The following is a 72,089-nucleotide window of genomic DNA, read 5'->3' on the forward strand; positions in this document are numbered from 1 at the left end:
CGGTAAGTGGGCATACGCAATACCAGAGCCAAGGTTCACCTAATTGGAATGCAGCCATCATTAATGTTATTAATTCCACCTGTGCTTTTCGTGCTTTGACAAGTCAAAACATCTACTGCGAAAAGGGTCCATTTTCTAAAATAAGCACCATCAACTGTTTATCTTGCCCAACTCCTAATATTCACATACTAGTAGTGGACAGAAAAGCACAATAATTTGCATTTTCTTGAAAATCAGTGAACATTTGCGCTACATCGGGATGGAAACTTGGCTACTGTCAGACTACATTTATAGATTAAAGGTGGGATTCACGACCAATGCTGAGTGCTGATGTTTACAGATGTGAGAAGAAAACTTTAGGATGTCACAGGCCTTTTTTTCTATGTTGTGCAGCAGTATGGAGTCTACTGTGTAAAACCTGGTTAGCCCACTTTGTGTTATGTTTTATAGTGGAGGTACAGAATAGCATCAGCAGTGTGTTGACACAAAGTTGGTTGGAAAACTACACTGCTACATTTGTTTACCAAATTCTTAAAGTGAAAGCAGTACAGTACATAATTAATTGGAAATCCTAACCTTGTTTCTCATAATAAGAGTTTGAATCTAACACATTATTCAAACCTGGTTATTATATTTTGACTGCATGCACCAACCTAAAATCAGGTCACTTATGAACAACATTAAGAATGAAATATCATGTGCATGTAAACACACTCTTAAATCATGGCAATAAATATAATCATCCCACAGACAGAAAAAAATTGGCTTGGGTTAGGGGTTGGAAAACATCACCACAAAATGCTATATTCTCTGTAACGTAAAACCAAACCCCTTTACTTCCTCCCTTTTTGCTTTCTTCCACAAAGACTTGCCCATTCATGGCTGTGGGATTTTTTTTCTTGCATTTATGTGTTTATTTCTAATTCTCGTTAAGTGCCAGGCGACAGTATAATATGATCTATTAGCCTGAGTCATTTCCCTCAGCAGTGTGAAATACAGGTCAGGAGATATGCAGGTCACACTGAAGGAAATGGTGCTGACCTAATTGAGTGAGGTACTGCACACAGCAGTTCAGATTACACATAATGATTAGAAATGGGAGCACGGTGCTTGTGTGTGCTTGTGTGTGTGTGTGTGTGTGTGTGTGTGTGTGTGTGTGCATGCACATATCTAAGCATTTGTGAGTGGGACAGAGAATCACAGATAAATATAAAACTAGACTAGTGGTTTTGCAGTTGTATTGTTTATCTCCATGTAAGATGAAGCTTGATTGGCCACAAACAAGATATATCTGAATAGAAAGTGTTGTGGCATGGATGTAAGTTCATATAGTCCTACTAAATGTGTTTCTAAATTTATGTGACACAACAAACTGTGTGGTCTTTAGCTCTACATTTGCAACGTGTGACGACACATCATGTGTACTAACAAACCACACACAATGGTTAGCTACTGTAGCGAAGAAGCTAACAATCTTAAGTTTGGCTAGTATCGATTCTGAATTGCACCCATGACATTTTTACGTGTTACATCACAATTTTGACACTAAAGCCAGACTATGTAACTTTTAAAACATTCTGCCTCTTACAAATAAAAAGATGAACACACTGTTGCTCACTTCAGTAAAGGGGTTTTTATGGTGATTAATATTAGCTAATGTTAGCAAATATTGCTGATATTACTGTGTAACATTGACATTTCTGAGTCAGTCTGCTGACATTATATGACTTTTCCCTGCTTGTGCTCCCTTTATCCTACATTTTAGCATTTACCATTATCCCAGAACTGCCACTAGTGGCCACAGTCTCGGTTTAAAAATGTTTTAAATACATGTATAAGTAGCAACACAATTAGCCATTTACTGCCCAAGAGCAGAGCACCTCCAACATGGCTAACAAAGTAGAGTGTAGCATCTTGTTAACATGCAACCAAGCCCCCAGGAACAGTGCCAGGCTTTGAAGCCAATTTGACATAGTGGCCTAAACATGTAGTTACGTCATATGATGCTATTAGGCCCAAAAAGACTTTTTCCCATAGACTTACATTGTGAAAGGGAGGTCTGTTTTTGTTTTTTTTAGCATCACAACCCCCGCAAAATGATTTGTTTCCCTATCAGAATTTGATCCATTCGGTCCAATCACATTTCGAAAGTCTAGAGGAGCCAAGTGATTAAATTGTTTTATCCCCATTCAAATTAGGCGGAGGGCTAAACTGTAAGTTAGCGGTTTTGGCTGGTGGAAGTGTCTGGTGAGCATGCTCCATGGGCACACTGGGCCCATAGAGGGTGTGGAGTGTTTTTAGGAAGTGTTTTTTTTTGGCTTCATATGCCACTGAGCAACTTTCATAGGAATGAACAGGACCCCACCTCCAACGTTGCATGCATGCAACAAGGTAAACTGAGAGGTAAGCAATATATACCAGTAAAAATACAGTAAAACCAAAACAAAGAATAGCAGCAGATACACAGGACAAAAAAGAACTACTGCAGACCTACAGAACTACTACAGCTGGTGTCATGTCATTTAATTTACTGACTTGTCAACACGGATTTCCTTTCTTTCACTCAGTCATTTCCTTTCTTCCTGTCTTCATTCACAGCTGTTTGACAGTGTTTTACAGCATTTTCCTGTTCCTTGGTATAAACCTGAAATGTGTAATGTTTTTATATAATTAGTGTTTCCATAATTTGGTGACATACTAAACATGACAAATTCACTATGGCTCTGGAGGCTTTTTTTTTAAACATACATCAAAATTGATGATTTTTGTCAGGTTTCCCTCTGGAAATAATGTATTTGTGTTTATGTTACCTCACAAACACCATTGTATGTCATCTATATTGGAGCATCGTCTAGAATTTATACAGTCAGATATTTCTGATTGGAGATAATGAATAAGGAACACTCTCTTCTATTTCAACATTTACTACTGAAGCAATAAGATACTTGATTTGGATAGAAAATGCTCAAAACCGTTATTTCCACCATGGCCCTTGGTTAATAAAATTAATCACAAGATCACATGGCATGCATGTTGGTAAATTTTTCTTAACACTTCTCAGTTTTGTTTGTGTGTCATCTTCTCACTTCCCTTTTAAACTGTTTTGCTAGGACAGTTTTTGATTGGCAGAGGGGAAGCAGATCCATAAACTATGAAGGAAAGTAAAATAAGTTTGGAGTGGAGCTACACAATAGCCAGCTGTAAAAGACTGGTAGTAGCAGGCAGCTCCCAGGTTTGAAATATGAAACTATTTATGAATTTTGTGAATTGCTAAAAAAAGATCATACCTTTCATGCTCGGTTAACATTTACAGGATACAGAAAGTTTTAAGAGACACGTGCACATGCCGCCAGAAGGATGCGGCTTTATCCTGCTCAGAATCAGACACACAGAATGAACCACAGCACTGAGTGGAGGCTCCAGAATTTGTCACAGAGACTTTGAGATGCTTCCTTTCCAGCATGCTTCTGAATACTTTGTCGTCCTTATGAACTATTGTTCAGGCCTTCTAATTCAAAACAAGAGTGAAGCTGCTTTCGTGCTGAGATGAGTGATAGCTTGTTGGACATGTTTAGGAAAGCTGGCACCGCGGGGGCAGAGGCATACTTGTGTTTATCTAAGCTCTGAATGGATGTGGCTTTCCTTTCCTCTAAGTCTGTGCCTGCTTTGTTGTCTTTGCTTCAGGGCTGGAAGTTCAAAGAACACCTTTCCTTTTTGTAAATGTTGGTCCATGTTTCATTCAGGAAAGATTAACATGGACTTCACTAAATATTCACTATGCACTTGGGAAAGTGTTTTGGAATGGGCCAGTCAATTAGTCATGTTTTAGTTATTTGTATGTGATGAATATAATAACTGGGTAAGGATTAGCTTGTTGGCACAAGTCTACAAATACATGTCTTGACTGTTTCAGAACCTAAATTATAAGACAGAAGTGATCAGTCATTACTTTAAAGGGCTCTTAATTTTTCAACTAACTTGCTTGAGGAATATATTTAGCAAACTGTGAACACACAACTCAAAACAAATTTCAATAAACTTTCATATAAATGATCAACTGGATACACAGTACATTCATCTCACTCTAGTAGTACTGTATGTTTGTTGGTTTTCTGAGTTAAGATCTGTGGGCATTTATAAAAGAGTCTGCATTTCCTTATTTTCCATTGTGTTAGCTGATGTTTGTTGACATTTGAGTTCCTCTGTATTTCATTTTTCCACACTTTTGTTAACACTAAAACAGCCAAACCAGATTAAGCTCTCAGCTGTTATGAACTGTAAAATTAAATCTTCTCAGCCTCAACACAGTGGGTTTTTTTTTAAATCAAGCAAGGAAACAGTTGTCATTATTATTGACTCTCAGGGTAAACACCTCTGTTAGATTAAAGCTTTTGTGTTTGTTGGTCTGTTCATTCACAGATAACTCTTTAGCAATCGTCATAGCTCACTGAAATAGAAATCCCACCAGTATAAGCTATTTCTCATATATCTATGGGAAACTTTTACACGGTTGCTGCATTAATTAAATATTCTATACTGTATACTGTTAAAGCAGTTTTGGTTACAACCCTCGTCCAGACATAGATAGAATAGTAGTGGCACACCTACTGTACTTACTGTCTTTTTAAATAATAGCGGCATACAAGTTGAGTTTCAATCATGTAAACGTATAATAGATATGGAGGTCAAGAGGAGCAAAACCACAACAACATTGGATGAAATGCGTTAAAAGAAAGCATTTAATAAAACACAAATAAACAATAAAAAAACAATAATAAAAAAATTAAAACATTTATGTTGTGTTAATGTGTTTTTTGATTTGGTAATGTGTTTTATGAGATGTTATGTTTTCTATTTTTCTTCTGTAAAGTTGTGTTGTCAGTTTTGTTAATCTGAAATGTGTTTTGTGAAATGTTTTTGCTTTGCTAATGTCTTGTATGAATTGTTGTATTTTCTATTTTGTTATGATGTGTTTTGTCCAATCTTTTTGTGTGTTGCCCCTTTGGGCCACCATACATATAAGGTGAGGGCAACACACACACAGGCGTGGTATGATGGGCCTCAAAGCACCTGCAACAACTTGACTACTTGTAAGTGAGCGTACATGGGTGTTGTTTCGTGTTTGGATGACTGTTTCTTTTAGACTGAACAAGGATCATTTTTCTTTAAACTTTTGAACCCATCTCCCAACAGGACGTTGGACCAACCAGTCAGCTTTTTACATTAGCAGGGTTGCATGACACATTTATGAGATATTGAAGGTGTGCCTGTCAGCTTTTGTACAAGTCTCTGCGATGGACGGGTTACTCATAACCCTTTTCTCTATGTAGATCTGCAGTGACGATTATGTGTATCTTTGCAAAACTATAATTCTAGGTTTAGCCCACACAAAGGCGGCATCTTTACCTGTGGCAATTGATGCCTGTAGAACACACCAAACGTGCTGTACAGACAAAAGAAGTTTTCATGGTATGGTCCAGTCCAGTTTGTCGTACGAGGGTCAATAAATGTCAAATGCTTCGACATAGCTGGTGTGTTTTACACTCAACAGTATCTAAAAACAGCTAGAAATTCAACCCCATATTTGGGGGGAAATCTCATCTTGACTTCATCATTTAAAACTTCACACCCCCACCACTCTCCTCTCTGACTGTTAACAATCTTAAAAGTCATTGTACAGTGTGATGTCATCACTTTTGGAGCCCAAAGGGGTGACAGACAGCCAAACGGTGAGCCTGAGACAGGCTGTTTCCCATTAGTTCTGCTTGGCCCACAGTTCCATACAACAGCAGAGTGAATCATAGCCCTGAAAGATGACAGTCGCCCTGTGCTGCAGACTAATAAATCTTGTAATGAAATGCTTCATCAGTTACTGCGTGTCTGTCAAACACATCCAAGTGTGAGGCAAAGATGAAAAAGCTGTTGATTCACAAAAACAAGAGCCAGGCTGTTGGAGTTTTCAGTTAGCTCTGATAAGAGTTTTTACATTTATCCTTTGTGGGATAACTTTTTATGCATTTGTCCTGCATTATGACTACTGCCAGTTCTTGTTTTTTAAAGGGTCCATTATTTTTTTGTTTTTTTGAGGTTTTTATATATCAGATCATTCCCAGTAGTGTTCCATTCGTATTCAAATCGAAAATTCAAATTTTGGTCTAAGTACGTATGTTTTCATGTCAAAATTCCACTTTCCCTTGCCCTTCTACAAACATTTCCCCACGTGACCTGACATAGGTTTCTTCATGATGACGTTGCTAGCCTGGCTAGCCAGTAGCCACAGAGACGGTCTGAGCACTCACTGTGGCTGCTGCTCTGCTGAACGTGCTAACAGACACACAGACTCACACAGATGGAGCACTCACAGTTACTTCTTAAAGTTTAAAAAATAAACTCTGAGCTCTCCTTCCACCAGTAAATGGTTCCGGATCAGAGCAGAATCCGGTGTGACTCACTGGTGTTATTTGTCCCGAAGCTCTGGCTCTCAGCTCTCTCCTCCAGAGCTCCCACTGCTTTTTGCTAACGGCTAAGTGGGCATTTTCATCTGAACAATCTAACATTAGTATGGCAAATGGCATCATCAGCTATAGTTTGAATACTAAAAAATGTCTTGTTTTCAAATACCATTCTGATATTCACTTTCTGGCTAAATTTACCTAAACTGTTACTATAAATATGTGTTTTATATTTATGTCAGCTTCATATTTAAGTGCTATCTTGTGTATTACCATGCAGTAACAGAGTACGCTGTAAACATGCTGTTTTTGCTTTCTTTGCTCTTAAATATTCCCCAGTGTTGCCCCGGGGACTTGCAAAACAAGATCTCAAAATTTATGACTGGACTAACACAGAGAGCATATTTTTAAACTCACTGGACAATGAGCCACTCCGGCTAACTTGTTAAGCGTACTGTATGTAGTTGCACAGGCCAATTGATTGCTCTTTTTGAGACAGTAGTAGTACTGTGCACTTAAAGAAGGGATCAAGGATGAAGTGGTCACTCTTCCGGCGTTGACAAGAACTGACTGTCCACTACTGGATATTCTCTGTGGATCCGAGTCGCTTACAGGACATCCAGTTCGGAGCCTTACTCTAATTCCTGCCTCCTGTGATTTCCACTTGCTGAAGTCTTTCATTATGTTCTTTTTTGCCCCGAGCCCAGTGTAGCTATGCATTTCTGTAACCACACAGGATATGTTGGTTGTAGACTGTGTGTTTACTATGCATTGTATTTCTATGGACAGGACTGATGGCATGCATGGGACATAAGTGGCACGGAGACACGCCAAGATTTTAGCTTTAACAATAGGTTTTGTTTGGCTGTTTTATGGATGACATCAGATGTTTTTTTAAAGGGAGTGTCTGCTAAGCCTGCAGTTTTGTGCTCAGACAGGCAACCAGCATCAATTTGTCCCACACCTCCAAGTCTACAGTATCCTGCTGTTCTTCCTACACACAAATCTAGAAATACTTTCCTGTCTCCTTCTTAACTCTCCCTTTTCTACTTAGACCTCCCTCTCTTTTCAACAATCCCACCCTATTAAACAATTTGAATTTTATTTGCTTTACTTAAAGATTTTGTTACTTTTGGACTACTTCCCTCCAAACCAAGTCATGTAGTTTCTGTTACTGAGCTGACCTGTGTCTTTCGGTCAACTTCATGTGTTTTCTTTGTGGGTGAGACGTTTTTATAAGACCTCTGGGGTTCCTTTTGTCTCACGCACACTGTGAGCTTCCTCTCTCTTTTCGTTTTGAAAATAATTTGGAGGTAGCAAGTAAACTAAACCTAACATTTAAACCTCCCCCTCTCTCATTACAGCACCTCTACCACCACAAGAGCAGCTGACACCCATCCAGGCTCCTAACGGCTGCGCCCCTCTCATGTCTCCTCTATATGCCAACACAGAGCTGAAAACTGACTGGAGCAGGGCAGCGTGAGCTTTGATCACAGTTTAGATGCTGCTTTTACTGATGAGCAACGGTTATAGCGTATCAATACCACATGGAAGCTCAAAGATCATTGTTGTGTAGGATTATGTGGAAGGTTGCTTCAGAACTTTTGAGCCTTCAGTTTAAATTGTGCAACAGATTAATCGTGCAGGGTATACTCACACAGGGGCAAAGCAATACATCTTTGAAATGACACTAATGTATGTATCTTTTGAAAGAGGAAATATCACATTCTTTTTCTCACAACTCAAAAGTTAGATTTGTCAGCAATAAATCACACTCTTGTTTAAATCAATACACTCAGGAGTTTTGCTTCTACCGTCTGGTCTGGTATAACCAGTATCCTAGGGTGGCTAATGTTAGCTAATGTTAGCAAACATTAGAAATTGCAGTGGAGCACATTACTGGCATTACTGAGTCAGTTCAGACTTAATGACTCTCACGTGTGCTACTGTTACACTACATTTAACATTTACCATTATCCTGTAAATGTTAACTGTGGCCACATTTTCATCTAAATGTAAGCCAAATTTTAAATGAAGTCAATGCCAATAAACCATTGCAGAAGAAGAGCACATTGCACAAGATTATGTAATAAAAAGAGCACCAGTCAAACTTCAAAAAGTGAAAAAGTGTAGTGGATGCTTCAGTGCACATTTAAGTCACTTGCTTCATGTACGTCATTATTTATGTACATATTTAATTCTATTTCCAGTGCACTTTGTCACATTTTGATTTTATTGGTACATGAACTTTTCCACCTCAGCCAAGCTTAAAAACTTTTTTGTCATATATATATATATATATATTAATTTTTGCCATTTCCATCCAGGTTTTTTAACTGCAAATTGAAAATGTGAACAAAAACAGATGGATGGAAATACACATAGTGGGTACTGTTGAAGAAAAGCTACATACTTTTGCTTTAAAAACACCCATACTGTGAGAGCTTTCTTTGGTCAAGAGAAGAGGCTGCACCTTTCTATAATTACTGGAGATGACGAGTATTAACTTGTCAGTGAAACTAAACAAAAAAGCCAGATGACTTGTGCCTCAAAAAAAATACCATAAATTTAAATTTTGACATTTCTTAATAGAAAAACAGACCCTTAATTGTTATGCTTAGTCATTTCCACATGATTAAATATTGGGGAATAAAGATGTGTAAATACTTCTCAGGCAGCACACTGCTTACATCCACTTTAATATTTATTTCACTTATTGATACACACTGTACAGCCGAAATGTACAAAATGAACACAAGCAGAAATGCTGGAATGTTGATTACTGCAGAGGTCAGTGGTGGGCAGAGAGAGGGAAAACCAAGAGGGAGAGCAGAGAGACACTATTCACACACATGGTTCTAGTTAGTGGACTCCCATTGAGGACACTGTGGTCTGGAAGAAACTTTAAATTTCACAGTTTAAGGGCATTTTTAAAACACTTCTGCCCACCACCAAAAGGTCACTTTCAGTCATTTCATATACTGATAATACACACTGTGCAACTGAAATGTACAGAAGTGAATGACAGAGGAGTATTGGAATGTTGACAAATGGAGGTGTATAGTGGTTTGAATTGAAATGTAATATATAGGCAAGAAAGAAAGCAATGTTAAAGTCCATAACCACCAACTTACTGTTGGAATTAATCATACATTTGAAGTGATAGCTAGAAATCTAACTTTGTCCTGTACTGACACAACTTGTCCCATGGCAGCCATATTGGAGGTCAGCATTTCGGCAGCTACGGCAGCTGATTGGTGTACATTCAAACAACTTGATTTTCTCACCAGTTTCAAAATGATATGGTCAAATACATTTTTTATTATGACTGGAGACTATATGATTTTATGTGTAAATCAGCCTGTTAGCTAACCATAGTTTCTACATATTTCTGAGAAAGTGGTTAGAGTACATAACTAAAGCAAATACTACATACAGTTCATTCTTAAGCTTTTTACACAAGAGAGATGACTGACATCAAATCATTTTACTACATGACTTAGCTGGTTTAGCTAACATTTGACGGCTGAAAAGGAGGCACATGGATCTCAGCCAACATGCAGTGGAAAGTGAGACTTGCACCCTAGAAAGGCTCCATCTCCATGGATAACTCCACATAAGATAGTGGAAGTCTTGAAGGGAGGGAGGGATCCGGTGCCTTTGTGTCTGGGTTTCAAGTTAACTGTTTGAAAAAATCTCCTTTGCTTTTCCATGCCTGAATCCAGAGGATCATTATGGAAAAAGAGGCCTAAGCACTTTCACACTCAGATTCACGGAAAGTGGAAAGCAAAGAGACCGTGGTAAAGGTATGTGGGATTAAAGCCAATATAGCCACTGGCTCTTATCTCATCTGGAACAACAAAATAACCTCAAGATTTGAAGCAATCTATGACTTACATTAATGTGAAATAGTCCAGAGACAGTTAGTCTTAGTTTGCTCCTGTTTGTAGATCAGGTGTCACAATTGTTTGCAGCTTTTCAGATTTACAGTATGTGCCTTTGTGTGTGAACTTACAAGGCTGTTTAGCCTACATGTAACTCCACCCTTGTATGTATGTGTATGTAAGTGTGTGTGTATCGCTAACAGCCTGTTAAGTTGATGTTGGCATCAGATGAGAGGACTGGTCTCACATATGTGGGGGTATTTCGTGGGCTAATCGCTACTTTAGTATCAACTCTCTGGAGTTAGGGTCATTATAAACTGCAGTCTGACATACAAAAACAGACTGAACACAGATGTTGTGAGGCAGATAATGCTGGGAACACACTAGAAGTAAATCACATTTGAAAGTGCATTGGTTCACATTCATAACAACAGATATCTCTGATTTATTGTGTCTTTCTTTCATAAATCTGCTCACTCTTGATGGGGTTTCCCACAATAAATTATGTAAGAAACGTCACAGACATTACGATCTCACTGGAACCAGTATATCATGTGAAGTGTGAAAACAGAATGACATTTTTTTGCTTAGATAATCAAGCCTTCATATGTTTCAATTTGTGGAAATGCTAGCACCCGAAATGATGTGCATTTATAAATTTTAAATACAAATTTTGGGCATTTTGGGAAATACCTGATTTGCTTTCTTGCCAGGTGTTAGATGCCAAGAATGCTACCACTCTCATGTCTGTGCATTAGACATAAAGACAGAGCTAGGAGTCAATTAGCTTAGCTTAGCATAAACACTGAGGGGAAACAGCTTGCTGGTTCTCTCCAAAGTCCAAAAATACACCCACCAGCACTTCTAAGCTCACTAATTAACAGTTTGTGCTCTTTTGTTTGAATCCATACAGAAACAGAAATGTAAATTGACAATTTGCATTTGTATTGGGATTGCTGTACCTATTTCTTGGTGATTAACAGTCAGGGGTAGTGATTTCCCTCAGTCTTGTTGGCCCCATGAAGTTGCCAGGAAGATAGTGAAGATGTAGCATGGAAGTGTTAGGTGGACAAAGAAAGTGTTGTCAGTTAAGATATTGTTAGAGCACGTGGCTCCCCCTAGCCGGGCTAGCCAGCTAGCTAGCTAGAGCTATGCTGTTTACTCTCACTAATGCTAAACAAAGTAGTCAACTCCTCGTTCTAGCTCTTCATAATTAATGCACAGACATGATGAGCTTGGTATTGATATTCCTATCTAATACTAATTTGTGAATAAGCGTATTTCCCAAAATGTCAAACTATTCCTAATAAGTTATAAACAAACAGAAGTATGGTTAGCGTTTGTCTTGACACAATTGTGTACAAGGTTGGAAGCAATGGAGGTTGTACTATATAGACAAACACAATTTTTCCCTCTTGGGATAAGGTGTTAACAGGAAATCTTTCATGGAGACAGAACAATATCTTACTTCACTTTGTTCCAGGGTAAACCTGACTCTCATCGGCTGTGACTGCCACACACCACAGGACTCATATTAGCCTGCAGATTTTAGGTTGCAGTATGAAGTAGGCTATGTTTGGTATGATTACGGCTGCAAGTTCAATCTCCAATGTCCCTTTCGATTGTCATGATGGACAAATCTGTTCTAAATCAGCCCAAAAGTCTTCTATTGTGTTCCCAGTTTAAGCTACACAGGATTCAAACATGGGTGCAAAAGAAAAATACTACCATGAAATACTCCAGTAGGGTATACAAAACATTTACTTTTGCACCTTGGTCTCTTAAAAGAAAGTTATATCAAAGTTCATATAAAATTATATGTACAATTTCGTTATAATTTTGAGACATTTTGCTTCTCAAAAACCATTTGAATACAAAATAATATAGACTATAAATAAACAACACTTTTTACATAAGGAACAGTTATTAGTGGTGTGTGTGTGTGTGTTTCTCTCATAGCTGCTGTTCCCCAAACAGTATCTGAGCGTACACTGTGCCGCTACATGATGCCTTGGTTTCCGGAATTGGCTTCACCAGATCCAGCTCTGCGTAGGTCAGATTCTCCTCCACAATCCTGGGCTGGAGATTTGAAAACGGAGAAGTGAGAGGGGAAAGGATAATATTGATGGAGGAGATGGGGAGTGGGAGGTGATATGGAAGGGAAGTGGTATCAGTGGTGAGAAAATGAAAGGAAGATTTTATGTAAAACTCCATTAAGCTAATTACAAGGCTGAAGATGCCATAGTTTTGCCCTGTTTACTCAAATGACATTGGGGTGTCAAATATGAATACTGACAAGAAATCCTCTGTACTTTGGAGTCAAAGTCAAAACTGATCCCTAAACAGCAGTTATCAAGCACCCAATATACTCGATGATGTTAGATGTTTTCCCCTCTCCTCTTTTTGGTTTGCTTCTCGTTTACATCACTGGTTTGGAAAATGTGAGCAGGCTATGTGCACACGTCACCTTACAGGATTTCTGGGTAGAGGTTGCCAAAATTCAATTACCTCTTGCACTTTTTAGTCCACTGAAATGCCAAGTTGTTATAGAGGCACTTCATTCCAGTGACAATTAGCTTATGTGGCACCTTTTACAACATTTTGTGGTACTTTTGCTGACATCAAATTCCTTTCGCACGGCACATGTGGCGCAAAGACAATAACAACTTTTATCAAAATGTACCAATGCATGTGGTATATGCAACACTTTTGCATACTTTTAATACGTCAGTTACACAAAAGTAAAAACAGGTGAAAATGATTACTGGATAGTTTTCAGATTATTTGGCAACAATAAAAGAATGACAATAAAAGTTAATGATGTGTAAAAGGGCTCAGTTGGTACTCACCAAGACTACTTTCCTTGGTTGTGGTTTTAAAAGTTTGGGTTTCCGTGTTTTGTCTCCAATGGGAGCTGCAGGGACGAAACAAAAGTTATTGTTTTCAGTTTTGAGATCTAGCAAATATAATTTTTTTATGCGTATGTCAGGATCCAGCGCTCTCCACCAAAACCGCAAACATGGCAAGCACTCAGATACACATTGTGCTTAGACAGTCTAGCACTGAGTATCCAAGGAATGTTTTCCTAATACTTAAAATCCGATACCACTTCTAGAGTGATCAGTCTTTTTGTGCTATGTTCTCAGCATAACACAAAAAAATTTAACTCTTTGGTTTAAAAAGCAAAAATGAACATCAGTTACAAAAAACAGCAACAATCAGCAGCCTCAGCCTTACTGAAGTGAGCTCCAAAACCCCACATTAGCTAACCCCTTGTAGGGTCTCTCTGTCGTCACGGTTGAGTTTAAGAACATCAACAAGTTGGGAGGAAATCTGGGAAAGAATCAAGGCCTTTAAGACTGTACTGAACTCAAAAATTTCTTGCTTTCATGGGAAAAAGTTGATGTATTACATTCTGCATACTAATTAAGAAGTGGGACTGAGCTGTGGTTTGTTAGAGGTGAGAAAGTTCTCTCAGTTTATATGTGGAAAGTGAGAATATGGGTACAGGCTTGTGTTTACCTTTCGCTGGTATCTCTGGTGGTATCTCCTCTTGGTAGTCTCTGCTCCTTTTCTTCCTGTACCTCCTCTCCTTCTTAGGCAGGGCAGGAGACACACTGATCACACTAGTGACTGTTTCTCCTGAGCTGGAATGAAAACAGAAAACTAAATGATCTTACACATCAAAATCTTTTTACAGGTCTTTGGAAGTTCACTGCATATGTGAAAAAAGTTGTGTAAATTTGCCTTTTGTGACTCCAGAAGAACCTTCACACAAGCTGATAAATTGCTTCAAGTGATGTCGCTAGAGTCAATGTTGGGTTGGGGCTGAAGACTACAAATTTAAAAAATCTGGGGCTAGAAAGAAGTAAGGTCTCTGTAGCCCACTTTTCATCGCTGCTCGAGGCTAGCAGCTCGAGGCTAGCAGCTCGAGGCTAGCAGCTCGAGGCTACATTAGCTGCTACTAGCATAACACCCGAATTTCTGAACCAAACTGTCAGTGATTGTATTGCATTCTGGGTAATGTAGACACCAAAATCTGGTGTCTACATTAGATTTTGACAAGGAAGAAGAAAGCATCAAATAAAAAGGACAATATATCTGGTTCTCGATTTTGATTTTTTTTAACTGTCCATCATGAGTTTACTGATTTAGCCTAGGAGGGAAGGCTTAATCTGTGCTTTAATAAGTGTGAAGCTGTATCAGCCTAACATCTTACCTGTTCTGAGGGCTTTTGACCAAGTGGTAATTATCTGCAGAGAAACAACCCATTTAGAAACATAATAAATGGTGTGGAGACAAGTATTATGTCAGTGAAATGCAAACTTCTCATTTCTTTCTTAATACAAAGTTAATTTTGTTTGGAGTTTTTAGTTAGGAAGGAATGGGTGGAGTAAAAGAAGAAAAAATAGAAACAAGATAACAAGGAAAATGGAGAGAAAAAGAAAGAAAGGTCAGAGGTCATTGGAGAGTAATGCTGCTGTTGCTGACCTTTTAACCTCTGCTTCCTCTGTATGTACTGGCAGGTTACCGTCACCGTGAACATGCACATGCACAGCAGGCCCACTGAGCAGATCAGTACCGCACAAAGGTACACATCTGAAACACACAAACATGTACACACACATAATTCCAACAGTACATCGGCCTCATGCCTATTGCTTCACTGTACACAAAAATCTGAAGGAAAAAATAGTACATGTTTGCTGAGCTATTTCAGGCACTGTAGTATATCCTTTGGGTTGGGCTATTTTTGCCTGCCAAGGACGATACAGTGCCAGTCCACCACAAACACACACACGCACACACACTAAAAATATGCCGACTTACCTTCAAACAAGCTCCACAGGCTTTCTTTGGCCTTGGTGGCTGGTAGGACATGCACTACACGGAGAAAGAAAGAGAGAGGGGAAACATGTAAAGTCATCACTGTGGCTTCCCTGCCGCCTGATTACACGCTGGCTGGAGTTTAAATAAAGTTAATTGTAGGAAGACAACAAGCTGAGGTTTGCCTCCTCCCTGCCTGATCCAGTCTCTGAATCACTGTCCAGAGAGCCCAACCTTTACTGGATGAAAAAGGACAAATAACTCATTAACTTGGACATTAGTGACAGTTGGTTTAGAGTTATGCATAATCATAAAATGTCACCTTACATTAATCAATGCTCTGGCCTCAACTTTCTCTTTCATGTTCACAACAAACTGTTAAGGCAGAACGGGGCAACCTCTGCACATTTTAGCTATGTTCACACAGCGGCTGAGAATGTTCCAACTCAGACTTGTTTTTTCTCACTTGTGAGCCAGATTTGATGTTTTCTCATCAGTGTAAACATAAAATTGTGGCATGGACTCATTTTAAAATTCCAATATGGATGCAAAACAGTACAAAATCAGATCCTAGTCCATGTGATCTACAGGCAATGCTCAAAAAAGTTTCCCATGACACTAAGTAAAAAATACATTATTTGATGCCTCATTCCTTTTGCTGACCCCCTTACTCCCTGTTGGTACGCCTGCCAAGATTTCCAATCTAGCACTGCACTAATGTAGTTTACAATGATAACTGAGGCAAATTTTCCACTTGGAATTTGCGGTATAGGTTCTTGATTTGAGACAGGGGTAAACAAAAGGGGGCTTCTCATTTTTAGTTGGCAAGTGCGGATTTACACAGTTAAAACATCAGTTGCTGGCTAGCTAGCTAGCTATAGCTAGCTAATCAACGTTATAGCTCCATGATTTGGTTGGAACTCCATCTCTGGTTGAGCTTTTAATGCCTTAGCTGGCTCATATAAAATTAGCATCCTGCAAAGGGTTATACGTATGCATTTGATTGCTACATACATGATGCTGATTATAACTTGTTGTATTATATTACCTACTTTAGTTTTAATAATGTAATATCTTTGTCCTATTTATGCAGTCTTCAGTACAGTATTCATTGTGCAATCCTGTAATGCATAATGACAATAATGCTGAACCTTGAAACAAAGGAGCAGCTTTGTTTTTGTTTGCTTGACTCTGACAGACTGGCCAAAATACAAAGTAATTAATTAAAGTGCAAACCATGATGAGAATTAGGACACACAAGAAGACAGACTGCATCGAGAGGTGGTGTAGTAAAATACTTTAGGGAGAAGGTTAAATAAAATAAAAATAAAATAAAATTTTAAAATTCCAAACAGCATGCTGGTGGATAGGGGCCCAAACAAGATTGGTTGCAACATGGTTTTTGGGGTTTTAATGAGCCCAAAAATTGATTATGAGCACCAATGGGGAATCAAAGGCATACAGTATGAATACAGCCTAAATCTATGTAATGAGAATCCCAGCTAAGTCTTCTGTCCAAAATGGCTGAGAAGTTATGTTTCCCATTCTGAACCTAAAATCTTACCTCACATACTCACTCATTTCTCCACCCCATCTGACCACAGCAATCTTAACACCACTGTACTCTTGCTGAGCTGGTGGTAGGAAGCTCGTGAAATGACACCCACCAGGGCATCCTGAAATACCCCAAACCACCAGCAGCTGACGACGCTGGCTGGAAACCTTCCCATAAGCACACTGTCTGCACTACTTGTTGACTGATTGACTGACAAACTGGCTAAAAGCTACCTTTAGATAACCTCAAAACATATCTTGTAGGAGCCATTACAGAGATCCTCCCTGCATTCCTCTGGCATTGGTACTTACTGTAAGATAACTCTGTGAACCAATACCATGTTTTCAACAAATTAGTATCCAGAATCTTCATTACTTAACATACAAAGGAGTGGATGCACATTAAGAGAAAATGACCTAATTTACCTAATTATGATATAATATTTTTCAGTCACTGAAAAAAAATTGAGGAAAGATTAGATGGCATAATGTATAGAGGTGTGTAGACGTGTCTGAGAGAATTACAAATGTCAAACATCACATAAAGCAGTGGGATGTTTACTGCAAAGCCTGCAGTCTTCAGCTGTGATTGAATCCTGGAAAAGAGTTTCTGCAAAATGCTACATCAAACTTATACCTCTACAGTCAAACCAGTCATTTTGTTACGGGATAACATTCATTTAAAGTTAATTTCACAGCATGAGGCCAGCAATAACAGGGCATCCTAATACACAACAGCAGACAGCAAGTCTCATTCACCATTTCACAGCCTAATACATTCAGCAATGCCAGTTTAGACTTTTATTCTCTATCATGATGTCATGTCTTTTTGCTGTTTATTGGTTCTCAGTTAGCATTTTTTTTCTCTTTGTTTCAATATTTTCATTGATCTTTTTTTCTACACTGTTGGTGGAAAGGCTTTTATGGATCCAACAGTGCTCAGACTGTTGGGAAGTTACTTTTGAATTCGGTCTGCCATCTGTGAAACCACTAACCCTAAACTGACCATATGTGACCTACATTCTACTATTTGGAAACATTGCCCCTAATCATTTTTAAGTTGAAGATAGACAAAAAAATAACTTGAATATTTACTTTGTAAATATAAGTAGGTTTGCAGATTAAATGATTTAGAACAGTGTTAAGCAGAATTTTTATGTTTAACACACATTTAATCAGCCTAAATTATAATGTGTGGTGTCAATAAAAAAATGTCAGATCCACTTGACTTGTTTAACTTGATACTTGGACAAAACTTTTTTTCAGAGTCTGAGTTGGTATCAAATAAACCAGCACTGGTGAAAAACATTTTTTGAATGTCACAGTAACTGGATAGTGGTTTTCATTGTGTTTGGCCCCTATTGTATTTGCAAAGCTTGTGTAAAGGGCATAATTTATGATATAATAACTCTGGTGTTGTAATGTTCCTTTTCCCTATTGTCATCATTCCTTATGAAATCCTAAAACCACCAATGTGTGTAATCGACAGTATCTGGGATAAAACTACCGCAGATATATCAGTGGGTACAAACACTAGCTTCACTGTAGGATGCACAGATTCAGTGTGAAATATCATTAAAAACAGCCCTTCTCCAACTTCTTTAAAACAGCAGATGGTTTAATTTAAAAACCTGCCCTTCATTTACAGTGAATTATTCACAACATAAGTCTTAATAATGTCAATGATGTCAGTGTGGTTTTTTTGTTTCTGTGTGGCAGCTGAACATGTTGGAATAATCAGAAATGGGATGAAGCTAGTGTACTGTATGCCATAAAACTGCCTTTATCTTCGTCTAGAAAATGTCTTCTTTTTACAGCTACTTTTGAATGGTTAATACTGCATCAGACTACACTGGAAACATTTAACAAACTACTTTTTGTTCATCAGAGAGGACAGAGTTACATTCAAATGCTGACTGTATTTCAGACTTGTGGCTTTTTTTTTGTGCCCAACAAACCCAACGCTGTAAACATCAATACACTGATGTGGACTTGAGTGAATAATGATCCTCTCTGTTTTCATCATCCACTGAGTCAATCACTGTTCTGTATCCATCTAATTTACTGTATTATAAATGACTGGAGATGAATGTAAGTACACTGCGGTGTTGTATGTCTTGACAAAGCTTTGAATAATCCGGCCTTTAACTTCCTGTTGTCTCTTTGCATCTTTTCTCCTAAGAATTAGCATCTTTCTGTACACTTGCTGACTGTGTCCCTATTATGACCACAAACACAGGCCTATCTCTGTGGCTTCTTGTTCTATGATTCCCCTTTTTATGCCACTTTCAACTTTTTACTATCAGAAAAATCCTTATTTGTCCTATCTTTCCTTCTCTTCCTTCTCAAGAGATTTTTGTGGCCCCAGAACTGCGATATTTCTGATTTTTCCTTTTCCTTTTGGAGCTGCCAATATACTGCCCAGAGTTCCCTATTCTTACTATACTTAAACCCATGCCACATCCGTGTGCCATGCACTTCTTCGAAACACCCTTGTTAACTTGCATTCGCCCACATGTGTTATAGAAATACCTAAGAGTTCAGTTTGTTTATGCCAAGAGGAGGCTGTATGCACACTGTGCCCTCAGTTTTTCTACCAAACCCTCTGACCTCTCTGACTGTGTTTATTATAGCAATAGTAGGTAAAGTAATAGGAGTTTTGAGTGAGAGACAGATTGTGGAAACACCTGGTCACCTAATGTTATCTGACCACAGGAATTCCATCAGTTTAACATCACACAAACACACACACATAAGTGCACATGGAGTCTCAGTCATCTGCTGTTCCTCGTCTAAAGTGGGGACCAGGGGCACTGGTCCCAGTGGGGGTTTGGCCCTCAGATGTGTAGCTGATGTTTATCATAGCTGTCAACCGGTGTTGACATGGAAGAAATACCACTGCCAGCTGGTCCACTGGGAAGAAATAGTGCAGCTTTCCTGTGTTGCTTAAGCTTTGGCTTGTCCATTATAATTACCCAACATAGATCCTGGACAGTGTATTCCAAAGTGATCTCCAAAGGTATTAATCATTCATTATTGCAAAACTGAACAGTTTGCTGTAGAGTTGCTGTTTGGTTAAGGGTCATCATTTTGGTTCACCTGGATTTTGTTTTAAAAGTATACAAGATTGATTTTAACAAATTTTCTCCCAGATTTTATAATCAGGGCCCCCTTTACGCATCTTTTATAGCCCCCTATGCACCCAAAATTATTATGCCTTATGATCCAAGAGGACATTGTCCAGTGCAAATTAAAGTTAACAAGGTCCTCTTGCAGTGAGCACAGCTCACACAATGCGTCTGGGCTGGACAATATGGCCAAAAATAAAATCCTGATTTTCTTGGAGCTTGAGGTCACAATTAAATTTTTTTTTCTCTTCAAAATGCAGGGAAACTAAAACGATCTAAACGTCATTTTTTTAGGTCTTCATGTGCAAGAATAATGAAAGATGTGCATCATTTGCATATTCAAAAAGCATCGGTTATCCCATACAACTATGGACTGGCAGTACAAGATGCCTAAATTAAGCAGAAGCTTAGCTTCTTGTCACTTCTGTTGTGTAATGTAGGAAAAATGGTGTTGTTGTAACTGCAGTAATTATTCAAAAATGTCGAGGTAGGCTTTTTTATTAATATCACTGAAACCATAATGGAGCGGCGCTTCCTTGGATGAAAATAGCTCTCCACATCCTTGACCACGAAAGGTTGAGAGCCAGACACGAGCCAGCTGCCCACTCAACTGTCACTGCAGACAAACTTTACCTTCCTCAGCACAACTATCTCTTGTTCCATTTCTGCTGAGTCTCTCTGGACTCTCTGTCTGTTCTACTTTTGGGAGGGAAACTCCTTGTCAGGGCCAATGTCAACAGCTCTCAGTAGGGACTGCATGTCTGCCCGGGCCCAGACTTGGCTGCGGACACCCCGAAAGTCACAGCCTGTAGAAACGCTTCCATGGAAAATGTGGTGAGCAACATCTAGTGTTGTTCAAAGTGGGGAGGAACACTGACCGTATTACAATAATAAGACTGAATTAGATGAATTGTCTTTATTTTGGTGAAACAATGTGCTCATTCTTTAGATAAAGCAGCAAATTCACATGAATGCTTCCTCAACTACATTTTTTTAGATGATTTTCTTTTAGCATTTTTGCCTTTATTGGATAGTTCTGAGTAAATGATATAAAATCTTGATTGCTAGCATTAGTGTCATCATTGATAAAAACCCAAACTTCCTTAACAATAGCAAACACAGAATCTTAGTACTGCCCACTCCTATTGATGAACAAGTGTAGACACACAAGTAATTGACTGTTCGCTAAACCCCTTCTGGAGCGAATGTCAAGTTATAGTATAGCAACAGCACGACAGGTCTGTCAAGCTTTTTCTAGATTTCTTCACATGCTGAAGTGAAATATGAGTTATATGACCGATATGATATGAACAAGATAAGAGCAATAATCAGCATTTAAAGAGCTTGGAGGTTGGTGTCTTGTTTTTTGCTTAATCAAAATCAAAAATGTCTGGCTAACTAGCTTACTCCCTACAGTGCAGTGGTAACCTGAGCATCTGAGACCAAGGAGCCCAAAATAAACTAATTGATTTAGTCTGTGAGGTTACAGGTCGCATGAAAAACAAAAAATGTTAACCAATTCTACAAGATTCTGATTTTATAACAAGTCAGCTGGAAACATTAAAATGTCAGCCAGAGACAGCATTTTCATCCAACTCATGGAGCTAACATTAGCTTAATTAGCTAGCCACAGCTGATAAAATCTGCCCATGACAGCTGTCATTTCAACCCAAAAATTTACAGTCGCTGTCTAGAAATGAGAGCCTTGCTTTCTAAAATCACGAACCCATTCTTTCAAAAATAACTCAAAATTTTGATGGTAAATATGCCACTGTTATGACTGTAAATTGCATATGTATTGTGTGAAAACAGACACCTTGACAGGTGTAGCAACAGTAGTGGGTGCAGGCCTGATGAATGGTCCATTAGTACCAAATCTCTTTATCTCTTCTCATTATCTCTTCAGGTTTGTTGGTGAACATAAGAATTGTGTTCATAATCTGACACAAATGAAAAGTTGTGAGGAAAAAAGTACAAAGCTTTCAAAGTTTGCTTCTGGTTTTATGAAAGTGAAGGGATTTCTGTGTAGTATCTGGTACCAGTACAGTAGATGTGTCATCCATTCCATTGTGTGAGCATCACATGTGCCAGCGGTGGCATTGAAACCTCACACTCTCTCCGCTCTTTATCCAAATCACCTACTCAGTCAAAACCGCAACTTATTGAGATGGAGGATCCTTTTATCTCCAGGCTTGTTCCTAACCAATGACATTTCCCTCCCAAATCAAAAGCAGGACAGCACTTTTGCTCAGTGAGCCCGCTTCACTGCCTCCTCAGCCAGATAAATGACATCATCAAGTTGTGGTCAGAGAAACTGCTACTACTGGAGACTTATTACTGCTCTCTGAGGACTAATATTTATATCTGAATAACAGTGCACTGTCATCACAATTAAATTTAGTCGGGACTTCTCATGAGTTGTGTAGGTCTACGATCCGACGAATATCTCCTAATTTGCCTTAATGATATTTGGAGAATTTTATAGAATTACTAACAAATATATGGTGGCACCTCAGGTCCGATTCAGTCATCTTTTTGAGGCCTTTAACAGGGCAACCATTTTCTTTTTAGAGACGTCCAGCTAAAACCTCAAACAGTTTCATGTGTTCGCAGCTGGCAGCTGCTCAAAAACAGTCACAGTTCTGTGCTGTTGGCCATGGAACATCTCTACGGACCAACCTGGCATCTGCGTTAAACTATGTGGTCTTACTATTATCAAAACAGCATTTGACATTGCTTCTGTTGTGGTTGCAGAAATAGTCGTTAAGTCTCCGCCCTGCATCATCAAACACAGTGAAGTCATCCTGTGATAAACTGCTACAGCTACTGGTTTCTCCTGCCAAGAATGAATGGTAGCAGCCTAATGCAGAGGTTCCCAGCGTCTGTTGGCCTGGGACCACAATTTTTAAGATATGCCAATTTTCTAGCCTGACCAGTACTTTGATTTTTGTAAATCCAGCTTCACACAAGTTAGTGGTTGCAAAGGTAGTGTTTAATTGCACGACAGCTCAGTGAGCTGTTGAACAGCGTTGCTAAGAGAACTACAGTGAATCTTTTGGCTAAATTGTTAACTTGACATGCATCTCAAAGGTCTGCTTCCTTCACTAGATATACTGTATAAACTGTGCAGATTGCATGAACGTGCAGTAATGTGAACATAATTACAACAATTAATTCTTTAATAATTTTTTTTTAATGTTTTATAAAAAATTGAGTTGATTTAAATTAGGCTACCTTTATCTACTTTAAAACGGCTCTTACTTAATGACTTGCTAACAAGTACTTCCTGAAGAAATCTGAATTGAGTATTAAGTACATAATGAACTGCTAGAAGCTTTGTTAATGAACCAGTGTTGAATGATTTGTTCCTAGATATCTGTAAATCTGTATACTGACCAATTTCTAATGAATCATTCCTGATTAGCTATGAAGCAGCTGCCAAATGACACATAACAAATAGCTAAGACTTAACAATTGTGTACTTTTATATACAATTTACTACTATTTGTATATTTCTTCAAGTAAAGTGGTGCATCATACCAAGTTGTCACTTGCCATTTTTCCTTGCTTTAGCCTGGTATTGACTCAAATTTTTTGCCCAAATTTGGCTAGATACATTGTCAAACTGGTGAGTAAGTGTGGTTGGTTAGCGCACATTAGAGTGCACGCGTCCTGTTTATCCATTGGTCTGAACCACTCTGTCCTGGCTTAGTCATTTGGCAAAATGTGAGTGTCTGGAACATAGTGAGCTTATGAATATGGGCCTACAGTGGAAAATGGTGTGAGGAGCTTCGTTGAAAGTTGTTACACTTTTTTTCTGTCATGAAAACTATTGGAATCTAATGCTGAGTTCACACTACACAATTTCAGCCCTGATTTTCCACTCTGCGACAGTTTTTGGAGATCGCCGACAAAAGCCCCCAGATCGGAGGCAAATCTGTGTTGGCTTGGTGCTCGATCACTACGGGTGAACTGTTCAAGGACATGATCTGAGAGCTTGCTGATGTGTCACAGATGCTGTAAAAATATCAAGCAGGCTAAATATGCGGTTATGTCGGGGAGCCTTGCAATGAGCTACAGCCAATGAGAGTGCAAGAGGCAGACATGGAGTGATGACAGCAGAGCAAACTCCTCTGCTGCACAATAATATAGTTTCTATCAGAATCAGCTACCTATGTTTCCATTGCAAAAATATTTATTCACCTCCAACTCTCTCTGCAGAACAGACAATCCTTGCTGCCTGCTTATCCCAATCCATTCTCTCACCCATATTCTTTTCTTTTTCTTCCTTGTTTTTCGCTGCAAATCAGCGCACTTCTCACATGTGTGTATGTGACAAAATGTAGTTTGGAGATCAGACAGACTTATCAAGGATTCCTCCTGGTGGAAGATCTTGTAATGTGTGACTCCCTGTTGCCGATCAGTCATGTAGTGTGCAAACCACAACAACTTCAAGACAGAAGGTTGTTTAGTATGAACAGTACAGAAATCTGATGACTTAGACTTAGACTTGGCCTTTTTTGGACTTTTCTGCAACTCAACAAATATGAAGCAGGGTGACATGCCTGGAAAATATCCCAGTGATAAGAGAAGCGCAGTAAAAAATAAAACAATAAATGAAGCCCTCACCTCTGAGCTCAGTAGCAGCAGTGGCATTTGATGAGGCCTTCCAGCGGTCCTGGTGCTTTTTAAACTCCTGAACCCGGCATATGTAGAGCCCCCGGTCCCCCTCTGACACATTCAAGATCAGCAGGTCAAAGATCTTCCCCTGTTTCACCACTGTCAGCTTCATCTTGGGCCACGAGAAACTCTTGGTGTAGTTGCCATAGAAACGAGCCTTTCTCATGTTGACACGAGCGATCAGGAGTTCGTCCTCTGGTCGGTCTGTGCCTGCTGGTAGGAAGGTCCATTTCACTACCGGTAAAGCGGCGTTGCGGCGCCGCTGGGACACAATACAAGAAAGTGTTATATTTTGGCCCTCCTGGGCCACCGTGAAGGGGGAAGGGGTGATGGTGACGTTGATCGCCAAACACAAATCTGTAGAACCAAGATTTATATATGTTATTTTAGTATGTGCATGTACTGGAGGATTGGTTGTTACCATGGATCACATATTATGTAATACCAGTATAAGCTGAAAATGATGTCAGAGAGGTGGGTGCATTGTTATTTCTTGTCAAAACACGTGATTTCGAAGCCACGTTCCCCTCTCTTATTTTGACTGCATGCTGGTTCCAGCAACACATCTCTTTAAACACATGCAGCTGTTTTTCCTGCCTTTCCATTGTTGTGTAAATGCTACAGATGCTTAGATACACTGTAAAAAATGTCATTTCAGCTTATGTACTGTAACTAGCACAAAATAGTTTATTTACTTTGTTTGGGCTGTTAGTTCTAATCTAAAATGCACTGAGATAACTGTGAGAAAAGACCACATTTTCACTAAGTTGGCTGTATCTGAGAATCCATTTTTCCCTCTTTATTCTGGTCTCTTGGCCACACTAAGCCAGCCCATTTCACAACCAAAAACATTCTCAACAGTGAACATTCTCAAAAGGGACAATTGTCATATTTGGGCATGAAAAACAGTTGAGTGTTGAGTACCATATACTGTATTTTGAGAGGACAATTTTATGTTTCCTCTACTCACTAGAGGACACTCAACACAGCCAATCACACAATGCAGCTGCTATCAGTACCTTGTATCTCAACTTATGAGCATTGAAACAATGATTTAACTGAACAACATTATGAGACACACATTAAATAATAATAACAGCAACTTAATTGTCTGTTCAGCTGTTTTGACAATAAATTTCAGTAAACATTTGAAGATAAAGGAGAGGTTGACAGTATGGTATGAAATTTCAGCCTGATAAAACTCAGTGGAATAACCAAGCTATGTTTATATCACTAACACTCCTTGCCAGATGGCTGTAATGAACAAATGTTTGTTTGCCAAAAAGAGGAGGAGAAAAAAAGCTGTTTTTCTATTGTTTACTGTCATGATGTGATTTTTTCAAAAGTTACCTGAAAACAATAGTATGGACTAGGTGTGAATGTAGTCCAAGACAAATGCATTACTAAACAAAACTAGTCTGAATGATTTTACTCTAAATTAGAGGAAAAATGTGTTTCGGTAGAGGTTTAAACCAAATGTGGTTAATGAGTCATGGGGTCTGGTAATACATCGCAGTGTTTCTTTAACTATTTCATTTGATGGGTCTGATGTACACTCAGTGCCACATTCATTAAGTTTATCATTAAATGTACTTGTGAGCATGACAAATGAGCACTCACAAGTATTTGTCTTTTCTTTCCTCATTTTAAGCCTCAAGACTTGAACTGAAGTGGTTCTAAATGTGATTGACAAACCTAATGTAATTACATGGAGTTACTGATAAAACATGAGTTGATTTTATCAGTTGAGATTTTACAGTGTAAGCTGCTGCAGTCCAAAGATTTTATTATCGGAGGTAAATAACAAGTTTTAGGTATCTTTGTAGCAATATTTAAATTACATTTTGAACAAATCAAACAGGTTGCATGTCACAAGATGTAGTTTGCGATTCACCACATATATGTGCCATTCACATCTGTTTAAAAGTTGCAGTATGTGGTCAGATCTCTGTCAAAAGTGAGGGGAAAAAATCTAAATTGAGACACTCTAAATTTTTTTTGTGAGTTTGTTTATGAGAAATGACTAAACAGTTAACGAGAATATGGAAAAATGGAAAAGATTGTTCTTAGATTTTCCCCAGACTAAGGGTAGTTCTCTGATGATTTGCATTATTAATACAGAGGGCTGACTCCCTTTTCATTTCCTTTCCAATTGGCCCCTGAAAATCACAGAGAAGTTGAATGCAGCCTAATGGTTTAAAGATGGTGTGCATTACCAAAAGAAGTGGCTAATACCTGCCTGACTGACTGACTTGAACTTGTCTCTTAATAATGAAGACACCACAAAAGAATAATACAAATAAAATGAAGCTTTGTTTCACAGAGGAGCAGCTATATGTGTCACATCTGAAATCCATACAGTCAACGTCTTGCTGTTGGTTTGTTGCTCAACAGGCTTCTTCCCTCTCACGCTGACAGCCGTGTTGTTTTTGGCATATGACGACATATGTGGGATGACTATTGAGGAACAAACTTTATTGCTGTATGTGTTGTATGACAATATATCACACATCTGTTTTTTTTTTCAACTTTAGGCAATTTCATAACTTTCCACGACACGCAAGCATTTTAACCGTCACACAGCTCAGATGCTCCTGGCACAGCTCGTAATTAAAATCTCTGCCTCTTTTACAGTCTTGTCTTTCATTTGGTTTTGAGTGAGAGTACAAAACAATAAGTTGAGAGGTTTGCAATTTATTTTTGAACTCCAAACTGTTACATTCAATGACCTATTTTTAGTGGAGATAACTGAAATCACCGTAAATCAATGTAGAGGTGAAACTGCAAGCTTGGCTTTCAAACACTCACAGAAAAACCACCAATTTTCACTTTGGCATTCCCTCTCATCACTGCAAACATATGCAACTCTGATAAACTTGTTATTTTCTTTCCAACACACCCTGCAATCTCACTTGGAGCCACAATCATCTCAGCAGCAACTGAACACTTCACAGAAAAATCTATAAACCTTCTTATCAACCAGAAATGTTTTTGTCCATCTCCTCACCCATCACCCCAACATCCTCCCTGATTTCCAGATGTATTCTGCAAATCTTCTCTAAAAAACAATGGAAAACATTTTGTCTCCACCACATCCACTTTGGTATGAAGCAAAATAAACTTTTCCTACCTTCAAAGAGTGCTCGAGTCAGGAGAGCGAAGACCACAGAAGAGATCTTCATTTTCCACGGCTGCAGCCTCCATAAACTCCAAGTTAAATGCCTCTGAAGAAAAGAAGCCTAAGGTTTCCCTCCTCCTCCTCTTCTTCTTCTCTTTTTTTTCCCCCAGCAAAGGAGTGTAATATGAAACATTGGACGCTCTGTTTCTACTCAGAACCTCCCTCGGCCCCTCCCCCCTTCTGTCACACACAATGAAAACACATTTGGCAGACTCACGTGCACACACACAAACATATGCACATGCACGCCAAGCAGACAGAAACAGACAGGTGAGCATGTGCGAGAACACACACACACACACACACACACACACACACACACACACATACACCTTTGCTTCTAGCAAGTGAGTGGGAAATGTAATTTCCTGTGTAGGATGGACAGGAGGGAGGAGTGTGTTGTTGAGATTGACGCCGAGCAAATCACACTTCCAGCTGTGGAGAGCTAGTGGGCGCAGACCTCAGTCAGGGCTCTTATTTTGGAACACACACACACACACACTTTGACAAAGGGGGAAGGAGGGGAGGGGTGGATTGGTCTGTGTTTGTGTGTGGCCACTGAAATAATGGAAAGGAACATTTTATATAGATTAATCCTGCAGTTAAAAGTTATAAATTTTCATTATCCCAGAGTTTCCTCTTGTGCTGAACTGGTGCGGTTGCTCATCCTGCTTTCAAAATTGGCCCTTGAAACAAACCTGTGGTTGATGTTGTGTCTGTGTAGATTTGTGTGTGTCTGCATCTGTCTCCCTTCATTTATTGTCTCATGTAACAGGGCCCCACAGTGAATCTTTGTACAGCAGTCTGTCAGCTGAGGGGTTTTTTGGACACTTTTCTGGCTTTTATCAAACCTCAGAGGGCAGCACTGTGGAGATCTGGGACACTTTTGATTTACAGATAATGAAGGAGACAGCCCGCGAGGTCTCTTAAGTGCTTCTAGTCTGGCGACAGTTTGACAAACATGGCTGATCTCTTGACAAAGAACTCCAGTATCTTCTAGTATTCAGTGTAAATGTGGTGAGGGATTCACCAAATTAGTGCTGTAAACACAGTGTAGAAGTCCTTGCTCATGCATTTTTCCTGCTTATCATCATTTCTGCCGACAGTTCTTTCCTCAACCCTGTGCAGCAGAATAAAAGTTGTATTTTATAGCTTTCAGAAAATACTGTTTTTCTCAACCAGCAGCTGACTGGAAATAGAGTAAAAACAAGTCTTTTTTTTAATCTTGATGCTGTTTTATCTGATTTTTCTTCCACTTCGGGGAAGAGGAACTTCACAACTAGCTGAAAACACATTGCCTCATGAAGATGTTATGCAGGGCAGCCAAATTGACACGGATCTCACAATCTCACACCACACATGCCTTTTCTCACGCTAACTTTTCGTCTTCGCTTCCTCTGATATAAAACTTGGGATTTTAAGCGAATTGAACAGCATTTTCTTTTCAAGTTCAGATGGACTGAGGAGCAGAGCGTAACAAAGTTAAGGCAGCACTTTTCACGGACTATCCACGAATGCCCCGATCACCATCTGTTTGTGCCAAAAGCCTGCAACAACAAATTATTGTGATGCGCATTCTGGTGGAGCAGCCATTCACAATGATTTTGTGGTCGAGCAACTAACCACTGCACATGAGTGGAGCAAGGCTGGAGAGACTGCAGTGTTAGCGTTGTTCACACTGTGTGGCTCACTACGTCTGTGTTGCAGTTATGCTAACACTAGTCAATGATGGTACAATATTCAGCAGGTAAGCGCCTTCATCACTGAACAACTTCTTATCTCTATGGGGCCAACATAGACCTGTTTACGAGATGCCGCACAAATGTAACAAATGTAACAATATACTTGCACATGTTGTCTTGATTTCCGTCATGTTTTGACAGGTATGCAGTAGTCTAAAGTTGTCTAATCTAAGAAGGTCAGAGAGAAGTTGAGAGGGTCAATTTACCACAAATAATGCTCATTTTACTATAAACAAAAGTAATCACTACTAAAATACTACTACTAAGTACAACTAGTACTACTACTAAAATACATTACACAACAGCATTTGATTCTTCGTTCATTTAAACACATATTGATATAGAACCCTGTACTCTTGCACTTGCTTGCAGTAAGTACAACAGGACAATTAGTTTCAATTTCTAGAGCGGTAAGATTACAATACACAACTAGTCTAGACACAAAAAAGACATTTTGATCCTGCAAAAAGTATCAATATAGTGTTTATGTATTCAAATACCTTCAAAATGAGTTATTTAGGGTAGAAAGTGAATTTTAGCTCCACAATTTAAGCTAAAATCTCATAGATAAGTGAAATAGTCTAAATAGTCTAGTCTAAGGATCTGTTATTATGTTCCTGAATTACAGGTCAGCTGCTGAACAGCTTACATGCTATTTTGTGCTCTCCAATGTAAATTCTACCTTTTAAATGAAATATGAACAGGCTGTCAGTAATATCAGGTAATATTTTTCATTTAATTTTTTCCAGGAACTGCTTGGATCTTCTTTGTATTTTTGTTTGCATGTATTGAAAGATTATAGGACATTTAAATTCAGTTTCTGGTAAACATTTCAAAGTATGTGTTCTAATATGAGTATGTGTCCTGATCTCTGTGAGATCAGGACAAAGTTTCCTGTCTGGTATCAGTTCAAAACAGTTAAACACTGCCTGACACACTCGCCTACAGTGTAACAAGATCTTTTTTGAACCCAGAGATCCTGCAAGATAAAGAAGTGCCTGGCAAGGACATAAAAGCTTAGACTGAGGTAGAGTAGATTCTCTTTTAATGGAACCTTGACATGTGGGAGTGGTAAACATGGTCATCATCCAGATGTAATTAAGTTTTCCATCAGTCATTTGTGTTTAAGTTCTAACGAAAATACATGCTAATCAAAGTACAAAGAATTGTTTACTGGGCTCCTCTGGTGCTCAGATGTGAAACTGTACTTCATCGAAATCTACAGTAGTTTTTTTTCTTGGAGGTGCATGGTGCCCCCTTGTGGAAAATGTATCAACTGCTCATTAGTCATAAGCTTTCTGCTGAGTGGTAAAAAATAATCTCTGTGCAGTATGTGTGTCAGTAGACCAACTCTGTTATCCAACAGAAAATAACACAAAAATCCATATATTTAGGCTCTTTAATGGCAGGAACATGTTTTATTAAATTACCAAACAATACAACTCTCCACAGCCAAACAAAATTACGTTATTACAAGTTCTATTAAGACATTTAGTATAAAAAAACTATTATGCTACATTATTAAGGAACAATTAGAACAATTAGAAAAGGTAAAATAGCTATTGTTGATGTTTGAAGTTGTGTGCGTCAAAACGTGAGGAGACAACAGGTCGCCCAGTTGACCTTTCACCCAGATGCCACTTTTGCAGGGTTTGCATCATCCTGCAAATCACTCTGCCTGACCTTTAACATTGCGTGTCACTGGAAACCGCCGTCACGGGTTGCTCTGATTGGCTGAGACGGCTCAAAGTGAACAACTGAGGCTGTGGTTGAGAAGTGGAACATTAAATTGAGCTTATGGGAACTTGTACCATGTAACACCAATATTTTCACTTTAATTAATGAAATACAAGGATGTTTAAAGTTAAATTTCACAAAAAGTTCACAACATGTTTAGGGTCTATCTTCATGTTTTCCATGACTGTCATTTATAAAAAATGGACTATAGAACACAAAAAGAGATCAACTAGTTTTGAGTTTAGTTTGTTTGTAGCGGTCAGTATTATGATTATCAACCATGTCTTTATGGTCAACATCATACCTCTGAAGGTCTCTTCGTGCTACCATCTGTGTGAGGAAGAACAGTTGGACACATTAAATAAATCACCATGTTTGTGCAGGACAAAAGCACAATGTCATATTTTTAACAAAGGACATTAGAAGAATCTAAGAAGACAAGTTTAAGAGAAAGAATACAGGAATGTATAACTGCCTGTAATCCATCCCCTTGGTCCATGACCTCACCTGTACAGTTGTTGTCATGGAAGTGCATTCTGATGTTGCAGAACTTGACAACATAGAATAGAATGGCAAAGAACAGGCCAATCCCAGTTCCGATCAAAACGTACTTAATTTCTGGAAAGAAAATAACCAGCAGACATCATACAGCCATTAACAAACAAGATGCAATGTAACACGTGTGACCGAACAGAACGTGAGTTTAGGGAATGCCAGCTCATGTTTAGCCCTCCTGACACACAGAATGTGTTTGTATGTTAGTGAGGGAGGGAGGAAAAGGAAGGAAAGATGTTTGATTTCACAACTTGTTTACCCTGCAAAAGTTAAAGGTGTCAGTCATAGTACCATGCTCCGTTCCGCAAATTAAGTTGCATCATCATTTGCAATTTGAATCCTGAGCATCCAGGAGTCATAGACGGGGTTACTGCTGGTTAGCGTGAGCCAACACTCTCATGAGAGTTTGATCTCTTTGACAAAACAATGGTAATAAATTGTACAAACATTACCGTCAGAGGAGTTTTGCTTACAAAGCAATTCATTTCACTTTTAAGACACACTGGAAACACTTCAGTTTCCAGCAGTTGGAAGCTGTCAGGATTCAGCCAGGATTTCAACACAATGAGCATGAAACCAAACATGTTTTGGTTATAGTCTATATTTTTATTAATGTCAACAAATCCCATGAATAGACCAAAGCAAAACTGTGTGTTAATTTGACCACCTTGCCATACTTTGTGAATCCCCCACCCATCTGTGGCACTCAGCCCCAAGCCCATTGGTTCCTACAGAGGAAATAAATCTTTAAAAACAGGTCAAAAATACATAATTTTTAAAAAAAAAAATTTAAGGCTAATTACATCGGTTACTAAAATTTGGGCACTGTTGTTTTTAGAAAATATTATTTAAACAACAGGAATAAATAGTACATTTGTTTGGGACTATTTTCAGCCACGGATTAATACATATTTTGTGGACTAGTGAGCATTTACAGCAGCTGTATGGTGTATCTGATACTGGAGTCGGAGTCTATATGTTCATTGTAATGAAGGACCATGTGTGACATGTTTGGCTTGTTGAAGTGCTCTTAAGAGTATTTGGATGACAATGGAGCATTATGGCACAGAGGAATATGTTTTGGCTATGCAGGTGAGATTTATTAGTAGGGCCGATTCATAGTTGGTTTGAGTCTTTTCATGGGATTTGAAAGATATAAGAAAAGAAAAATATTAAATATTGTGAGCAGTGAGATTTGAGTCACGCTGTTGTTTGTCTTGCATTGTGCTATTTATTCTTTGCAAAATATCTTTAATCTACCTTAAAAATCGACGCTGTGGTGCACGCTAACCCACCTAGTTTTGTGCCAGATTCTTCTCCATCTCCTCTTACACCCATCAGCAGATACTCTGAAACACATTATTTTCAGGTCATGAAGACAGACAGGAAGGAGGTGACACCACAGTGTTGTTTACATCAGATAAGACTGAGCTTGTCAGGGCTCCATTGCTCAAGACTTAGTGATCATGAGGCGCTTTTATGCCTCTGCAGTACATCCTCCACCCAAAAAGCAACAACAGGGTGTTAGATCTTGCGAGGGATAAGCAACTGTAACACTTCAACTAACCATGACATGAGGTAAACAAGAATAGGCATAATAATATTTTAATCTTGGGTATGTCCTCTCAATACTCAATGTAAACAAGTCACAAAAAACACACAGATCATTTAGGCTACAAAATGAAGACCATACAACAATAACAGCTGAAAATATAAAACTGCCCCCCCAGAATATGTATTATATTATTCTTGTCAGTGAATATTAGCCTTTGTGAGAGAAAAATCTGATTGGTTTCAGGATAGTAACCCTTTCATTTCTGAAGCAAACATGATAGAAAATGAGGCTAAGATTAGAATTAGAAGATAATAATTATGAATAAAAGAGATTAATATAACATTTAAAATGCTGATATTTTTGGCCTTCTCTGAAGGCCTAGAAGGCCCTAAAGGGTTGCCTACTGCTGGTTACAGAGGTTAACCTCTGACCTCTTGGCTCCTGCCACTTATAATAACATACAGTAAATATCACACATAGACAAATGTAGATAAGGTTTATACCAGGGCACACTTACACTGTTGTCAGTAAACTCTCAATGTAATGTGATTAAATCAAAAAGTACAGACTTGTTCCATTGATAAAACTTATTTAAGACATGAAAACAATTAATCGAGCCTTTAATGGTCTGTACTTTTTAAAACACACACACATGCACACAACCACACACACATAGGTAAACACAAACTGTTCACATGCTTATTTTAGTCCCAGGTTGACATGTGTTTGCTGTTGGGTAAGTTGACAGCATGCAAGAGCCAGACTTTTAACATTTTTTTAATGTGGCACCCTTATGCCCTTACATAAAAACAAAAAAGCATTTTTAACAAGCTTGTGTTTATCACAGAATATTAAAGAAAGAGAAAAAAGTCACAAGATACAGAGTTTATTGGACATAAGGTCATAATTTAAAGAAATACAAACCACTTAGCATACTACTACGAATTTTAGTAGATTAAACTGAATGAATGGCTCTGGAATCTGAACTTAGTTTAATTACTACTACCACTTTTTTACAAACTGTGTCACATTTTTTGTGGTTTTAGCTATCATTCTTATTCATTCCTTTCAGTTATGATATTATTGCCAGCCTCATTAAGAGCCCCGTGCACATGGCACTGATAATATTAGTAATTGGACAGGTTTCAAAAGTTAATTCAGGCTCAACCACTTATTTGGGATGACAAACGAAGATCAGCAGTGAACATAAATTGTTAACCCAACTGTCAATTGAAGAGTGTACATAATGTATCGTATGGGCTAGCTTAAAGTGAGCAGGTATGTGAATTGTATATTTAGATGAATGAAACGCCAAGGTCCAAAATTTGACAATGATCAGATATGTTGAGTGGTTTTATGATTTCTGGTGTACGCTTTCACTTTGGCTTAATGCGCACAAGAAACATGTGTTCATACTCAAACCTTGATAATCATTCTTGTGGAGAGTTTTGGGCTTTTGTGTTGCTGAAATTTCAGTTATGCTCATCTGTAAGGTAATTACCACCAGAATGAGTCTGGGATTCCAGTTCATCTTTGTTTGGTCAGCTCTTGGAGGGGCATTTATATAACTGACGAGCTGCTGCAAATAGCAGCTTGTGTTAGAAGCACCTGCTTATATTAGACAGTACAATAGCAAAAGAACCACATCCATCATGTCTGCTTTCTGACACATGCTTTTGCAGCTAGAGCTGGATTTTAAGTAGAAGACCTGCTAGGGCATTAGCTCCAGTTGAGGAGCTATTTCCAAAGTACCCTTGAACCAGACACTAAGTCAGCAGCTGCTCCACTGTAGCTGCTCAGAGGCCAAAAGACAGTGGAGTGGTGAGGCATGCGTGTCTGTAACTAAGAGTGGAGCAGGGTGTTGCTGAAACAGAGCATACACGCTCAGCAAGTGGCTATCTTACATTTTTAAACCGCCAGTCACTCTCTTTGGCAGTTCCTGACAGTTTGTTATATTTCACAAGACCTTAAATAAGAGCTACACACAGCCAAACACAGAACACAGCCAATCAATAAACAAGAAAAGTGAATCGCTTGCTAATATGTAACCTTTTAGAGCACTACAGTCACCATATTACAGAATTCAATTATAAACAGGCATTTCACCACACAAGTCAGGAGAGGTTAAGTTCCTTGCTGAAAGACATGAGCAGGAGTTTGATCACTGCAGTGTTGAGTGTTGCACGAACTGAACCTGTGACTATTCATGGGGCGATCTATGTGTTATGCACTGTATCAGTCTGTGGTAATTTCAGTTTAAAGCATCCTGAGTGTTGGCAGAGATAAAGTTTCCAGTGACCAGAGAGTGACCTCTTACATAACGTGACATGTCCAGCAAGCAGAGCATGGACAGTTTGACACCTCACTGTGGCTTCAACTCACAGCCCTAGTCAAGAACAAAACAACACTTTTTTGATCGAGAATAACAATTTCAGTAAAGCGTGAACTGACTGCAAGATGAAAAATGTATTTTTGAGCCAATGGGCTTTACCATCATCAACATGCACACTGTTTCCTGCCTTAAATATCCAACTGTATCCAATACATCTCCACAGCATGTTCAAATTATAACACATCTGTGTACGGCTGAGAGAGATTATTCATTATTCACTATTAACACACAGATGTCAATTGTACTCACCAATGATGAAGACAGCTCTCATTAAAGATGACAAACACCCACACGTCTGAAATGGTCTCATCTCTCCTGATGTTTCTGAACAGTTCACTGGCTTCTTGATGTGCTGCAAGTCCTTTTCTCATAAATACACGTAATGACGAGCCATTTCCTGAACTTGTGGGTTTCAAATCTTTGCTGATAAAGACATTATGCGTCTGTCTGCCTGTCATCGAACACCCTATGAGATGGTAATGCAAGGCCCCTCACATTTCTTGTGGTTAGTTTTAGCCACTTGAGTTTAGCTTTAAAACGTGAGATGCTTTGGCATGTGCCAAAGCAGAAATGGTTTGGTACACATTTCAACAGTAAAGCTCTGTTGCAACTGTTGTTCATGCAACAGTGGTTTACACTACATCCACGTCATGAAAGCTTTTACTTTGCTCACTCTATGGCATATTTTTTTCCTGGGAAAATTCAATTTGAAGCAGACAAAATTCCAGCAATAATTTTAATTTAAAGTACAACTTGGGTCCTTCTTCAGGGTCCCTGAAAAAGTTCACCAGTGGGTGCTCTTCCTCAATTTATTTTCTGGGTTAACAAATGAACAAATGAAGAAATAAAGAAAGTAATACACTTTGCAATGCCGTTCCTCACAATGTTTCATCTGCCCTGCACCGGTACTATGCGCACTGAAAGCCTTCAGGGGCAAAAGGAAGAAAATGGAGAAAAGAGGACGAGGAAAAGAAAGCCAAATATAGAGGTATGTCATCTTATGTTAACATTAAAATGCCATTTTTGTGTAATGTTAGACATTTCATTTCTAGTAGCTAGTTAGCTAAGTAGCAATAAAGCTAAAGCTAGATAATGATGCTACAATAGCTGCTGGACCCCCAATAACATTACAGATTGAAGGATATGAGACTGAATGGCAAGCCAGTAGCTAGTTAACTGCTCCTTCCTAGAACGTAAGTCATTGTGCTTAAATTTCACTAACCAATATCAGTGATAATGGCTAACGCTATATCCATAAAAACATAGATTTCTGCACTGGGTTGCACCAGCTACCTGTAAGCTGGCATGAGCCACTTGGCATCGTAGCACATCGTAGTAAGCTAGATGGTGAAATATCATATCAATAAATTAGGTCTCTACTTGATTACTGTGTTGTAAAATGGCAGAAATTAAAGAAAAAAATGATGTGTGGCAGAAAAACTGCTGTTTTACCATCAGTGAGTTCTGTAACATTTTATGATTTACACTAGAGACATGTGTGTAAATATTTAGTTGTTACTTAGAGTTATGTTGTAATTATCTCCGTGGTGCAAGCTTTTATTTTAGTAATGCATAAATCACAACTTAGTAATAATTTATGTTATAACAGGCTGCAGTAGTTGTTTGTCCTACTCTGCAGCTACATGTTTTTCCTTGTAATAGGTTAATATCTACTCTATAACTTACTTTATCTAACTATAACTTTGTTGTCCATATTTTACAATAGAATAAGTGGGTGGTGATGAGGCAGCACTGGTGGGGTAACATGGTGGTTGAAATGGTGGTGGTGTGTGTGTGGCGGGGAGGGGGGTGGTCACCAAATCCTAATCTCGCCTAGGCCACCAAAATGGCTAGCGCCGGCCCTGAAACTTGCTACACATGACACACACTGACGCAGATGACTGAAAGAGAGATTTTGATATTGATATTAAAATATTGAATTACATTTGAAAATGCTACATCCTGAGGCCGATGCTTTATGCAAAAAAAAAAGCCCGGGTCAGGATGCTGAACTCTATAAAGCTGCTCTATATACCACTTTTTCTCCTTCTCTGTGAACCTTGGAAGTAGGTCAGGTTTTACTGGATAGCCCTACTCTACTTCATACCTTTTGTTTCACAGGAAGCAGTTTTTTTATGGTTCGTAAACTAAATCAACAAGGAAAAAGAGGTACAGTAACATACAAAAGCAATGATCACAGAGTAACAATTAAAATGATAAAAAAAATAACAAAAAAAGCATATTAAACTATTCACTTATTGCAGTTGATGTAGGATTTGTAAAATTTTGGCACTTAGACACAGGTTACTGGTGTTGTTTGGGTGGAACCGCTTGTGTTGCCACAGCAGATATGATACTCCTCGGACTTACTACTGCCAATAACATATTCAGTATCTCAATTCAGTCCAGACTGGATCCATCCCAATGGCTTCAGAACTGGACTCAGGGTATGCACATGGTGGTGACATATCTTGGGTATACCATGAAGTTGATAGTGTTTTTGGCAGCTGATGTTTAATATCTTGACTTCTTCATGCGATGATGTAACTGCATTTGAGGTGCTCTTCACTGATTGGTCAGCCACCTGCCCTGTCAACCCCTGAGGGTATCAGTTATTCCAGTCCTGTCATCACTCCCCTAACACAAGGCAAATACAGTAATGGCTGCGTATGTGATAAAGTTAATAATGTGATAAAGTTATGCCACGTTGGAGCTTCAGGCTGTGGCTGCTGTGTTATAATGTCACTATTGACTTTAATACAAAATGAATTTAAAAAAATTCAAATCACATACCTGAGCTAACTGTTGTCTATCTTTGATTTTATGGCTATGAAATCAGTAAAATACACTTATTTTTCAGCCTCTACATAGGTCAAATCATATTTACTTGAGCAATGTTGGAAAATTGTGGGGAAACACTTGACCTTTAATCATCTTTAAAAACTACCACAACATCTTTTTCCACTCACAAATCTACTCAGTAATGGGTTTTGATTTCTAAAGTGACTGACTTGACAAGTTTCATTTTAACTGCACAGAAAATAACAAATAAATGTGTCATTTGTTAGAAGACTTTGCTGCCATGTGAAAAAGTAATACTGTAGATGTGTACTTTGAAGGAAAAGACCATGAAAAGTTAAGTTGCTATGCTAACATGTAGGCTTTATAGGGTTATACTGCCTGTTAATCAAAATACTTTGACATAAAGAAGAACTTTTTGAGGAAGTTATTTTCTGCTTTTCAGAACTGTATTAATATTTACCTTATTAAACCATATTATGTTGTTGATATATACTTATATTTTATATATTAAGGGTTCACATTAACACACATGTCATCTCTATAATTTGATTACACTTTCCTCCTGAAAATAACACAGATGTAGTATGACAACAGACCTGTATCAGTCTGCTATGTTGGATTATGTTTAATCCCTCAATGATTTGTGTATTATATGTCATTATATGTGAAAAAAATCTTCATATCTTGGCTGTGCCTGATATGCCCCAGCTGTCCTAGAGCTTCCATACCTGGGTTTACTAGCCTGTCAGTCTTGAAGGCCAGTTACCGCCCTGGCTGCCTGTCCCAATTCTCAGCGAGCATGAACGAGCATGAGCCAGGCTGCTTACCAGCTCCCTGTGGCTTCACAGCCAAGCATAACACATGTGGGTGTCAGTCATGATGACACAAACAAAGGCTGGATCTTGTCTCTGCCACACTGGGCTACTTTTATTTGTGGGATACTGTTGTCCAAACCACTGTGTCTGCTATTTTCTTGTTCTCTTTGTAGCTGAAGTAATTATGAGCCAAAGCAAACTGAATTGTTGGTCAAATCTTTTATGAATGTAGAAGTTTATAATTCTCTACTGTATCTATACTGTGTGGTATGTTCCAAACAGTCATGTATCCATCAAGTTGTAGCTCTACAACTTCTGTATAAATTCTCACACACAACCCTGTCCAGCTAGCACTACACATGTTTTGGTTTTGTGCATGTTCTCTCCTATTTTGCTCATTCTCTAGCCTAAGTTCACTGTTCACTAAACCCTTAACCTGAGCAGCATTTGTCAATTTATAGCTTTGTAACCATAAACAGGCACGGTGGTCCTGTCAAGCTGAGGATTTCTCCTCATGTTGAATCGTTGTGCATGGGGCTCTACTAAGTGCAATACTTGCATTGAAAGAGCTTGGAGGGTGGTTTATTTTTTTGAACCTTTCTAGGTTCAGTTGTTAGTATGTCCAGTAGGTATCTTATTCAACAACAAGCATTACTTCCAAGACCAAGAAGCTCATCATTCATTAAGTAAATTGGTTTGTGGAGTTACATTTTATGTAAAAACCTGAGTGAGTACCTTATTACCTCCTGAGGAAGTTGGATTTGTGAGATCACAACATCACAAGATCATGCGAGAATCCATCTTGTCAGGCTTCAAGGTAAGACAGTGATAGACAGATGGTTTATCAAATCACCTGCCAAGTTTTTTTTTGAATGTGCCTGCTCTTTTCCAAACAGTTTCCATGGATGACTTCTCAGATGGTTCTGTGTAAGAAACTATCTGACGTGTCAGGTTATACCTGTTAGGACTTAGGGTAACGTCAGCAGCTGTCATTGTTTTTATGGGATTTGTTTTATTCAATTATGAACTTGCCTTGGACTTTGGCTCTGGAACTTGTTTGTTGGTCTGAGTTTCTACTCAAGTATAATTCTCCATATGTAAACCATGCACTGGCTCAAAATCAAGCTACCACTGCAGTATGCCATGAACAGTGTTAGGCTACTTCAAAAATGTAATCAGTTATTCATTACTCACTGAAAAAGTTACATTACTAATTCCTCAACAGCTGGGGTATTTAGTTACATTACTTCACATTACTCAACCCAACTCCATCAAAGGTATGCTCCAACAACTCCAAAACCATCACAACCACACATCGCATCTTCTGTACTTAACATGTAGAATTAGAAAACTAGACATAATGTTGCATCCTGTCTTAATGTGTTAACAACATAGACTATATAAAATATGGACGTAGTCACCATGCGTCACCCACTGGTTTCTGAAGAGCAGTTTTGAAGCTCAAAGTGAGCCGTTCTGGCTGTTGCCATCTTGGGAGTGACTGACTCTGCCTCACTCTCGGCCAATCCAAAATGGGCAAAAAGGCGGGCTGAATGGCTGAAACAAGCGACCTACCGGCTGGCAGACCTGTCACTCAAAGCAGCCATGTCCGTCATTATGCATAACTTTACAGCTTAATAAAATTTAAATGGGTGAGTTATAAAAAAAAATCACCCCCTGTACAGTTGTCATGAATGGGGAAATCAGCTATAACCATAGACCAAAATCGATTTTTGTACCAGGCTGTAAACATGTTTATTTCTGCTGTAAAGTTGGGCATTTTAACATGGGGTTCTATGGGGATTGACTTGCTTTTGGAGCCAAGCATACAACCTAGGTTTAGAAGTATTTACAGATCACAAACAGCAAGCATTAGCCCTGGTGAATGCATGCAGGACTCCAGAATTCTTCACATTAAAGCCCTCCAAACTATAAACAAAAGGCACGTGATTCCTGACTGTAGGCTTATCTGTTGCTAGCTAGCTAACTAAGAAGACAACATATGAATAACATCAACAGCTATGGAGTTACCAGAAGGCGTATATATCTTCTTTTGGGGAATAGCTAGCTTCCAGCCCGTTCAAGACCAGTCTGTTCTCTGAAGTAACGGAGGATTACCAATATGAATTATTTAATTACTGAATTTCAAATTCTCTTACACTATTTGTTAAGAAAAACAGCAATAATTACTTCCAAGCACTGTCCACAAATGAATGAAACTACAAACTTTTTACAGCAAGTATTTCATACTCAAAAGACAGATTGTGGATCAAGTTTCAGTTTAACTACTATTATAGCATGGGTTAGTTTTTTTGGCCAAGGCATATGGTTTAAATCTGGCAATCTGGCACAAGCACTGGATCTAATTTGCTGTTGGAGGGTTGGAAGCAAACAGAGAAAGGTGTGAAACAGATTAGAGGAAGAGGTCTGGTGTGAGAGGAGAAGCAGAGGGAGGCCCATATGAGGCCTTACTCTGAGCCAGACATGACTCCAGACAGTAAAAGAGAAATGCTCTCAAATACAGCATCTCCGCCTACATGAAATCCCCACATTGCTTAGCAAGTAAGTCTATACCAAAACAATGCAGAGACTTTTCCTATTTAAAAATGAACATGCCATCTTACACAATATTTATATTTGACCAATTAACTGAATTTGATTTGTATCCATTGCATATCAAGGCAGAACTGGTGCAGTTTTAAGAGATATTTTTACCTATTTCTTGCCATTTAGTTTTAGTCATATTTAAGTCATCTACATTGTTTTAGTTTTAGTCTAGTTTTAATCGACTAAAATCTAAGAGGTTTACTTAAAGTGTAATGCATTATTTATTTTTTCTCTAAAATTTTCAGTTAATTTTCTGTATATACATGGATTGCTCTACAAACTCATTATAGACTCCTTGTTATTATCGTATGATATTAAGGTTTGAACATGCAATATGTCTATTTATCTTAAAATCAAATACAAATAAAACCAAGTCTCATATAAGCTAAAAGAAACAAGAATAAGGTCTTGCTTTTTTGAAATGACCATCTCAGACAATAACCAAATAACACAATGAGCATAACGCCTACTCTCCCTGAATAATTAGATATACGCTACTGTCTCCATCATTGGAAAAAAGTCCTCATCTTCATTCATTGTGACCAGTAATCCTGTGCGCCCAATCCATGTTGCTATGCCCTCCTCCTTTGTAGGTTGTTCTTTAGAGTCACTTCTGTACTTAGAAGCACTTAGAAGAGCTGTTGAAATATTCTGCTTGGATGCACTGGCTTTATTTGCACACAGTGGCCCAGACTTGTCATTGGAACTCTTCTGTATCTGTGAGGCTGAATAAGGGAAAAAAGAAATCAAATCCTGATTTTTCTCTCACCCCCTAACCTCCCCTCTCTCACTCATACACATGCACACATAGCTGCAATCTGTCTCTTCACTACATTTCTGCTCCTTTCTCTCGTCATATGTCTAACATTAAGTAACTGTAACATTAAGTTAATGTGAACATGAAGTTTAACGTTTTTTTGACATGTCAGTGTGGTACTGAAATCTCAATGTAAACATTTCTTCAGATGTGCATTCTTCTATTTGTTACATATTTGTTTCAATTTGAGGACAGTGAAACTTTATCTTACTATTTTGTGTCAAGCAATCTTTTAATTTACAATCTAGGATTAGCAACTCTGGGTCATTCACTTCTCTAATCAGTACAGGACAATGGTAGTTTCTTTTAGCTTGTATTGTATTACAAGTTTAGCAAAAACACACCAGCTCAAGTTAGTTGATAAAATAACGTTAGCTTGATTTCATATGCAAATGTAACTTCAAGTTAGTTGTGTTTTTACCTGTGATTGTTGCTACGGTTTACAAAGGGTCTTGTTTTCCATGACATCAAATGTGAAATTCATCCATATGTCTGCTCTCTTCCCAACTTGTCATTTGTCTCATTTTTATTTGTTGACAAAAGTGTAAGTAGATTTTGTTATAGTTATTGTCATCATAAATTAGTTTTTATTCAGTTATTGTCTTGTTTTTGTCAATGAAAAAATGTTGTTGACGAAAATTATTTGTCAATGAAATAATATAGATATTAATACACAACGAAATACAGTTTGGCAGCAATCCTCAGTGTAGCAGCTTGGATAAAACCGAATAAATAGAGAATAAAATAAAGTAGTTAAATATGATAAAGTATTATACAATTAACACTGGTCTAATGTAAAGACCATTTTTGCAGAACATAGCAAATCTTTCTGCCTGAAGCTAGTCAACTAACATGCAAGGTTAGCATTTGACTAACTGAGGTGTGAAAGGTGCAGTCTGTAGAGAGGCAGGCTGTTACCTTATGAAATACAACATGACAGAAATAGACTGGCTTAAATATGGCACCTTGATGGAGCACAGCACTGTGGATGTTGGAGCCATGGAGTCATGGAGTTGTTGTTGGGTCCTGGAGGGCTCAGCAGAGACGTTGATTTCATGCTTTAAAAACTCAAATTACAGGCCTATACACTTTTGAAACGATATGTAACCCCATTAAGTACAATTCAAGAATAATTTAACTCATTACTTCAGTATGGTGATGTGGCTGGTGAATGAGCATTCCAACAACCAATGGAATAGGTAGCACATGAACAGTAGTGATGAAAAAGGTAGTACATAGAAGAACAAACCTTTACATTAAATGTAAGTATACTGACGGACACACAACAGGGAGCATGTTCTTTAAAACAAGCTGAGACACAAAGTACCAACACTAACACTTTCTCCATTTAGGGAATGCACAGGGTCAACCCTCACATGTGACCTCATCCATTGACTTCCTCTGACTCACAAAGGGTAACAAGTCAACAAAATGCCCCTTCCATTTCAGCTTAATCTCACAGCAACAACAGCTGCATTGGTCCCAAAACTAGACTACCCAGTCATACACCTTAATGATAACAACATGGTAAACAGAGCTTGAACAACAAGAATTAACCCAGCCCCGCCATAGTCATATCAGTCTGCAGACATCCTCCATAGATACCAATCCCCACCTCAGGGACTGTCTTGCTAATTTGGCATTTGTGATGCAATGGCCTATATCAGAGAGCTTGTTTCCCTGGGTGACAGAGACAAAATGATGTGCTAAAATTATAGGTAAAAGTTAGCCAATGGTGATGGCAATCAGGTAAGTACACACACCTCTTTGTGTTGTCTCCATGTAGACACAAATGATAGATGCCTCATCTTAATTGACAATAAGGCCCTCTGTCATCATTTTGAAGGTGCCTAACAGTAAAGAGAGGGTCCATGAAGGAGCCTATCAGCCTTTACTGCTTGGTTACAAAAATAACCAATGACAGTGTCCATTTCATCCTGCTGGCCTGCCTTGCCCTGCCACTCGACACCCACTGGTTATTCCAATGTGAGCTAGCTAGCTGTGTCCTGTGTTCCTGCTCAGTTTGGCCACACCGACCTGTGCGTCTATTTTGGTATCTTCTGAGCTCGCTATCAGGAGCCTGACCACACCAGTGCATTTGAACATGGATCTGAGGGCTTGACTCACTTTGGTGAGTTTTCTCTGTTTCTTCGACTTTAAAAGAAGTGTTTGTTTACTAGGAATGACGACCACTAACTAGAATTTATTCTCAGCAGGTGATTCTGCACCGTATTCTTGGATTCTACATTGAGGATTTGTGTTTGATACCACAGTCTAGATTGGATCGTCAGCATGAAAGACCCATCACCAAGGTGAGGGAGCAGTGTGATTATATGGTTGTTTACAAAGACATAAAAAATACTGCTTGACAATGGATATAAGATAAGATAGTTAATATTTTAGATATTGAGCTAAACATTATCACCCAAATGTGCAAGAGACAGAGAGCATGTCTGTATTTTATTGCTATAAAATCATTGCATACTCCCCACTGTTACATTATTCATTGTAATATTTGCACATCAGTTAGGAAAATACAAAATGATCTTCCTAAGGTTGCAGATGTTTACACTGTAGCCAAATGGGCTAGTTCATTCCTTATTGCTATAAAATCATTGCATATTCCCCATTATTACATTATTCATTGTAATATTTGTACATCAGTTAGGAAAATACAAAATGATCTTCTTAAGGTTGCAGATGTATACACTGTAGCCAAATGGGCTAGTTCATTCCTTAGGTATAAATACACAAGCAATGCTGGGAAAGTACCGTGGTTGCTAACTGATCTTAGGTTATGAGAGCTGTTGGCCACCAAAGTCTCCTGGAAAGCGAAAACATTCTGTAGGTCAAGCTCAAGATACAGTAAAGTCACTCGGTCCAGTAATTCTTCCTGGGTTTAGAGCTCCTTAATAATAATAATAATAAATAAATAAATAAAATTTGTCTTTTGGGCTGTAGTTAATTTACCCACCACTGTTTTTCTTCATATAATCTGTGACCGGATTATATAAACATGAATGGCTCTTGACAACTGCGAGTACTTTCGAACTATTTTATGTGTACATTACATCATACAGTTTAATGTACAGATACAACGTACAGTACAATGATACATGGAATTTCTACAGTTATATTTGTCTCAATCAACCTTATCTGCTTATAAGGAGAATAATGATTGTGTGGATAGTTGGAAAGTTGAGTGATATGCCAGTGGCTATGCTCCCAGGTCAGGACATATAAATGGGTTAATGAGCTATTCTAAGACCTCACCCAGATAGCTAAAGTAAGCTACAGTAGAGCAGCTGCTGCTGAGGCGCACTGTGAATGATGTGATGATTTACTTGCATTTCCTAGGCTCTGTGGTGTAAACTTGCTGGCACGATTATTCTCCTAAAGCTTTGCAGAGGAATTGTCTATATATTAACTGTACAAATTCATTAAATGTGAAAAAGATATGACTGCATTTGAAGAGGATCTGTGTGAAGTGTGAGTCTTGCCTTTAAAATGCACTCATATGAACAATGGAAAAGTTCTTTTTTAATATAGTTCCTATAAATGGAGTAATAGTTGTTCTCCTACATGTACACCTACAGTGTGCTTAGTGTTTACAACTTAAGGCACCATACAGTGCTCTAAATAGACAAGAGCATGGTTTGAAGTGTTTGTCTGCTGCCTGCATAGTGACAGCATGGCCGAAGCCGGCACATGTCATGTACATAAAGGTCATCAGTGCCCTACAGAGTTCAAAACCATTTATAGTAATCATGTCATTCAAACAACCTATTTGTGAGTTTTTGAACTGCAGAAATGCTGAAATGCTAGCTATATACAGTGTGTGACTAAGCAGACTGGTTTAAACACTGACACTGATTTTGCTATCTTTTTTTAGGAAGTTCACGTATTCCATCACCTCTCTGATGTCAACCTGAGCTGGGAGAAAACCAAAGGATCTACAGGGCTGTAGGGGAGGCGAGACAGGTGATGCACGAGACAGAAAGACAGTTGTTGACATCATGAGCTGTGTGGAAAAGCGACACATGAGCCATCGGGTGGGGAGCATGCTCCACCATCGCTTCCCTAATGGCTTCACTGACTTGTTCATGGACGAGACTGATCGTGAGGTCAGCACTCTCACTGATCGAGCCTTCCGAAGTCTTTGCATCGGAGATGACGCAGTTTACAATGATGAGTTCTTGTATGGATACTCACCTTTCAGCTGCCACAAACCGTTGGCGGGGGAACCCCTTAAAAAGACTCATCATAAGGAATCTAAAAAGCAAGGGCAAAATAAAAATGACAAAAAAGTGGTGCCCAGCCATGGACAGCAGAAGAACATATCCCACATGTCATCTTTCCTCAAGGCATTGAGTGCCACAGAGGAAAGCTGTGAGGGGATGTTAATTAAAAATGGAGGTATGACAGACTCTAATGGGGAATCATGGGATAAGTCGGCACTTCGCAGCATCCAAAGGGAGCTATCGGAATTCTCCTCGGATTATCACACCAATCTCACAGACAGACATCACAAGAACCATCATCGACATCACTCCAGTGATGGTTCATCGAACAAAACAGGCAAAGATGCCCTTCTCTCAGGGAAATCATCAAAGATCAAAAATGGGAAATCCACTGTCAAACTACGGAAGCTTAATATCAAAAACTTTTTCCTCCACAGTGAGTTCAGCCCTTTCCAAACATGGAGAGATTTTAACCAGTTCCCTTTTGGCCAAGAGGACACAGTCACCTCTATTCTCCCTACAGATAATATCCCTAAATGGTACGACTTGCCGTTTTACAAGGAGCTGACAGAGGCACACAGAAAAGAGACTCTGCATACAGAGGAGACACAGTCACACCAGAAAGCAGCAGTTGAACTCCCTCCTCCCACTGCTCCTAAACCCATCCCTCCCCCTTCACCACCGAAGGTCCTGCCAAAGCCCTCAGCTACTATTGCTGAGAAGAAGTCATCAGACAGAGGTGATGGGAGTGCTGCCCCCTGGAGGCGCAACAGGTCCAGGGCAAACAGTACTGTTTCAGTCAGTCAGCTAGGGGTACCACCTCAGGACAACTGTTCATCAACAGTGAATGAAAGTCCTTTGTTGCTCAAAAAGGAAGCGAGATCTGTGGAAGTGAAAGCAGTTGAGGAAGTCAGCTCTGTGGCCTCTACTCCGTTCAGCATCTGCCAGCTGATGACTCCCCTCATTCCCTCCAGACAACCGACAGAAACATCAGAAATCCTGCAAGCTGTCTTCTCCCCCTCTGCGCTTGACCTTCCACTAAGACCACACTCTGAGGCCAAACTTACCCCTGAACCTCCAGTTAAGCGAGATAGCTACAAATCACTTGCCTCTAGCATCCTCTTCAACCTCAAAGACAACAGGAAAAGGGTAAAAAGCCGTTATAGCCCACCTAAATTCAAAACATTAGAAGTACCTGAGAGTGGCTCCCAATCTCCGCAATCAGATCATCTGAAACATCCACAAGCTGGATCTGATGGCAATGCTTCTGGCTTAAGCACTCCTGCCATTTTTAAAGATGGACAGATAGTTTGCAGTCCCCTTTTGGAATCCCCAACTGTTGGTCTTACTAAGCATGATATTGATCAGCCTCTCTCAGATGATTATTTGCTATCAAATCTTCTGCAAACTAAAAGGGAGGCTGCCGGTAATGGTGAGGAAAATCCCATCTCCTCTATTATACACTCAAAAAAGAACAAAAGTCCCATCGCTAAAAAGCAAAACTATCCTTCCCTGAATTTGTACAAGAAAGCCAGCCCTGTCAACAGTGATATGAAATATCTCCAAGTCCCCTTGAGTACCAGTGCCCCTGAGTACATAGACCAACCAGCTGAGACAAATGAACTTTCACCACTCACACTAAACAAAGAACTTTCTCCAAAAGCACTGCCAACAAACACAGGGCTTTCGCCAAATACTTTAAATGTCAACAAAGATCGTTCACCGATAATTTCACCCCATGCACTTGAGAAAGAGGGGTTGTCATCAAATGTATCAGTAGGGAAAAGACCACTAAATGTACCAGACAAGGCAAAGTGGCCTGCAAAAGACATAAAAGAAAAAGACTCTGGCACACAGCCTTTTAGTTCTAAGGAAAGGGATACTACTGGCCAGACCACGAGGACAATGGATGTCATCAGAGCAGCAAAGGAAGCAATTAATGCAACAAAAAGTAAAGTTCTATTTGTAGCTCAGTCAGAGAGCATCAACAAACCAATTTCAGACATAGAAGAACTGAGGGGAAAAGAAATAGATGAGATGTTTGCCTATTCAAAAGAAATGATTAGCAGCAGGCGGGAAAGTTCAGTAGCAGAAAACAACGATGTTTTATCTCAAAGTGGAAGCGAAGCATCTGGTTCAACACTGGTTGGAAAGAAAGAGCCCCCGCCAGTCCCAAAAAGAAATTTTGCTAAATCTGATATTCAATTGGCTCTTGACAAACAGCAAACACATAACACTGACAAACTCACTAATGGTGATTTGGGGGAAGCGAAATTAGATTCACCAGAAAAAGACAGTGAATCTGTCCAGAAACGAGGGCGGCTCAAACATCTATTCTCAGCCAGACAGAACAATTATATAAAATGTCAGAGATACACGGTGATGGATGATGAACAAGGAGGCAAGTATGAGGAAGGTGATCTGAAAGTGAACACAAGAACAGAGAAGGATGAGGAGACGATGTCACTCAGAGAAATTAGAGATAGTGAGTGTATAATTAATGATTTGCATGCTTTGAAAGAGCTGGAGAGAGCACGGCTTGGCGACCGTGTTCACGAGAATGCAAAGAACAAATTAGGAGTTGTTAATATAGATGAGGAGGCGAGGGCTAAGAACGATTTGATCTCAAGGGAGCTTAGGAATATTAAAAAGGGCATGCTGTCTATGAGAGGGAACACATCAGCTAAGAGAGAAATATTTACGAAGAAAGAGAAGGAGCAGAGTAAGCCCGAGGTTTTCAGAAAGATAGACGGCAATGTCATTGTCAACAAAGCAGTTATAAATGACAATTATGACAAAGCCAAATTGGCACTTGAAGAGATCATCACAGAAAGGCAGATAAGAAGAAATAAAATGACAGAACAGGATGCGAATCCAATATTAGAGGAGAATGCTGGTGATGATATTTATGTAACAAGGGTACAGCAACGTAAACAATCTATGAAAGATTCTTTGACAGAGTCCAAGGAAAAAGAAAAACACCTAAAAGAGAGGTTAGGTGATCTGAGAGATCACAATCACATGAGACAGATCCTATCAAAAACTGAACCTAGACTCGGTGAATCTCACAGATCAGGTGGCAGAATAACTTTCCCAGGCATGGACAAAGTTGGCAACGAGCCTGACGCACTCCTAAATAACAAAGCTAAATATGTGACTGATAAAGTAACTGATAATCCCATCTATGTTGCTGATGATTCAGAGGATCTGTTAAATGAAAATGAAGACAAAAACCTAGATACTCCTCCTGTTCCTCCTAGAAGCAAAAAAGGAGGGAATAGAACAGATGGAGGTGTTACTAGGGAGACAGATAGTTTGAAAGATATAGCTGTAGAAAATATCTTAAACAAAGATGGGATAGGCCTACCTGAAAATGGTGAGGCACACTCAGCAAAAGAGATGAGAAGCACGGGCTCAGGAAAACAAGACGTAGATAGTGACCTTTTCACGAAAGAAGCTTTGCCAAGCCAAAGTGAATCCAGTTCTAATGAAGAGATGTGTGACGCTGTAAATAATGCAAATTTGAAATCCACTACCGGAACTGATGCAGTTATATGTGACAACATTGCTCCTTCAGAGTACCAACAATCTGAAAATATATTGTGTTTATCACCAGAGTTCAGAGAAAAAGAATATAAAGCAAATAACTTGCAAACTGACATGAGCCCCACTAGGGAAAGCACATTTGCAAACAACAATGCTAAGGCACAGGAAACAGGCAAATTAAAGCGGAAGGCCCCTTTAAAACCAGACAATTTAACCATGCCAGATGAGCATGTAACTAAGAATTTAGTGGCAGAAGAAGAATCTGACATAATACATACCGCTAGTGAGGAAGTAAATGTGGATGCAGAAACTCTCAGTGAAATCCCCAGGGGTATAATATCACCCTTACTCCTGGTAAATGGTGTTAGCGTTACTCAGAGCCCACCAGATCAAGCCAGCTTGTCCTCAAAATCATCCTACTTCTCTGTGGAGAGTGCACTGCACAGAAATACTGAGACTGAGTCAAATGTTGACCAATCTCTTGAGAACTCAACTGGAGAGGTGGAGGAAGTTGATGAGTTAGGAGAAAATGTTTCAACTCGAAACTCAAAACAGGACTCAGAAAGGACAGAAGTGGAATATTACTCTTTAAGTGATCATGAAAGTGAGCCAGAGCTTGTAAAGCGACCAATAAAATCTCAAAAAGAGACAGAAGGTCTGTACAAGGAGGGCAAAGAAAGAGAAAATACTATTGTGGGTCAAAGCTTAAGTCATGATGAAAATAATCAGACACCAATGTCACCCTCTAACATTTTCTCACCAACTTTGGGGGTCCCAGCCTTATTCAAAGTCAAGAACAACACTTTCAGTAATAAGTTGAAAAAGACTGTACAACCCTGGTCACCAAGAGGGAGTTTGAGTGGTTCAGAGAAGGGAGAGGAGGAGTTACATCAAGTAAAGGAAAATCCAGAGATCCCATTGGCTAATGAAACTGTTACCAGTGGCAGCACCTCAATGGCAGATGAAATCTTCAAACCTAAAGAGATTTTATCAAAACACTCAGCACCCCTGCCTCTCTCTTCTTCAAATCTGCAAAGTGACAACCCAAAGAAACCCCAGGCTGGAGGGTTCCTTGCTGTCCCACAGGAGGAAGACAGATTTTCTGGGGTGACTCCATCATCTGAAGGCGTGGAGAGCTTAACAGCCAGCACAGCTGACACAGCTGATGACAAGGGAGTGAATGCTGATAAACCAGCAGAGCGGGAAGTATTAAAGGTTCCCAGTGAACGCTCTGGGTCCACCTGCAGTGGTAATGAAAGCCAAATGGGCCTGCCCAAACCTCCAACTGTCTTACCCAAATCTGAAAAGGCTGTTCTCAAAGCCTTGAAGCTGACCAATAGAAGGATAAAGAAGGAGGAGGCCCAGAAGTCGCCCCACAAGTCATCTCAAAGCAGTAGCAAACACAAATCGGATAGACACAAATCCGAGCTCAAAAGCAGTAGTAGTAGCAGAAATGGCAAGAGCAGCGAGAAAAAACACAGAGAAAAAATGGAAGATGGTCATCATCACAATGAAAGTCACCATGGAAAAAGCAGCAATGACAGGAGTGAGCCACTACTCTGTGAAAGAAGAGGCCATGACAGTGAAAACCAGCATCACAGCAGAACAGAAATGAGCCGCAAGACTCGAAGGCAGAGCCTTGATTCAGTGAAAAACAATAACCAGAACACTGAAGCACTTCCCAGAGTTGCAGCAGAACGGCAAGGCCGCAGGACTGACCGACACATTCGAGATAAGCCAGAGCAAAGACATTATAGCAGTGATAGGGTCATTAGTAACGTACCTGTGTACAAAGCTCATGTTGGCGATAGACCCATATCAGACAGGCCATTCCAACGGTCGCAAAGCATTGATAGGTACTTAGGAGATAAAGTGGAGCGCAGGCTCAGCGCCGATATGTCAAACAATGAAAAGCTTGATTCAAGAAGCCAGCGCATCGAGAAATCCATCATGGATGAGCTCCAGCAGAGAGGCAGAGCCAGAGACAAGGTGAGCAGAGACAACCCACTGAGAAGGAGTCACAGTATTGACACGTACAGCTCAGATGTGTCTCACCCTTCAGTCCTGTCCCGCCAGTCAAGCCACACCAGCCACACCAGCCAGCTTTCTCGCCAGTCCAGCATCGAACACACCATTGTTACGCAGTCCTTCCCTATGACTCAACGAAAGCTCCTCCAGGATCCAGACTCAGGGCAATTCTTTTTTGTGGACATGCCCGTACAGGTCAAGACAAAAACCTTCTTTGATCCTGAAACAGGAAACTATGTGCAGTTGCCAGTCCAGCCACCTGAGGGTGCTGTTCTCAAGGCATCCCCCATGGAAGTTTTGAAACCGCCACTGGTTGTTTACCACAGCTTTGTCCCAGTGCCTCTGTCCCCCATGGCTAAGAAAGCCTCCATCAAAGCCCCTCATATGGAGGCAGAAGAGTCTGAGTTGAGACACCTAGAAAGGTCGAAGCAAATGAACTGTCAGGACGGAAATCCGTATTTAGAGCCTGTCTACGGTCAACATGACCACATGTTAGGGGAGTTCCTTGGCACTGAAGAGCTGGACTGTCCGAGTTGATAGGTTTGAAAGGAAAAATCCACCCTCCTCTCATGCTGTTTTGTATCATTGATTTGTGATGTTCTTTGCATTCCAGGAATTATTTTGTGAACTTCTTGTTTCTGTGTACCAACCTTCAACCTGTCTTGTCTACTAGTGATTTCCTACATTGTTTTGAAGGATTTCTAGTGAGCAACAGCATTTCACTGATGGATTTCTCTCTAGTTTATTATTACACTGGTACAAAATGGCAACTCTTGAAAGAAACCCTTGATGCTGTTGAACACTGTTGTATCTATATGTTTGGCCGGCTGTATACAGAATAGGAAAAATACTCCATAAGCAACAAAATGGACCCAGAAATGCAAGGTACATCGCCAACAGCTGTTTAATTTTCAACAGTGTGTTTCAGAGTGGATTTTTCCTTCAAGATTAAGTATTTTCTCAATGCAACTTGTTGATTCTTGTTTTCCTTTACTTGCCTTAAAGTTTCGTGAGACACAGAAGTTGTGTGGGCTTTATGAGGGTGAGGTCTCTATCAGATTTATGAAGAGTGTAAACTTGAGTGTAAACTGACAAGAAATAATGAATTTGTTTATGAATGATTGTTGTTGTTGAATGCAGTTGTTTGAATAGAGTTGAAAGATTTGTGTAAGATAATGTGCAATTTTCAAGAAAGATAAGAGACATGGATGATCCATGTACATAATGTATTTAAGTGTAAACAGAGAGGGTAACCTGAATGTAAATGTGGAATATTTATTGTAAATGCTGAGAGTTTGTTATGTTCAACTACTGTGGTGTTGGGGTCTCCACTATTTTTCAGGTATTGTGTCTCTTTGTTTTATTATGTGCAAAGTTTGTTGACTTGATATTTCTGTTTTTCCACAAGACAGTTTGCAGTCACATCAGTTATCATTAGATACTTGAAACAAGTAGAATTCATTAAAAAATTATTATCTTTCATTTGTGTTATTGATTTCAACTGATCATGTCCCCAACTAAATTGTCAAAACATTTTGCATGCTAAAGTTGAAATTGCAGTTACACTTGTTGAATATGTTTGATACACCACATATTTCATTTATACTTTTTAAAAGATTGAACTAGGATTATTGCAATTTTAATAAGCAGAGGACATGAAGGAGAATTGGTTTTCCAAGTTTGTTGCATTGGCATTTTTCTAACTAGAGTAAAGCAAGGCTGTATTGTGGCTGTGATCCATTCCAATAAAAAAAACAACTGTTGTTACAGATGTTTATTGTCCTTTTGTTGCTTTTTGTGCATAGTCATTCTTATCTAAACCAAATGTAAAAGTAAATTACTGCTAAATCTGTTGTTTCTAAATATAATGATTAGGATGTTATGATTGGTGATTTAGTTATCAGCCAAACAAGGTAACAATGACATTTTTTGTATAACTCTCTCAGCAAGCAATGACACACCACATGTTCACCATTGTTTTTCACTATTGGGTGATTAACTCTTTGATCAATCAAAATTTCAAATTAATTCATGGGATGTTTATAATTTGGAACAGAGTTATGGTGTTTGTTTGGTTTTTTTTTTTAAATTCTCTTGCTTGAAATTTTGCATATTTCAGTTTTTCAAATCACAATCACAACCTGATCCTGATACTTAAGAATTAGAATTATATTGTAGTTTTGAAGTCTTGAGGTAGAGCTCTATGCTGCCATCTGTTGGTCAAATAATGTAAAGACAAGAGTGAACTAGGCCAGAATGCATAACAACACTTTTGGGGCCTTCACTAATCTGTAAACTAAAGACCAAAGACGGAGTGTGTTTGGGTGATGAAAACAATTTAAACTCAAACTAATTTGCCTGATTCTTAAGGGTCCACAAAAGAATGACTGTGTAGACCACCCAGCTAATAATACAAACATGTAATGTTTCTAATTTTAATTCTCATTAAGATTGTATGGGCAGTGAGTCTCGTCAAATCCTTACTCTTTACAGTATCATTTCTTTCATGCCTTTCAAATCTGCCTTTTACCACCCATTCAGTGAGATCCAGTTCCAGACTTTTGGCATCTCAACTTTCCTAATATCTGTCTTTGCATTATGCAAATTGTACAAGTAGTATTCAAGGTTCAAATCCCCATTTGAGAGGTCAGAATTTATCTTAACATGAAGCTCTAGTATAATCAAATCCAAGTACTGATTTCCCTGCAAGTTTCATTCCAGTAAAGAAATTGGTCATTTTTTATTTTAATAGGATACCATAGGCTGGCTCAGCACCATGGACAGCGTCACCGAACCGAGACCGAACTCCAAATCAGGATCCAGGGATGTTCAGAAGACCTTAAGGTCGGTCTAGTGGTCCCCGGGTTAAATAAGATATAGTTTTGAAGCTACCCAAACTGCAGCAAATAGTGCAATTTAATACCTATTCATGCGTAAGACAAAAATAATATCAACTAGTGATCATTGGAACAAAATATTGTCAACTATGGTACTCAGGTCCATTGTGGGCATCCTGTCATGAGTCCCAGGTCTAAACTAGACAAAAGATCACAGATTAATAGTTGGGGAATAGTTGTTTAATTTCTCAAAATAATACAATATTTAAACAAATGCACGAAAATACAGTATTTTATCAACTCAAGCAAAACCATCATCTCCCCATCCCTCATTGTCCCAGTGTTAAAGGGTGCAGGAGATGCACAGACAGTCAGTGACAGCCGCAGCTCAATGCCACCATGTCGTCATACTGCTTCAAAACCACGTTCTCCTCATCATCAAAATATAACAAACTGATGGACTGGAGTCTGTCAGGCACACAGCATGGCGCCTCCACTTCATCAACAGAGAGCTTGAGTGCATGCATGATGGAGCGCACAGTGGCGTGGTTGGTCGCTCTGAGGCTTCCTCCCAGCGGGAACGGGCAGGAGCCTTTGCAGTGGTAGGCGTTGTAACCAAGGGGAGAGATGATCCATCCTGACCAGCCGATCTCCTCAAAGTCAACGAAGAGGGGAACGCGCTGGCAGGACTGAGAGCGGCCATAAGGTAAGAAATCTGGAGCTCTGCGTCGCCTTCTGCTGCTGTGCTCCTGGAGCTCAGGTGCTGCAGCTGCAGGTTGAGCTTGTCCTGTGGAGAGAGGACACTCTGGGTTAAAATAATATCATGAATAAAAGGTATTTCTTATGCTTTAGATTTAAAATATATAATGCTAGTTTAGGGTTAATTTGGCAACTGAGAGATGAATTTACTAAATTCAACATCTATCTATTCATTGAGTACACCAGTGAAAGGAACAGTACAAAAAGATAAATTTCCCTCTCATTCCCCCATGCTCACATCACAATCATCATCTTACCCAAGTATGACTGATTTGAGGCTCCTGCCCTCCCATCGTCTGAGAATATGACCAGGTAGGCGTTTGTGTCTGTCAGCTTCTGCTTAGATGAGGAAACCACTGACTCCATCCAGTTACCAGAAGGAAGTGTTGTCACCACCAGGATGCCGTTGTTCTCCTGACTGTTGCGGATCCACTTGGACACCTGAGAGTCAAAACATAATTGAACAGATTAAAAACAGCATTATAGTATTTTATATAAGAAAATTTAATGTAAGTAGTGAATAAACATTTAAACAAAGATGGGGAAACAGTAAAATATCAAATACTAAGACCAAAAAATATCTTAAAAAACACAATAAATGAAAGAGAAAATAAGGAGGGGTTACCGTTTGAGTGACATTGAAGACTTCCCATCCCTGTGTGTACAGAGGCACCAGTCTGGATGTGATGAGGTTTCCTCTCCATGGCTTCACTCGGCTGTCCAACACCTCATACAGATCCACCTGGACAGTCACAACACAAAGCTGTCAGTTCACCAAACTGAGTCGAAAACCATCAAAAGCCACATTCTCAATGAAGCTGCTGCTTCATTTGTCTACATAGAAATGAAGCAGCATAACTTGAAATTATCACTTGAATGAAAATTAATATGTTCACATGACAGCAAATTAAATGTCACACAAAAAGTATTTTACCTTGTAGAAATGAGGACTGTATGACCTTCCGAGGTAAAACTTCTGTTTCTTTCTGAACCAGCGGAACTCAGCTTTAATCATTCTCTCCTCTCTGCCAAAAGACGACAGGTTGAAAAAGTGAAACCTCTCTCCAGCATGACCTGCAGGCGGAAAAAAATCAAACACATACTTAGAATAACGACAAAATTAGCTAAAAATAACAGTAACAGTCTTTAAAATGACATGTTTAACAGGGAAACTGATCGCGCGTATCATGCGTAATTGCACTTTTGGATAACAATTACGCACTCTAATCTATAATATTTAGTGCTGCCATATGGCAAAAAGATCATTTAAATGAAGTAAATATATGTTCCTGAATACATACTCACAAAACATCGCGTAAATGTACGTTTGACAAGCTTTTAATCACCTTTATCCTCGAAACTCCTCACTATGTTTCCTTCCAGAATCTCCTTTTGGCTTTTCGGCGTCCCATCGGCCACTGTCACCGCGTTAAAAAGATCCAACATGAACTGAGGCGCCTTCTTGTGAGGAGCCACAGTTGGACCTCGAGGTAAATCCTTCAGATGAAACAACGCGTCCAGTTTCTCGCTCACAGTCTTCGTCGCGTCCGAACCCTCCTGTTTGCCTGCCGTCCCTCTGTCCCGCGGGATGGCGAGCAGGGTGACGCACCTGAGCTGGAGAGCGACGACGAACCAGACGCGCAGAGCTCCTGCTGTCATTTTAGCGAGCGAGCGAGAGAGAGAGAGAGAGAGCCGTGGACTGAGCTCTACACCTGTGGGACGGTGGGTGATAAGGCGACCCCGCTGCCTTTGATGACAGGATGACCCTGTATTCAGCTAACACCAAGAGATGATTGGGCAGTGATTGATGATGGTGGGGTGAAAAACAAAACGCAAACACAAAGGAAAGTAATGACCCGAGAGTCAGCTTTAAAGATAAAAATAAATAAACGACTAATTTCCCTTAATTTGTATGTCCAGGTTACAGTTTGTTAGGAGCCATTTGGCTTATTTGTCCTGTTCAACCAAACAGACATTTATCAGAAAGCAGAGACATGTTTGTAGAGGTTTTTACACTATTAATGCAGGTTTCTTTTTTTTTTTTAAGTAATAACCCTGGTTCTTAATTCTGATAGTCTGTGACCATTGACACTATTAAAAAATAATATTTCCTAATATGTATCCAAATAACTCATATTTGACCATGCACATAAATACCTTTAATACTGAGTATGGATGATGTTTGCATCAATAAATAAATAAAAACTGATAACAGAACTGTAAAAACTACATTAGTAATGTGTCATATAATTGCACAGCATTATTTGTGTTTACATAAATTAATTTAACATTAAATATGGAGGATTCATCTTTAAGTATGGATAAACTATGTAAATTTTCGGCAGACATGCCCCTATTTTTCATTAGGCTACGCTGCTGCATTACAGTTGTTTTGAATTAGGGCCTAATTAGTAGGCCAACCAAATAAAGTTTCTCCATTATGATGTTTTGTCGCCGTTTCTCCACATGTGTCTCTGCACCAGTTGTCTGTTATCAGCACGAGGCCAGTCCCAAGAGAGCAAACGAACAGACGAGCCGTGACGCAAATGAAGCGCGTTTTCAAAAGCTGCTTGTTAATGCGCACATTTCCACAAAACGCCCGCCGGTCATCGTGCCCCCCTCCCTCCTCCCCTCCTCCTCCTCCTCAGTTACTGTGTGGACAGTGACTCAGAGTTAACACCGAAATCAGCATGACGTGTATTCCCCCGTTAACATGAGTCCGAGATCAATCCAATCAATCAGATCGAACAAAAGGGATCAAATTCCCAAGATCATCATGCTGATCAATAAGCCAGTCTCTCCCCCATTGTTAATCAATTTCATGGCGATTACGCAGGAATGATGATCCCCTCATTTAGGGCCATTACTCACGTTTAAGGCCCTATAGTGAATAGTCCGTCTCTGATCTGGCTTGTATCACTTCGTAGCCGCGCTGTCAGAGAGGCCACAGGATAGATTATAGCCATAAACACTGTAAACAAGATACCAGGAGATCACATGCTGATTAGATTTGTTGAAACAGAAGTTGTATTTTTTTCTGCCAACCTTTTTTTATTATTCCGAAGTCAAGGGCACACTTTCAACTTTGTTATCTAGTAAAAGTTAGACAAAGTAATCACTGGGATTACTCAAATGCTAATGACAAATTTGTCAGAAAAAAACACACAGGACAGTGTTAGTGCACTGTCCATCTTCAGGGGGTGAACCAAGAACTAAAGGTAATGAGATGCTGGAGCAGCCATTACTTAGTCCTGTTAAGATGCAGTGAAGAGCAGCAGAGCTGAAAGACACATGTGTCTCTCTGTGACGTATATATGTTTGTGTTCCTCCACACATATGTGTGTTTGTGTGTGACATCTGGCACGTGAACATATATGGGGCTGCTGGTGTGTGTGGGATGTCCTCAAATGTTTACACTGACCATGTGCTGATCACAGATAGACTTAGAGGGAAGCCCTCTGACGTAGATCTGTACAGTGCTTCACCTAACAGCTCAGGACAGACTGCACTGTATACTGTGCATATGGCTTTATTTACAGATATACAGTAACTACCACAATAGAGCTGGGAGCCATATATTTTTGTTGAATATTTCTGAAAGATACAGCATAATGTTATTTTCAAGTTAAAGCAAGAATTCCACATTTTGGGAAATACACTTATTTGCTTTCTTGCAGAGAGAAGATCAAAACACTCTCATATCTGTTCATTTAATTTAAACAATTAGCTTATCTTCGCATAAAGAAATAAGACTAAACAGGTCCCAGGTAGCTAGGCTCCTTCCAAAGGTAAAAAATCTGCCTACCAGCATCCCTAAAGCTAATGAATTAACACATTATATCTTGCTTGTTCAGTCCATATAAAAAACAAAGTGTAAAAATGACAAGTTGATGTTTTACAGGAGGTTATGTGCCAGACTATTTCTTGGCTGGGAGCAGTGACTTCCTGAAGTTACTACTGGTTGCCTCTCAACTTTACTTAAGGCTCCAGGAAGTGACTGCACCTGGCCAAGACATGGATTTACCCCCATTTCCTGAATTTAGACATACTTAACGGCAGATACATGTAAAACAGGTTGTAACTGTCTCTTGTGTAATTTAGGACTAATGTCCACACGGAGACTTCACTTGAATGGAACAGGTATCATTGGCTGTTTGGTTAAATGCGGCCAACAGCATTTCCACTCTGTATTCAACACTGATCACATCTATAAGTTTATGCAAGAACCTCAACATTACTTTGCCACTTCAGACGAACCATTCTTTTCTAGCGTGTTTCTCTGTTTCTTATTGAGTACACATCACTAACTCTGTGTTCATTTGATGCTGGATGGTTGTAGTGTTCACTGTTGAACAGCAGATGGAGGTGTTGACTTGGCCATGGAGCAACATGAACCTACAACATGAAGAGCTAGGATTTGAATTTCATTGATTGTGATTTTATGCCACATCATATTAAAGTGTAAAAGTTTCATTTTTAAACAATATTTGAAACCTCAGACATGCAATTTATGTGGCTCTTTTCAACTGAAGTATTTAATGTTCTGATGTTCAGTGGAAACTAGAATCTTGCACTAGATAAACTCATAAATACATGTTGGTAAAGCAGCCTACAGTTTATTACCCATTACTTAAAAGTGCTATATTATGTAACATAATTAAAAGGTAAAAGGAAATTCAAAATCATGCACAACAAGTTATTATTATATGTTTAATTATTTATTAGATTGGTAATATAGTTGAATATTTGTCCTCTTCACCATATAGTTTGTTAGTTTTCTCTTTGACCTCACAAATCTATTGGTCTTTCTGGTGTTAAGTCTTTAGTTCTCAAATTGTTAATACTAACACAGACTGGCATCTCTATGTTGAACTTGAGCTGCTATTTTCCCCAGAAAATTACAAAGCATTTTAGTGAGGCACCTCTCAGGTATCTTTGCTGTGAGTGAATGTTGCATTAGTTTTACTAGATGGTGTGCTGTTGTCTACTATGTCACCCAGGGCTGCCTGGCTCCACATCTGACAAGTGTGTCCATGTGTTAATGACTTCACCTTGTGTTAAATACCTCTACTGAGGCAATTAGAGACACATGGAAGGCATTTGCTTCAAGTGCTGGCCACTGCTGCAACTCTGAATGAATAATGAAGAGGAATACAATCGCAGCAAAAGTGGAAACACATGACAAGGATCTCAATGTCAGCCACAATATAACATATATATTTTTTAAAAATGTTTCTCTGTTGCCTGTGACTGCAAACAAACAAGGTCAGCTGTCCTTTTCACTGCCTGAAATGTTCATTTTAACAAAGGTCTGTCGTATCTCAATTGTTGCAGAGGTTACAGGAGCACCAGTTTAAGTACTATTGTATTTTATAGCTGATTAGTGACCAGTCAGAATTGCAACAATCTATTGAAATCTGTGTTGTCAACTCATCGTATATACACTTATTTGCTTTCATGTCGAGAGTTAGATGAGAAGATTATTACCACCCGTGTCTGTATGCTAAATATAAAGCTAAAGCAAACAAACGGTTATCTTAGCTTAGCATAAAGACTAGAGGGAAACAGGTAGTATGGCTCTGTCAGAAGATAACGAAAATCTCCCTATCAGCTGCCTCTAAAGCCCATTAATTAACAGGAAGTAACTGTGCCTAGCCAATTACCAGCACACTACTCCTCATAAAACCTCAAACTGTTGCTTAATGACATTTCAATCTTTTTAACCTGTTAATTTGTTATGTTTAGAGGCAACTTGTAAGTGGAACTTTGAACAGAGCCAGGCTTGCTGTTCACCCTAGTTTCTAGTCTTTATGCTAAGCTAGGCTAACTGCCTACCGGCTCTTGCTTCATATTTAGTGCACACACATTGGAGTTGTATCGATCTCCGCATTCAACTCTCAGCAAAGCAAATACGCGGATTTCCCAAAATGTGAAAGTATTCCTTTAACTTGAAACTGATGTTATATTGTAGCATTAGCAGAAAAAGCTTGTTATGGCAAGGCAACACAATTCTGTGAGTGTAAAACTAACACGTTCACTGAATTTCAGGTCCAGCGGGGATGTCTATCCTGTTGCAGGAATGCTAGTCATTGCTATTTGACATTTTATGTTCGCAACACTGTCGAGGGAGTGTAGTTTTTAAAAACCTCTGTGACTATCAGCAAGTAATTTTTACTTGCTGATAGTTACATCAGTTTTTCCCTCAACTTTTTATCATCCCGACCTGAGTGTCTCAAGACAGCATTTTGCAGGACATGCTGGCTCAGGACATGGCAGTGATCAAGGAATTAGTCTAATTCGTCATAGAGGAAGACTGGAAAGTAAATTTGCCGTGCCACTTTGGCATCACACTTTGGCAAGAAAGTGGCATCACCCTTTCAGGTTCATTAAAGCAAACAACGTCAGAAGATAATGGCTGGTGGATGGTTTAGCTGGCAAAACCCTCAATAGTGAACAATACAGTATTCACCTGTGAAAAGCAAGGCCTCAATGTGTAAGACAGTGTGTTTTATCAGTCTACAAATATTTATATTTCAGCTATATTTACACTCAGTTGGTGCATTTTGCTAAAACTACATTCATTAAGTTTATATTCCTATTTACTTTTTGAATAGGATCTTTTCTCTTTCTGGTTGACTGTAAAAGATGGAGGTTTGCAGTAGGTAACAATTTAATAGCAGGAGGGCTCCCAGTCAAATCCCATTAACTATTTTGTTGGAGCAAATAATGGTGTCTCTTAAACAAATGTGTGAACTAACATTGCAGGAAAGATAGTTACTTGAAGAGCATAACCACTGATATTCTTGAAACGTGAACAAGTCCGTTATGCAATGTACTATATAGTGCTCTCTTTGATTCTATATGTTTTGGACTGTGCACATGTGCTTATCACTGCAATTTTGAACATGCCTTTGTTGTGGCTGGCCCCACTGGCTTGATAGACAGTATTGTGGCCCATTCAGTAGTCCAGCTGTCATCCCCACTTACCGAGTTTCACTAGTTATACAAGTAGTTAGTTATGGTTAATTGTTAAAAGTTGCTAGATGTCAGAAAACTTTCTCTAGAGCCCCTTTAAGCTTTCTTGAGTCTTACCCTCAACCAAGCAAAGATCAGTTGTCCAAACACCATCACTACATCTTCTGCTAGTCTGACCAGTAGCCACTAGTTAACAAACCCTCTGTTATATCCCTTGACCTGTCTGCCAAATAAAGGAACATTGTTTCAGTGTAAATTGTGTGTGAGTGTAAAGATTTAGTATGTACTGAACCATAATTTTGGGTGTGGTGTTCCTGATGATCCTGATAATCAAGTTTGACTAAGGCTTTAACAACCATGACACTTAAGTATTCAGCAAAGAAAAAGTTGTAAAACAATCGATTGTGATACCATAAGTATTGCACAATATCCATTTAAACCATACCACATTTATAAAGGGAAGAATGTTAACAGATCTGCAGTAAATGGGTCCATTTTACTGCTCAGAGCTATTGGTAGCTCATGAACAGAGGCTGGAATAATTAAGATGCCAAGTTTTATTATAGCCTTTATTGAAACTTGAAAATCATTGAGGGCTGGCCCTCATTTACAATGATGTCAAGTATAATAAAACAATAACAAAAGATACAAGATAAAAGAAAACAATCAATTAAAACAAGTATAAGTACAGTTAATAAAGGATACAGGATACAAGATATGAAAGAAATCAATTAAAACAAGTACAAACAGAAGTTAAGTGGTTGGTAATCATAGATTTAAAATGTCCAAGGGTTACTAAAGTATCAATTTTTAGGGTGCTCTGCAAAGAGTTCCAGGCAGTTGGAGCATTAAAAAAAGCAGAAGAGATGCAGAGATGCATATCATCTAACTGATATCCCTGATGCTCAGTAGATGCGTACAAATGATGCTCTGGGAGGCTTAATTCACCAACTGCAGCCAAGTCCTGGGCTGAAGGGCTCTTCATCCCCTTTTTCCTAAAATCACAATCAGCTCATTGGTTATGCTGACGTTAAGTAGTAGATTGTTAATTTCCTCCCAATATGAGGATGATTCATCATTGTTTATAATCCAACAGATGATGGTGGTATCATCTGCATACTTCACAACAGAGGTCTCTCCATGTCGGGGATGTGCAGGGTGAACAAGAGGGGACTGAGCACATTTTCCTTGGGGGCTCCAGTGTTCAGCAGTAGAATGGAGGAGCTGTGACTGCCAATCCGAACTGTCTGCAGTCTGTTTGTGAGGAAGTCCAATATCCAGTTGCAGAGCGTGGTACCCACAGTGCTGACTTTACCAAACAGTTTCATGGGGGTAACTGTGTTGAATGAGCTGAAATCAGCAAACAGCATTCTGATGTAGGTGTTTATTTTCAAGATGTGTGAAGACGCAGAATCTATGTGTCAAACTTGCAAATCCCATTGTGTTGGCAATATACATTAAGGTTTATCACCTTTAAAATATTGGCCCAAGTACTGCATATTAATTTTCCTCAATGTCTCTGAGTTTACTCCTTATCTTTGCAACTTCATCAACAGTTTTCCCACACTGTCTGGCTAACTCTGAGATAAAGTTTCTTGCCTTTAAATCCTCTGGAAGTTCATCCATTATCCTTAGAACCCACAGAAATTCTTCTATTTCTGAAAGAGTTGCTTTAGCTTGTGCTCCTGCTGTTGTCATCAATAAGGAAGACTTTTCCTCCAGCTCATCAGACATTTTCTTTATTTCTTCCAGGACATTCTGTTGTTGTTCAACAATGATCATGAATTCTTTTCCTAACTGTTCCACAGTTTTTATACTGTCTTTCTCTGCCACTGTCTTCTTTGTATTTGCGTTAATAGCAGTTGTACCTCCAGCTATGGCTGCAGTTCCTGCTGTTACCAAGGCTGCTCATGTCGCCATTCTTCTTGCTCCTTTCCCTGTTGATGTAAGTCCTGCTAAAAGTGCTGTTAAGTAATCCTCTTGCTCCAAGACCACTAAAAACCGTCCAGATCAAATTGGTCCTGTATGTTTCATCCTGCATTTCTTTTACTTTATCAGATATCTCCCTAAGCTCCTGTACAACAGCTTGCACTCTTGGTTCATGCAGTGCAATAAATGATCACACAGTTTTACAAAGTCTGTTTTAGTAAAACAGATAAATGAGGTGGTAGTTCTCTGGACTTTCTTCTTGTACTTGAAGCCATTTTTAGGAAGATTCCAACAAAATGTATTAAAAAAGGCCAACTGTGATCTAAACAGGTGAAAGAAGCCTGTCCCTCAGTCAACTGGGGGGTTTGGATTTAGTGTAGTCCAGAGCTTTCATAGAGCCAGTCTGAAATATCCTTGTTAGATATTTATGCTGCGGTTTAAAATGTTTTTTCTTTTACAACCTTGAATTGTGGAAAGATAATACACAGAATGGACAATGGACTCAATTTCATTTAAATAAGCATTCTAAAATCATTTATGACTCATCCTTGACGCAGAAATCTAGATGTCCTCAGAAGTTAATATACTACACTTCTGGTATCTGGAAGTCAGACGGAGTTTGAGACTCTAACTTGCTAGTCAGGTCATTGTCTCAGTCTCTAAATATAAATCTGGACACAAGTATATGTTTGGTTTCATCAATCTCTTGCCATCACATTACCATGATACCTCGAGCAGTTTAGAAATATGTGCCTGCTAACTTATAGCTTCACAGGAGAAACACAACAAACAAATATGTTTTGCATATACAGTACACATGGCAACAGGCACAGGAAAACCTATCCTAAATTTACAAAAACACTACATGAGATTTTGACATTTAATGCTCAAAATAAATTAAGCAAGTTACCAAACAGGTGAGCTTAACATCTAGAAATAGCCAGGTAAATATAAATTGTCTTACCGTTTGTTTGTCTGTGCCACATGTTAATCTTGCAACAAAATATTTTCACTTTCACAATGCTCATACTCTTAACAGTAGTCTACAGTATTTTACTTTGTAGGGCATGTCAGTTGTGTCACATGACACTATCATTGCAACAAGTTGTCCCCCATGCTATTCACCATCAAACCTTTTGGCTTCAATAACATATAATGATAGGCTTTCATTTTGCTGTACCAATGATTTTGTGGAAGAAGTTCATCAAGAAATGTTATGCCTTTCCAAATGTGTCCAATAATAAGTCACTATAATCATCAAAACATGCTCTAAAGGTCGTACTGCAAACTACCCAAACCAGAAGAGTGTGTTCCAAAAAGGGAAGGATCAAACTCATCATTAAATGCTCTGAGTTCTCACTCTATTCATTTGGTGCACAGAAAGCTGCTATTGTGGCATACATTCTTGTGCATTGTTCCTGCGTGTGTGTGTGTGTACACTTTTAGCTTGTAGGTAAACCAGGGATGTAGCAGTATTTATAGATGCAAATATTCATTCAAACACATCTAAGCAAAACAGGTGCACACTGCAGCCATGTGTTGGGTTTGAGCACTGCACATCTCAGCATGTTGCCGCTTTGACATCCTAATATCTTTTGTTAATCCCTAAGAGAACAGAGGAATTAATAAATCAAGATATAACTGCTTCCAAAATCTAAAAGATGGAAGTAATCAAAATCTATATTTAGTATTTAACTTCATTCTAGGATCCAGGATTTGAGATTAGATTGCAAATCATGTAAGGACCCCACCGCCTTTAGTCCCCTTTGTCCTGAAATGGGCCAACATGAGGCCTGAGGTGAGGTGGGCCTCTGCTTGAAAGGACCCTGAAAGTGGACACAGAAAGGATCCTTGTAGGGGCTGAGGATAATTACTCACATAGGCCCAAGTTGGAGCCCACCATGGTACCAATAAAAACTCACAAATGCAGACACAAAGGCCCACAGTTAACTCATATGCCAAACTGTTAGGCCTCATAAGACCTGATGACCTGGAGGTGAGAGAAAAAAAAAAATGCAGATTTTGACTGTAGCATGAATATTCCACTGCATATGAAAAAAATAGGGTCACACACCAACTGCACTGTTTTCTGAATACTGCCTATAACTATATAATGTCTTTAAAAGAAATAAAATCTTATTTTTCCCCAAGTGTATCTTGCAGGACAAGTGTGTTCTTTCAGCAAGTGTGCAGTACTCATGGTAAGTAGGACTCCCACCGTGGGTGCATTGATAGTTTGTCATTTCTCTGTCTGCCCTTTTATCCCACATCTTTAAGCTTTTCCTCTTTCCTCTGTTTTGTTCTTTTTAAGGCAAATCTTCATGATACTTTCTCTTAAATCTTTGCTTCATAGAAACATCAGAACATAGTTTAAGTACATTTGGGGCATATAATGCAGTAAGGTGAGCTGAAAATGAGAGGGTTCAGAGACACACCATAAAAGCACTAATGTGGGAAATGACAGACATCAATAAAGAATGACAGAAAAGGGAGACTGAGACAGAGAGAGAAGACAGAGCGAGACATAGAAATCTGAACATTTAGACATAAGCAGCCAGGTTTCTGTAAGTCTCCACTGCAATACTTGAGACAGAAGTATTAGATTAATACTCACTGGAGCCATTAGGATGACTAGAGGATATCCTCCTCAACTCCAATAGAGCTGATGAGAGGAGGAGTAAATGTTCTGGTCAGGTAAAAGAGACTAGAGGACTTCCTGCTTCATCTTACCATGAATGAAAATTTGGCTTGCCTTTGAATATATCATTTTCAGGACTGGAAGAATACCAAAAGTTATGACTGACTGTGAGCAAAGTATGTGTGTATGTAGGCTTGAGTATACAGTATGTCTGCATGACTGTATGAATGTCTGCAGATACAAGACTTCAAAATGGAGGAGGGCCTGCTTTAGTAGGAGTTTTGTTGCCTTTGCCATTGCAATACCCGTGACCTACATGAGTGTGTGTATTTGTGTATGCAAGTATATCTGTGGATACAGAGGCATGAATGTGTATGTGTATATATGACCATATATCCACTGCATTTTTTTCATGACTTGTATGCTTTTCTCATGAGACATGAACATGTGCAGATTCTGAAAACAAATCTATTTATATCAGTGCACATCTGGAGAGATGAGGTGATAGACAACCTGAATTCAGTGAGAACTGTTACTAGTCATCAGTTGTCGGCAGCCTTTGTCACTGTGAACCACCAAAACTTTCTGTCCACCCTATCCGAACTAGGCCTTTCAGGTACAGCGCTACTCTGCTTTGAGTCCCAAACAAATTGTGGAGCAGTTCATTTAGGGTGGGAATGTGATGCAACCTTGATCTGACCTAAGGACTAGACATACTCTGCAAGTTTGAGCTAAATGGTTTACATAGCCAGGTATGCTTTGCATTCTTGGATGTGAATGAGTGAAATGATGAGCTGCTAGAACAGTTGCTAACAGCTAGCCGGAGAGTGAATGAAGCAACAAAGTACATTGCATTCTTCATATTTTGTCACATAGGACCTTATAAGGACATGTGTTTACACTCTAGTTTATGTGGCTTTTAGTTATGTACTTTGATTTGCTTTTAATTTTTAATTTTTTTCTGTCTTTCCACTGGAGTACCTCAAGGATCAGTGCTTGGTCCTCTTCTCTTCCCAATACACACCACTCCGCTTAGTCAACCTATCCACTCACATGATATCTCTTACCACTAATATGCTGCTGATACCCAGCTCCATCTGTCCCACCTGTCACAGCCTGCCTTAATGATATCGCAAAAAGGATAATGGAGCACCGTCTTCAACTCAGTCTCTCTAAGACTGAACTTCTAATGATCCCAATCATTCCTTCTGTTCAGTACAACATTACATCTCTCAAACAACAGTTTGCAAAAAATATGGGCATTGTAAATTTGTTTATGTGATTGGGGTGAACTGAACCTCTAGAGGAGTAGTTTTAGATTTTGTGAAATATACTTATTTGCTTTCTTGGCAAGAGTTAGATTAGAAGATTGATACCACTCTCATATCTTAGTGCTAAATATGGAGCCAGAGCCAGAGGGTGATTAGTCTAGCTTAGCATAAAGAGGGAAAAGTTAGGTTGGCATTGTTTACAAATCATCTAAAGCTCACTAATTATCATTTTTTGATATAATAAATTTTGATTTAATTCATTTCACTTGAAATGTAAAACCAATGAACTTAAGAGAGAACCAGGCGAGCTCTTTTTATGCTAGGCTAAGCTAAGTGCCAGTTGGCTCTAGGTCCATATTTAGTGTACAGACATGAAAGTGGTGTTTCTCATGTAACTCTAGCTGGAAAGCAAACAAGAGTGTTTACTGAAATGTCAAACACTCATATAACAAGGTGTGTTGACAATATTGTTACTGCACAAGAAACACAGAAGAGGAAGAGTACTAAAGATGATAGTGAACATCTCACTCTCTCCTCATTCCGTTCTCAGCAGTTTTTAGCCTTCTGTTCTCAGTTCCTGCACTCTTCAGTTTGCTTATCCAATGTCTGAATTCAATCTTTCATCTCATTCAAATCACAGCTTTAATTTGGAGAAATATAGAGAGTATTTAGTCTTGGCTCGAGCTCCAGAGGCAGTGGTATTATATGTGGCTATGGACCAGTTGTGTTTTTTTCTTTTCTTTTTTACTCCTACATCCCATTTCCCCCAGCTCAGCGTGGCGACCTTACCTTTCTGTCATTAAATCAGCTAGACGGTACTTCATCTGGCAAATTGTTGCGGTTTAGATGATATTCGCTGAAACATTGTTTCCCTCCTTGCTCTGTGTTCATTTGTCCAATATTTGTAGTAGAAAGTGCCATATAACATTCACCTGTTCCTAATTATGCTGTTTGTTATCTTGGTCGGCCACCTGCACAGTCTGTTTATGTGTGTGTGTATGTGTGTGTGTGAGAGAGTCTGCTTGTAGAAATACATTCATATTCGATTGCATAAGACTGTCTGCCTCTGTGACTGCAGTTATGCACATGCGCTTGTTACAGAGGTATTCCTGGAGTTTTTTATGTTTCTTATTTAGTCTCGATTTCTGTTGCTAAGCTCTCAATACCAATAGTTTTTCTGCACTGCAAGATTCCCTTTTGATCACACAGTGTAGATGGGACCATCATTTTTTGTTGATAAAGTTTCAGTGGGTGGCACTTATGCTCACTACCCAGTTTCTCATTTTGTGTTTATGAACTTACTTCCTGTTTGTCAGGAGTGTTGACGACAGCAAATAATCCAGTGCCAATGTGTTCAGCCAGTCTGGTGCCAGTGATGGAGGGAAGGAGGCCAACAGTAAGTAAATTGGTGGCAGGAGGATGAAAGGAGGGAGAGGATTAGTTGCTTTAATGCAGAAGGGAGTGGTTCAAGCCTTGCTAGACAAACAGTATTCAAACATCAAGAGTCTGCAGGCTTTTAGTAAAATCACAACAACAGATTCTACACATTTAGAGAGAGAAATTTTAAAGATTTAGAGAGAAATTAATCACTAATGTGCCATGTGAAAGACAAAGTTAGTGACTAGCTGTTGAACATAGCATTTAGCTGCTAAAGAGGCCAAGGGTGGGATGCATAAATGATGTGTACGCACAAAAATCGATTGTGATCTGAGGGTGATGCAATGAGGTGGAGATGAAATATAAGGTGAGAGAAACAATCTTTTAGTAAAACATTGTTTGTTTAGGTTGATAACCAACTATTGGTTGTGGTTTTTTTGGCATTTACACAGCGATCTGTAAAATGCCAATCAATGGCACATTTATAAACAGAATATTGATTAATTACTTTTGTGTGATTAATTTGATCATTCTTTTATTTTATATGGGAGTCAACATTTAAATATTCTTTTTATTTTATCCTTAGTTGTTAAAAACCTTGTGAAGTTGGTTTAGATATGAGCACTACAAACTAATCATTGATTACAGTCTGAGATATAACTGCTGGCAATGGTTTACAGGTCCATGTGATGAATTAGTGATATGGATGGTATAAAGAGCCACATAGTCATGCGTAATGACAGCTGTTCTGGCTGTTGGAGAACCTCGCTGGTACAACACTATTGGTGAAACTGCACTTCTTTCCCATTTGTTTCATTGACAGGTGTACAGACTGGTGGAGCAGGCAGCATATTGATATGAAAACAGCTGGTTAAGGTCATGTCTTCATTAATTTATGGCTAATTGTACAAGTGGAGGCTTGTGCACATGTGCTTATAGTTCCACAATGACTGAGATATATAAAACAGAACCATGCGTATGCATGGCTCTATAAATCTGACAAAAATAATGCGTAAGCATATTTCTGGCTTTGTGCGTACACACAGTTTTAGTCATGAATCTACACAAATTTTTATGCATCTGGCCCTATGAGCTGGAGGGGACCAAAATAGAAATAAGAGAATGAATATTAGACTCACATTCGTTAGGTTGAAAGAATCAAAACTGTTCACCACAACAGCTTTATAAAGTGATAATATGTCAACTGCGAATTTTGAGCTTAAAAAAAAGGAAAAGAATCAATGTACCTTTAAATGTCCAGAGGGTAAAAAGACTTGTAATTTTTCACAGTGTGACAGATGATGTCACATGTTACACAAAGAGATATAGGAATGGGATGTGTTGATGAGATGGTTAGCAGGAGGGAAATTACTGCACCTCTCTTGCTCTTTTTCATTGTGTGCCAACATCCTGTGGCTCCTGCTGCTCGACTGATGTAGATTAAGGTGGACTGGCCAAACAGACTGAGGCAGCCCAGTTGTTGTAGCTATGGCTCCAGCGGCTCCAGGGAACCAGGCACGTGGAGTAGCAAAGGGTAATGTTTGTTTGTTAATGCCATATGTGCCGCACAATGTGTGCTTATATGTATATATTATGTCTATGCATGTGTGTGTGTGTGTGTCAAGTTTCCAGATGAAGTGAGGGTTTATGTTATTTAAATTGGCTCATACATCATGCTACCAGCCCATTATTACTGAGGTCTGCTATCTGAACCACACATCTCCTGCTCTCTTTTTGTGTTCTTTATTTGCATAAACTGGTCA

The 72,089-nt window shown here is 39.1% G+C and overlaps 3 protein-coding genes across 3 annotated transcripts; 1 reads left to right on the forward strand and 2 right to left on the reverse strand.

The window, feature by feature from the left end:
* Positions 1–9,144: 9,144 nt before the first annotated feature.
* Positions 9,145–27,816, reverse strand: vstm4b (V-set and transmembrane domain containing 4b). Its single transcript, XM_042398546.1, has 8 exons — positions 27,656–27,816; positions 24,475–24,882; positions 15,167–15,220; positions 14,828–14,935; positions 14,556–14,589; positions 13,859–13,983; positions 13,186–13,250; positions 9,145–12,415 (listed from the first exon to the last, which is right to left on the reverse strand). Exons 1-8 carry the CDS (start codon positions 27,705–27,707, stop codon positions 12,290–12,292), a joined length of 972 nt encoding a protein of 323 aa, XP_042254480.1. The 5' UTR covers positions 27,708–27,816; the 3' UTR covers positions 9,145–12,289.
* Positions 27,817–43,696: 15,880 nt separating this feature from the next.
* On the forward strand, positions 43,697–54,312 carry LOC121886374. Its single transcript, XM_042396289.1, has 3 exons — positions 43,697–44,856; positions 44,939–45,037; positions 46,618–54,312. Exon 3 carries the CDS (start codon positions 46,742–46,744, stop codon positions 53,075–53,077), a length of 6,336 nt encoding a protein of 2,111 aa, XP_042252223.1. The 5' UTR covers positions 43,697–44,856; positions 44,939–45,037; positions 46,618–46,741; the 3' UTR covers positions 53,078–54,312.
* A 1,283-nt stretch (positions 54,313–55,595) lies between these two features.
* Positions 55,596–58,721, reverse strand: LOC121887231 (bone morphogenetic protein 2-like). The gene is made up of 5 exons (XM_042397899.1): positions 57,483–58,721; positions 57,071–57,210; positions 56,762–56,878; positions 56,394–56,577; positions 55,596–56,164 (listed from the first exon to the last, which is right to left on the reverse strand). Exons 1-5 carry the CDS (start codon positions 57,793–57,795, stop codon positions 55,749–55,751), a joined length of 1,170 nt encoding a protein of 389 aa, XP_042253833.1. The 5' UTR covers positions 57,796–58,721; the 3' UTR covers positions 55,596–55,748.
* Between the last annotated feature and the right edge of the window lie 13,368 nt (positions 58,722–72,089).

Source organism: Thunnus maccoyii, chromosome 20, assembly GCF_910596095.1.
Source record: "Thunnus maccoyii chromosome 20, fThuMac1.1, whole genome shotgun sequence".
Classification (NCBI taxonomy): Eukaryota; Metazoa; Chordata; class Actinopteri; order Scombriformes; family Scombridae; genus Thunnus; species Thunnus maccoyii.

What these genes read in the sequence shown, in the direction of transcription:
- vstm4b (XM_042398546.1), bottom strand. Translation starts at nt 27,707, where the DNA reads ATGAAGATCTCTTCTGTGGTCTTCGCTCTCCTGACTCGAGCACTCTTT. An exon ending in GAGGAAGCAGAGGTTAAAAG is followed by an intron (nt 14,590 to 14,827) that starts GTCAGCAACAGC and finishes GTTTCTCTGCAG; the next exon opens with ATAATTACCACTTGGTCAAA. An exon ending in AACCAAGGAAAGTAGTCTTG is followed by an intron (nt 12,416 to 13,185) that starts GTGAGTACCAAC and finishes TCAAATCTCCAG; the next exon opens with CCCAGGATTGTGGAGGAGAA.
- LOC121886374 (XM_042396289.1), top strand. Translation starts at nt 46,742, where the DNA reads ATGAGCTGTGTGGAAAAGCGACACATGAGCCATCGGGTGGGGAGCATG.
- LOC121887231 (XM_042397899.1), bottom strand. Translation starts at nt 57,795, where the DNA reads ATGACAGCAGGAGCTCTGCGCGTCTGGTTCGTCGTCGCTCTCCAGCTC. An exon ending in GAGGAGTTTCGAGGATAAAG is followed by an intron (nt 57,211 to 57,482) that starts GTGATTAAAAGC and finishes TTCCGCCTGCAG; the next exon opens with GTCATGCTGGAGAGAGGTTT. An exon ending in TCTTCAATGTCACTCAAACG is followed by an intron (nt 56,578 to 56,761) that starts GTAACCCCTCCT and finishes TTTGACTCTCAG; the next exon opens with GTGTCCAAGTGGATCCGCAA.